Genomic DNA, 71,820 nt, shown 5'->3' with positions numbered 1-71,820 from the left:
CATTTTCAGCTATTGGGGCTGCAGTAGCTAGGCAGGGGCTGCAGGCCCTTATGGCTTTTTAGCCCTCCTGATCACCCACCATTTACACAGTCTTCCTTTCAGACCCTCCCCCCCCCCACCCCGTTCTCGTCCTGCACTTCCTTGAATATTGATTGCCTCTCTGATTTCCCTCACTTTGTCTCTCCTAAAGATTTAGAGCTGTTTTTATGGTCTGCTAATTCTGTGAGAATGAGGTACCTCTTCTGGGAGGCACTGCCAAACTCAATGGCACTGCAAACAGGTTTTTATTGGCTCATCTCCAAGCTCTCCAAGTCATTCTGCCCTCATACTGATTATGAGACACCATCTGTTTATCTTGATTGCGTAATAAATTGAGTACTCATAAATATAGTTGACATCTAAATTAGATCCAAATCACAGTAAGAACAGGATAATGGTCTCCTTTGCCAGAGATGGATGAACAATTACTTTTATAGCTCTGGGAGAAAAATGGGTTATGCAAACAGATACTTCACCCGAATTGGTTTCCTGAGTGACTCTCCATATGTTGATATTTTTGCTCAGGGACAGGAACCTGCCTACCCTGTTTCAGGGAAAACTAGAAAAGAAATGTAATCTGCTTTGGGAGGCTGAGGCGGGTGGATCACGAGGTCAAGAGATTGAGACCATCCTGGCTAACATGGTGAAACCCCGTCTCTACTAAAAATACAAAAAATTAGCCAGGCGTGGTGGTGGGCACTTGTAGTCCCAGCAACTTGGGAGGCCGAGGCAGGAGAATGGCGTGAAACCAGGAGGCGGAGCTTGCAGTGAGCAGAGGTCACGCCACTGCACTCCAACCTGGGTGACAGAGCGAGACTCTGTCTCAAAACAAACAAACAAACAAATATAATCTGCCCAACCCAAGTGAATCAATAGTCAAATGCTAACCACCAATGTCCTTCTGTTACCCTGCTTTCTGAGGGCCAGAAGAGATTTTCAAAGACTAGAAGCACTAAAATAACAGTTAAAAAAAAAAAAAAAAAAAAAAAGCTAGTAACCTTGGCCTGTTGCCTAGTATAATATAGCTGTTCAGAAGGAAATCACAAGGCAGTGGGACTGGGCTTAAAGTGCAGCTTGTGAATTCTCTAGGAATTGGGTGAGTTATTGCTTAAGGACGGTTCATCAATGGTTTTTTTGTTTGTTTGTTTTTTGAGATGGAGTCTCACACTGTCACCTGGGCTGAAGTGCAGCGGTACGACCTCGGCTCACTGCAACATCCGCCTCCCAGGTTCAAGTGATTCTCTTGCCTCAGCCTCCCGAGTAGCTGGGATTACAGTTGCCTGCCACCGTGCCCGGCTAATTTTTTAAATTTTTTAGTAGACATGGGGTTTTGCTGTATTTGTCAGGCTGGTCCTGAATGCCTGACCTCATGATCCACCCGCCTTGGCCCCCGAAAATGCTGGTGCTGGAATTACAGGTGTGAGTCACCACACCTGGCCTCATCAATAGTTTTAAAAGACCTATTACCATTTCTGGCTAATTTGCTTTTACAGTTAATTCGGAATGCTTGTGATCCACGGGCTGTATTTAGTGAGTTGTCCCTGGCATCCCTTTTCCTTATATTCGTGTTCCACTAGAAGCAAGAAGAACCACATACAGCTGCTCAGTCTGCAATACACCACCAGCACACACACACAGGAGTCCTGTTTAGCTCATTTCCATTTCCTACATACACTGCTGCAAACTTGACCTACACACTTGACATACGGAAGTGTCTCTGATCATTTAAACAACTCTACAAGCGTGTATTATTACCCCCATTTTATACAGGAGGAAACTGAGGTTCAGTGTGGTTAGGTAACTTGCTTGGGTTTCCATAGAGGCAGAGGTAGAATTTGAACCCAATACTGTTTAGCTCATGCTCTTTCTGGAACACTCTGTCTTTTCTTTTTGCTGCCTGTGCTCAGATTGTTCTCTCTCTCATATAATATATTTTTCTTTTTCTTTTTGAGACCGAGTCTCTCACTGTCACCCAGGCTGGAGTGTACTGGCACGATCTCAGCTCACTGCAAGCTCCGCCTCCTGGGTTCACGCCATTCTCCTGCCTCAACCTCCCGAGTAGCTGGGACTACAGGTGCCCGCCATCACACCGGGCTAATTTTTTGTATTTTTAGTAGAGATGGGGTTTCACCATGTTGGCCAGGATGGTCTCGATCTCTTGACCTCGTGATCCACCTGCCTTGGCCTCCCAAAGTGCTGGGATTACAGGCATGAGTCACTGCACCTGGCCAGAAAATACTTTTCAATCTTCTGTTTCCCCTGTCAGAATCTTTATCAATCACAACTTTTGTTTTGAAATACATATATGTATATATTTATAAACACATACAACTTAGGTTTATATCTGTATTTATATGCATAGATTTTTAGATATTTATAGATAGAGACAGATATAAATAAATAAATAAATAAGTAAATAAAATGTGGAAAGGTATACTCCCCACATGGTAATGGTGGCTTTATCTGAACAGTAGAATACTTTGTGATTTTCATTTCCATTTAAAAAAATATATGTATGAAACTAAATTTATATTGTTGCTATAATCAGAAAACAATTTTTAAAACCTTTCACATCCTTTCAAATTCACATGTCACTACCTGAATAGAATCTTTTCCTGGTCTCTAAATTAAAGCTGTCTCTCTTTTGAAACACACTGCCTTTTCCTAGTACTTGTATTTTCTTGAGTCACTTCTAGCATTTTGCTTTGTGTTCTGTGTAGCCTCAATTTCCCAGGTCCCACCAACTCAGAGAGGGAAGAATCTAACAGGCACAGTTAAAAATAAAAACAGGCTGGATGCGGTGGCTCACGCCTGTAATCCCAGCACTTTGGGAGGCCAAGGTGGGTGGACTACTTGAGGTCAGGAGTTTGAGACCAGCCTGGCCAACATGGTGAAACCGTGTCTCTACCGAAATGCAAAAATTAGCCAGGCATGGTGGTACATGCCTGTAATCCCAGCCCAGCTACTTGGGAGGTGGAGGCAGGATTGTGCCACTGCACTCCAGCCTGGACGACAGAGCAAGACTCCATCTCAAAACAAAACAAAACAAAAAACGAATAAAAACAGTAGCAGAATAATTGTTATTCCAATCTGCCCCCCTTCCCCAATCATAAAAGCTAGAATCTTTCTGCTGTATCCACCAGATCTCAGGCTTGTGTCTCTTCTCCTCTCTGTAGTCTTGGCTGTGTGTCCACCACAACACTGTTCCTTTGATGTGAGTTAACCATTATGCTCACTCCAGTGTTTGTCTTTGCATGATGCTGTCCCCTTCCTTTCACTTGGTTCTAGGCTAAGCCCCATTATTCCACCAGGCCCCACATGGTCTAGGCTGTGCCTGCTGTCTTCACTTTGCTGAAGTGGCAGGACAGTCTTCTCCTACCCAGATTGCACTTTTAAAAAGTTATCCCTTCCTATTGTTTTCTTCATCTCTGATAAAGCCTAGCATGGAGTGACTTTTGTGTTTGAATTTTTCCTTTTGTTTGTTACAGCATCCCCTCCCCTGCCACCTTGCCTAGGGGAATTTGTACTGAGCTTGGTCAGGAGTCAGAGTAATCTGTCTCAATACCTCCCTCTCCTCAATCAGGGGCTCCCAGACAAAAGGATGCTCAACTGCTTTCTCTCCTGTCTGGGAGATCAGGGTGTGACCTTCATTCTATAACTCATTTAAGTGTCTCTCTCCTGTGTAGCCTGTCAGCCTTCATGTCTCTAGTCATTCTCTTCCTAGACAGACTTGTTTGGGATGCTCAGAACCAGAAGTTTGGTGGCTTGCCCTGACATGTCCAATGCTCAGTAGGCAAGCAGAACTTACCCTCTTTGGGCTGTCTGCACTGTGTGCTCTTCTAAGCCATGCCATCAACTTCTAAGAGCATAAGAGGGGAGCTGAGCACCATTCAGCTTTGTATGCCCTGAGGGAACTAACACGGTTGCATAGGATGGCAAGAAACCTATATATTTTTGAGGAATGAATTAATAAAATTTATTGACTTTTGTGCTCTGCTTTTCTCCCTTAACATTATTGCAGGAAGTAATCGAATAAAGGTAATTAGTCCCAGTTTGTTCTACACTAAGTATATCACACCGTGATTCTGATTCCATAACTTAGATCTGAGTTTTAAAACACTGAAACAATCACAGTCATCCCTTGGTATCCACAGGGGATTGGTTTCACATCTGACCTCATGTGATAGTTTGCAGTCAAAACCCAGTCAAAACTTTGTTTCATGCACAAAATTATTAAAAATAGTGTATGAAGTTAACTTCAGGCTATGTGTATGAGGTGTATATGAAACATAAATAAATGTTGTGTTTAAATTTCAGTCTCATCCCATAGATGTTATTTATATTTTGAAATATTTCAAAATCCAAGGAATTCTGAAATCCAAAACACTTCTGGTGCCAAGCATTGTGAATAAGGGATACTCAACCTATAATATCTAATATAATGTAAATGCTATGTAAATAGTTCTTATATTGTATTTTTAAAAATTTGTATTTTTTTATTGCTATATTGTTATTTTTAAATTGTTTTTCTAAAATATTTTCAGTCCTTTGTTGGTTGAATCCACGGATTTGAAGGGCTGACTATATACATAAAATTAAGCCTCTTAAATTATGCAATTTAATATAACCACAAAGTTGCACAATCATCACATTGTCTAAAATGAGAACATTTTTCATCATGCCAAACACACACATTAGTTGTCACTTCCATCTCCACACCTTCCCCCTGCCCCATGAATCTGTTTTGGGTATTTGCCTATTCTGGACATTTCATATAAAGGGAATTGTACAATATATGGACTTTTGTATCAGATTTCTTTTACATTGCATAATGTTTTCAAGGTTCATCCATGTCATAGCATGTATTGATACTTTATTCCTTTTAAATGGCTGAATAATATTTCACTGCATGGATATACCACATTTTGTTTATCCATTCATCCGTTGGTAGACATTTGAGTTGTTTCCCATTTTGGGCCATCATGAATAATGTTGGGAACATTTGTGTATATGTGTTTTTCTAGGGACATATGATTTAATTTTTCTTGGGCATGTACTGGACCATATGTTTAAGTTCTTAAGGAATTATCAAAATTGTTTTCCAATGTGGCTGTGCCATTTTACATTCACAGCAGCAATGTATGAAGTTCCAGTTTCTCCATGTTTCTCTTTCTGAATTATAGCCATCCCAATGGATGTGAAGTGGAAAATCAATTGACCATGGATACCTGGGTTTATTTACGGACTCTCAGTTCTATTCGATTGATCTATATGACTGTTCTGATATCAGTACTACACAGTCTTGATTACTGTGACTTTGTAGTAAGTTTTGAAATAAGTGTGAGTCCAGCTTTGTTCTTTTTCAAAGTTGTTTTGGCTATTCTGGGTTCCTTGCATTTCCATGCGAATTTTAAAATGTCTGTTTCTGTAAAAAATGCAGTTACAACTTTGATTGGGATTGTGTTGAATCTGTAGATCAATGAAGGGAGTATATCCCTCTTAACCTTTAGTCTTCCAATCCGTGAACATGAAATATATTTCCATTTGCTTAGGTCTTCTTTAATTTCTTTCCATGACATTTTAGTTTTTAGTGTATAGGCCTTGCACATCATTTGTTACATTTATTCCTAGGTATTTTATTTTTTCTGATGTTATCATAGATATCATTGTTTTCTTTTTTTTCTTTTTTCTTTTTTTTGAGACGCAGTCTTGCTTTGTAGCTCAGGCTGGAGTGCAGTGGTGCAATCTCGGCTCACTGCAAGCTCCGCCTCCCAGGTTCACGCCATTCTCCTGCCACAGCCTCCCAAGTAACTGGGACTACAGGTGCCCACCACCTCGCCCGGCTAATATTTTGTATTTTTTTTTTTTTAGTAGAGATGGGGTTCCATCATGTTAGCCAGGTTGGTCTCGATCTCCTGACCTCATGATCCACCTGCCTCGGCCTCCCAGAGTGCTGGGATTACAGGCATGAGCCACCGCACCCAGCCGATATAATTGTTTTCTTAATTTCTTTTTAGTATATAGAGATACAGTTGCTTGATGTATATTGAACTTGTATCCTGAATGTTGCTGAGATAACTTAGCTCTGATTGTGTGTGTGTGTGTGTGTGCATGTGTGTGTGTATTCCTTAGGATTTTCTGTATACAAAATCATGTAATCTGCCAATAGAGAAAATTTCACTGTTTCCTTTCCAGTGCAAATGCTTTTTATTTCTTTTTCTTGCACGACTGCTCTGACTAGAAATGCCAGTACAATGTCAAATGAAAGTGGTGAAAGTGGGCATCTTTGTTTTGTTTGTGATCTGAGGTAGGGAGGGGGAAGCTTTTAGTCTTTTACCATTAAGTGTGATGTTAGCGCTGGTGTTTTTTTTTTTTTTTTAATCAGGAAAGAGTGCTAAAGATTACCAAATGTTCTTTCTGCATCTGTTAGGATGATCATGTGTTTTTTGTCCTTTATTCTTTTCATATAGTGTCTTACATTATTTGAATTTCAGATGTTGAATGGTTTAACCTTACATGCCTGGCAAATAGCTTAACTGTCCATGGTGTATAACCCCTTATATCTGTAGTTGGATTTGGATTGTTAGTATATTGTTTAGGGAGTTGTGTGTGTCTGTGTATCTATATATTGTCCATAAGGGATATTGGTATGTAGTTTTCTTGTGATGTCTTTGTTGGGTTTTTGTATCATAGTAAAACTGGACTCATAGAATGAGTTGGGAAATGTTTCTTCCCCTTCTGTTTTTTGAAAGTTTGAGAGGATTAGTGGTAATTATTTAAGCGTTTGGTAGAATTTACCAGTGAAGTCATCTGGTCCTGGGCTTTTCTTTGTGGGACATTTTTGATTACTAATGAAATTCCTTTCTTTGTTATAGATCTATTCAGATTTTCTTTTTCCTCTTGAGAGAGTTTCGGTAGTTTACGTATTTCTAGAAATTTGTTCATATTAATTATCTAATTTATTGGCATATGGATGTTCATAGTATTTTCTTATAATCTTTTTTATTCTATAGTGATTCTCTTTTATTTCTGATTTTAGCAATTTGAGTCTTCTCCCTTTTTTCTTAGTCAATTAGCTAAAAGTTTGTCAGTTTTGTTGATGTTTTCCAAGAACAACCTTTGGTTTTGTTGATTTTCTCTATTGTATTCATATTCTCTCATTCATTTCTACTCCAATATTTATTTTGTCTTTGTTTTTGCTTGCTTTCAGTTTAGTTTGCCCTTCTTGTTCCAGAGTCATAGGTGAAAAGTTAGTTTACTGAATTGGGGTCTCTTTTTAAATATATCTGTATTCACATTTCTCTCTAAGCATTGCTTTCACTGCGTCCCATAAGTTTGGTACATTTTATTTTTGTTTTCATTCATCTCAAAGTATTTTCTAATCTCCCTTGTGATTTCTTCTTTGACCCACTGGTTATTTAGGAGTGTGTTGTTTAATTTCCACATGGTTTTGAATTCCCCAAATTTTTTCTTCTGTTATTGATTGAATTTAATTCCATTATGGTTGGAGAAGATATTATATATGGTTTCAGTTCTTCTGAATGCATTGAGACTTGTTATACGGCCTAACATATTCTCTCTCCTGGAGAATGCTCCATGTGCACTTGAGAAGAATGTGTATTTTGCAATTGTTGGGTGGAGTGTCTTCCTTATATGAGTTTTAGGTATTCACTTTTCACCTGGTTAAACATTATTCATTCTTTGAGTCATAGGTCCATAGGACTTCTTGTGTCAAATATTTCTTAATCCGTCTCCCTAAGTAAAATGTAGTTTCTTCATTTGAACTTCTGTAATTCTGCCAACACTTATACCTGTATTATAACTTTTATTCCAGTTCAATCTTTCTAAACTCTGATGTTATGGGTTTCTTTGTGCAGAGCCATGTTGTAACTGTATCTCCATATCCCTGAAACCTTACTTCTAGCGGTAACTTTAAAGCATGTCATCGAAAGGCCAAAAGTATCTGCTAGTTATTCAGCACTTCTTCAATCCAGAGCCATAAGCTACCTACAGTGGATTATGGATCAGGAGAAGCAAGGCAGTGCACTCTGCCTCTGGGGAACCTACATTTTAGTTAAGAGATCTACAAGATACCAATGTAGGAAACCTTTAATACAAGATTTGACAAAGTGCCAAGATGAGAGCACTAGGGGATTGGACTTGTTCATTTTGTCTCTCTCCCCATGCATGGGAAAGAGGCTTGTGGAATTGTGAGGCTGGAACAGCCCTCAGGATTTCTGATTTCTAGCCATCATCCAGCCTGCACTTGGACACTCTCACCCACAGGGAGACGCTCCCACACTCCCATTTAGGACTTGATGATGGCTGTTTGCCAACTTTGGGCAGAGCAGGAAAAATGAATTACCCTTTAGCTACTACACACCCTTCAGTCTTCTCCATAAAATAAACCATAAGCCTGCAAAATCATGTGTAAAGTCAACAGAGAAAGGAAAGAGCTGTAGTCATAAACTGTAATCCCAGGGGGATAGGTGAAAGAATGCTTGCATTATATATATCTTTTTTTCTTTTTTCTGCTGTCACCCAGGCTGGAGTGCAGTGGTGCAATCTCTGTTCACTGCAACCTCTGCCTCCAGGATTCAAGCGATTCTTCTGCCTCAGCCTCCCAGGTAGCTGGGATTACGGGTGCCTGCCACCACACCCAGCTGATTTTTGTATTTTTTAGTAGATATGGGGTTTCACCATGTTGGCCAGGCCAGTCTTGAACTCCTGACCTCAGGTGATCCACCTGCTTTGGCCTCCCAAAGTGTTAGGATTACAGGCGTGAGCCACCACGCCTGGCCAGCTTGCATTATATTTTGATTTCAGATAAGCAAAGTCAGATCAAGTGACCATGAGAAGATCACTTCTTTCTTCTCCCTTCCTTCCTTCCACAATGCAACCCCTAAAAGTGGCAACATCTTGTTTTAAGGGGAACCAAAAGGAATGTTTCTGAGACTTATTATTCTCCTAGTGCCTACCTGTCTGTGAATGTTCTGGGAAGGTCTGAGGGTGTGAGATTTGGAGAGGCGAATTCATGTCACATGCCAGTTAGACACTTTATTCTGTCTAATTCAGGACAAAGATTGATGATTTTGGAGGCTAATCAGGGGATTCTTTTCAAGAATACAGTGTGATGAACAAGGTTGTCAAGACAGACTGCAAACTCTTCTCTAGTAACCTCTGAAAATAGACTCATAATGTGAAGTACAATACCTGCAATTATGGTAGCACACATTAAATAAAACAGGAGGATAATACAAGAGCAGGCCCATAGTTGTATATATTAGTGGACTAAATGAGCGATATCTTTATTATGATCATCATGGTCACATTTATTGACAGTCAGTTTCGGGCAAAACACTCCTGGGAGAGAGGAACATCAAGCCATCTGAAATGGGAAGGAATTAAATAATTAGAAAAGAAACAGAGCAGGTGTCCTGGAATACAGTGGACTTGAACAGGGTGGAAGAATGGGCGATCTTTGCATGGAGAGAAGGGGAGAAGAAAATGGGGGTGAGTAAAAGGCCACAGAGGTTGGGATGTGTAAGGCATACATTTTATCAATGCAAAAATACCAGAAGGTGGCAAACCTGGACTTTGGTAGAGGCATGGCACAGGAAAATTGCTGTTCATGGGTCCACACAGGTGTGTCAACTTCCAAACAATATTAGCTCACTAGGTGCAGATAAATTATCCACATTACTCTGTTCCAGGCAATAGCCCCTATTGAGCTGGTGACAAAGGTAAACTATCTCTGACTCATCAGAAATTCTCTTCCCAAAGAGATGAGGGGAGAAAATGGGAGTGGTAGGCCAGGAATAAGGGGCAATTCTGGTTGGCCCAGGGTGAGTCACTTTCCCTAATGTTCCTACCAGGAAATCAGGCCATGAGCTCTTGGCTCTGCTGCTCATTCTTGTCATCTTGCCCCCATATTCTAGCTTCCTCGGGTCACTCATCCTATCACTTTTCTGATAGGGCCATGGAGTTGTACGCTTTCTAATTTTATAGATAGGGACCTTGTGGCCTAGAGGGGATTGGGGCTTGCCCTTCTTCCTGTAGCAAATAGATTTCACAGTTGGGACTAGGAGAGGGACCTCTTGACCATCAAACCCTTACATCTGCACTCTGTCCTCTGCCATGTGACTTAACTCTTAGTCTTCACGCCAGTTGAGAGGCAAATGAGACACAAAACAGGACATGGGAAGACTTGAAGGGGCTGTACCTGGACTGCAAAGGGCACTGGGGTACATGCGTAGAGGCAAGAAGAGTTTAGGGGCAGCAGGTCATCCTCCATGACCCTATTCTCAAAAGAAAATCAGTCCCCATAATCCAGTTTCAAGTCTCATATTCTAAAACGTAAACTCTGAAGTAACAAGCATTGTGATTCTTTCATAGATGTCTAATATTTACTAAACAAATGTTGGGACTTGTTTTCAAATTTTTGTCTTCAATACCCTCTTTCAAATACCCCTTATAACAGTGTTCATAATTTCTCTTCCTGAATGTTATGAGGCTTCATCTTTCCTTCCTAACTGTCCCAAGGCCTCTCTTCCTCTAGTGACCATGTGGCAATCATAGAGGGGGTCTTATATAGTTTTCCTGTATCAAAGGAAGTATGTCTAAGGAATTGGAGGGTGCTAGTCTTTAGCCTTTGATGGATAAGCATTTCTTATTAATTTAATTTAATTTTTTTTTTTAGTGACGGGGGTTTTCACCCTGTTGTTCAGCTTGGCCTTGAACTCCTGGCCTCAAGTGATCTCCCTGCCTCAGCCTCCCAGAGTGCTGGGATTACAGGTATGAGCCACCATGCCCAGCCTTTGATTGATAAACACTTCTTTCCTCTTCCTTCATTCTGCAATGCAACCCCTACAAGTGGCAAAATCTTGTTTTAAAATTTTGTCCATCCCCTCCCCTAGATTTAGCATAGTGAAGATATGGAGCAATAGTGACTCTGAGAGGAGAAGAGGTGTAGTGCAGGACACAAGAAGCTGCCAGCTGCTGAAATCCTGTAATGTCTTTCTTTCAAGTCCCCCTTCCTGCCTTTGTCTCCTGGTGATGCAGTGTAAGTTCTGCCTTTTGTTTGTTTGTTTGTTTTTTCTTTTCAGAAAGGCTTTGTTGCTTCAGGCAAGCATCAAAAACTGAATCTGCTGGGCTTCTGGTTGGACTGTGTGGCCTCTCTTTATCCCTTTCTTCCCGGACCCCTCAAAATCAGGTGCATTCTATATCTCCTTATGCTAGATAGACGTTCTTTGGTTGCTCCTGTCTGCATGAGGAAGGGAACTCCAACCTCCCCCAAGTCAGTTAATTTTAAATATTTTGGTCTTTTCCTGTATAATCTGGGATTGGTGTACCAGAAATGACTCAAACCTGTGGTTTTCTGAGACTGATCCTGGGACTATAATTTCCTGAAATTAAACTCTTAAGGCAAAAAAAAAAAAAAAAAAAAAGAAAGAAAAACATAAACTCTCATCATGGCCAGATGGAGCCAGAGATCTGTGAGAAGACAAGACTTAAAGAATAAAAGGCTATCAGTGTGCGACATGGGTTGAAAAACAAAAAGTAAAAGGCGAGATCCTAGACTGCTACTCTCTCCTAGGAGAAGTTGCAAAACCTCCTTAGTGATGTTGGGAAAATTCTTTTCAGTGAAAAGTCTCCTACGGACCTGTTAAAAATATCCCAAGAGCAAAACAGCAGACCCCCATCTTTAAAGCAGGTGTACCTTTTGTCACTTAATGCCTACCTGTTTCAAATCCAACCTTCATTGCTTTGTGACGTTAAAACATTTCTTCTTTACCAGCTGGCATGATGCTAAACTTTATCAGCAGGGGGCGCTGGAGGGCTAATTTCTTTGGCCAATGGCAGTGGTTTCTTGCCCTCCAGCTTCAGTTGCCCAGGATGCTGCTTGCCAGGAAACCCATAGTTTCCTGCCTGCTAGCCCCAGCTGCTGACTGTGGATGAGCTCCAGCTAGGGCAATCCAGTGAACATCTCTGCCATCCAGTAGCTGCAATCACACCCTCTCAAAGGAGGTCTGCATCCTAGCTTTGGGGCGGGGCTCCCTTCTCTTCCAAATTAGTACTTTTGCGAGTAGTCTCCCTCTGCCTAGGGTGTTCTTTAGAGTTCTGTTCGATTCCCTTGTAGTAGTTACTTCTCTTCAAATAGTCAATACATCTTTATATTAAACTTTCCCTGTTCAAATTACTGTGGTTACTGTCTCTTGACTCTCCTTTCATGGACCACGATGCCAAAAATGCAATTACTAGTAACAAACCCATCCCTATTAGGTGAAAGGTTTGATAGTTTCAAAATCAATTGAGCATAGGGAAATACATGGGTCTTAATGTTACTAGAAATTAAAAGAGGCAGAACCAGTATATTCAGCCAGAAATTATGTCTATGAATTTTGTACTTATAATTGGTATTAAATCATTATATGATTTAATGGTAGTGAAATGAAACATGTACAAAACTTTGGAGACTGAGATTTCTGGAAAGATAGAGATGACCCTCCCCTTTCCTCTACTAGCATCTGCACCAAGAACAGCCTAATACCAGAAAGCCTCCATCTCTTAAGATGTCAGGACCCTTCACTGTTAGAAATTCATTGCCATCAGGCTGGGCGCGGTGGCTCATGTCTGTAATCCCAGCACTTTGGGAGGCTGAGGTGGACAGCTCACTTGAAGCCAGGAGTTTGAGACCAGCCAGGCCAACACAGTGAGGCCCTGTCTCTAATAAAAATACAAAAATTATCTGGGTGTGGTGGTGGGCACCTGTAATCCCAGCTACTCAGGAGGCTGAGGCATAAGAATCGCTTGAACCAGGGAGGCAGAGGTTGCAGTGAGCTGAGATTATGCCATTGCACTCCAGCCTGGGCGACTGGGCGACAGAGCAAGACTCTGTCTCAAAAAAGAAAAAAAAAAAAAGAAAGAAAAAGAAAATGTAGTGCCATCAAATTAAGAAAATGGAAAAAGCTGCACTGGTCCATCTATCAGATTAGAGCACTCCATCACCACATACAGAATGCACAGCTACAAATGACTCTAGACCAGTGCTGTCCAATAAAAACAAGTGAGCTACCATGTGATCTGTACATGTCATTTAATTTTTTTATTTTGAGAGAGTCTCACTGCCGACCGGGCTGGAGTGTAGTGCCATGATCATGGCTCACTGCAGCCTCAACTTCCTAGGCTCAAGCGATTCTTCCACCTTAGCCTCCCAAGTAGCTGGGACTACAGGCGCATGTGACCACGCCTGGCTAATTTTTCTATTTTTATGTTTTTGAGACAGGGTCTGACTCTGTTGCCCATGCTGGAGTACAGTGGCACAATCTCAGCTCACTACAACCTCTGCCTCCTGGGCTTAAGTGATCCTCCCACCTCAGCCTCCCGAGTAGCTGGGACTACAGGCACGTGCCATCATACCCAATTAATTTTCGTGTTTTTTGTAGAGATGAGGTTTCTCCATATTGCCCAGGCTAGTCTTGAACTCCTGGGCTCAAGCGATCTGCCCGCCTTGGCCTCCCAAAATGCTGGGATTACAGGCATGAGCCACTGAGCTTGGCCTAATTTTTAAATTCTTTTGTAGAGACGAGGGCTCACTAAGTTGCCCAGGCTTAAATTTTCTAATAGTCAACGTTAGAGCCCTAAAGAGAAACAAGTGAAATTAATTTTAATCATATGTTTATTTAACCCAAAATATAAAAAATTATCTCAAGATATAATCAACATAACTGAGATATTTTAATTATTTTTTATTTTTATTTTTTAAAGTATTTTTTGTTTCAATAGGTTTTGGGGGAACAGATAGTGTTTGATTACATGCATAAGTTCTTTAGTGGTGATTTCTGAGATTTTGGTGCACCCATCACCTGAGCAGTGTACACTGTACAATTATTAATTATTAATGAGACATTTTACATTCTGTTATTTGTACTGTCTTTGAAATCTGATGTGTGTTTTATGCTTGTACTTCTCAGTTCAGATTAGTCACATTTCAGGTGTTTAATGGCCAAATATGACTAGTGACTACTGTAGTGCCCAGCTCTAGAATAGGATTTGACCATACATACTACTTAATGGGAATGACAATTTGAGAGATCATTTAAAAAAACAAACTGCATTACAAAACCAGACTTCTGTGGCTGTATTGATCATATTAATATTGTATTTTAAAACCATTTTCTTTTATTGGATACAGATAAACATATTAGTGATTATGGGTATTTTTTTAGAAATCCAGATTTTCAACCATGTGTTGAGCAAGTCTTAAGCCATTTTTCCAATAGGATGTGTTCACTTTGTGTCTCTGTGTCACATTTTGGTAATTCTTTCAATATTTCAAACATTTTCATTATTTTTATTTTTATTTTTTTGAGACAGAGTTTTACTCTTGTTGCCCAGGCTGGAGTGCAATGGCGCGATCTCGGCTCACCACAAACTCTGCCTTCCGTGTTCAAGCAATTCTCCTGCTTCAGCCTCCTGAGTAGCTGGAATTACAAGCATGCGCCTCCACACCTGGCTAATTTTGTATTTTTACTAGAGATGGGGCTTTGCCATGTTGGTCAGGCTGGTCTCGAACTCCCAACTTCAGATGATCCACCTGCCTCAGCCTCCCAAAGTGCTGGGATTACAGGTGTGAGCCACTGCGCCCAGCCACATTATCATTATTATACCAGCTATGGTGATCTGTGATCAATGATCTTTGATGTTACTATGCAATTGTTTTGGGTGTCCATATAAGACGAAAACCTAATGGATAAATGTGTGTTTTCTTTTTTTTGGTAGGGAAGACAGGGTCTCACTCTGTTGCTCAGGCTACAGTGCAGTCACACGATCATGCCTTACTGCAGCCTTGACATCCTGGGCTCAAGGGATCCACCCACCTCAGCCCCACAAATATGTAGGACTACAGACTCAAGCCACCATGTCTGGCTCATTTTTTTTAATTTTAATTTTTTAATTAATTTATTTATTTACTTATTTTGAGATGGAGTCTCGCCCTGTCGCCAAGTTGGAGTACAATGGCGTGATCTCAGCTCACTGCAACCTCTGCCTCTCGGGTTCAAGTGATTCTTCTGCCTCCACCTCCCAAGTAGCTGGGACTACAGGTGCGCACCACCGCGCCCAGCTAATTTTTTGTATTTGTAGTAGAGACTGGGTTTCACCATGTTGGCCAGGATGGTCTCGATCTCTTGACCTCGTGATCCGCCTGCCTCGGCCTCCCAAAGTGCTGGGATTACAGGCGTGAGTCACTGCGCCTGGGCAAATTTTTATTTTTATTATTTTTTGAGACAGGGTCTCACGCTGTTACCCAGGCTGGAGTGCCAGTGGCCCAATCTCGGCTCACTGCAGCCTCTGCCTCCTGGGTTGAAGTGATCCTCCCACCACAGCTTCCCGAGTAGCTGAACTGCAGGCACGCACCACCACCCCTGGCTAATTTTTGTACTTTTTCGGTAGAGATGGGGTTTTGCCTTGTTGGTCTTCAACTCCTAGGCTCAAGTGATCCACCCAACTTGGTCTCCCAAAGTGCTGGGATTACAAGCATGAGCCACCATACTTGGCCTGAATTTCTTAATGTTTTCCTTCACTGTTTGGGCGTTTAGGACCTTGTTAAAGAAGCCCTTTCATCTCCAGGGCTCATGAAGATGCTTTCCAATGGCATCTTCTAGGTTTTAAAACACTCAGAGCTTATTTGCTGTGTGGTGTTGGTAAGGTCTCTAATTTTTCTCCCCGCAACCCAGATAACCAGGGTCACCCAGTTAACAGAGCTTAGTCCACGTTGCTTTCCGTTGCTCACACTTTCACTGACTGCTCTGTTCATCTGCCTATCTCAGACTCACACCCTTTCTCCAGGACCACTCTCCTGCTGGAAGTACGTTCTTCAGTGAGTTCCTTGAGTCTCACTCTCCTGAGTTTCCTGTTGTGATAAATTCTGTTTCCCATCTGGAAATGCCTTTACCATGAGCAGATTCTTGGATAACCAGCAATTTCAATGCCTGATTCTAAGCTGACGGTGAAGAGTTCCAAGTCACACTCACTGTATCACATGGCTTCCCACTCCCACTGTGGCCACTACAAAGTCTACTCTCAGTCTCAGCATCTGCTCTCTGTAATCTGTGCTTTTTCCTTGGCTGCATTAAAGATCTTCTCTTTGCCTTTGGTGTCCTGCAATTTCATTATGATATAGATGTGTATTTCTGTGCTTCCTGATTCTGCATATTCAACCTCCACTGAAATAGGTGACTCATGGTTCCCAGGTCCCTCCTTCCTCCCTCTGCCCACCTGAGCTTGGGCATCTTACTGCGGTGCACAGTTGGGTGAAGGAGCATGATAGAAGCACCCTAGAAGAGATGATTGGTGCATTAGAAGCCATCTGCCAGGTCTGAGTTGTGTTATGCTTATTTTCTGGGTAGCCTGAGGCAACCCCCAAGAAAGGCAGGTATTACTACAGTCAGAAGAACTGCTCCAGGAATGCATTCCTCCCCAGAAAAAGTCTCACATCTAAACTGAGACTAATGTTCACGTTTTATGGGGCAATTTTCCAAACATATATATAAATTATAAACCACACCTCTCTACCACCTCCAAAGTTGTGATGAGATAGAAGCAAAACTATAGCACCAGCAAAACTAAATAAAATTTTGTAATAAGGCTTTAAGTGCCCTGAGTCTCTTCCAAGGATCAAGATGAACCCTAGAGCTGCAATTCCACGATCCACCAGATCCTGGGATTCAGGCCATATCAACATGGTTATCTAGCTGGCATTCCAACCTCAAGAGGTTTCTTACTTGTCTGTTGCTTTCTTATTATCAAGTCCTCACTTAGGTTCTGTGTTCCTTTGCAGCCCAGACCACCCTAGACTCCATACAGCACCTCTATTCCAGCGGTATACAGGGCCTATTAAAAGAAATCCAGAGAAACAACCCAGATGGAAAGGGCCCTGTGGCGTTCTGTTGACCATTGTCATGACTCTGTGGGGCTCAAGACCATTTTTGAGGATACAGGGTGACAAGCCAGTCAGAGTCCAAAGTCTTATCTCCCTTGTTCCCTGAACATTGCTGCTATCCTGTTCTTTTTTCAAGATGCCCAGATTTCATATTGTTCAAACACACATGCTCTACAAACAATTTGTGCAGTCAACGCAATCATCACAGGGTCCTGAGGCGACATATATCCTCCTCAGCTTACAAGATGACAGGATTAAGAGATTAAAGTAAAGACAGGCATAGGAAATCACAAGGGTATTGATTGGGGAAGCCATAAGTGTCCATGAAATCTTCACAATTTATGTTCAGAGATTGCTGTAAAGACAGGTGTAAGATATTATAAAAGTATTAATTTGGGGAAGTAATAAATGTCCATGAAATCTTCAAAATTTATGTTCTTCTGCCGCGGCTTCATCTGGTCCCTCCGTTCGGGGTCCCTGACTTCCTGCAACACACGTGCCCCTTCTTTTGCTTGAGTGTGGGTCCTGCTGTCCCCAGAAAGCCTCATTACTTGAGTAGTAAATCTTTTCGAATCCTCCTGATGAGTGTGTGGCATCATCAGTCTGGAGCTCTGAATCAGTCTTGGGTGGTTTGAAGGGCTGATAACTCCCATCAACAGTGCAGCAACAAAGCAAACCCCAAATTGGAAACTACTCAAATGCCAAGGCAATAGATGAGGATACAAATACATTTTTTTGCATATTTGCCCAATGGAATCTTTGAAGCAATGAGAATGAATGAACTACAACTGCATGTCATTTTGCAAACATAATGTTGAACAAAAGAAACCAACACAAAAGAATATATTCTATATGACAGGTTAGCATTTTTAGAAGCTAACTTGCAATATTAGAAGTCAGGAGAGTTACTACTATTCTTAGAGTGGTAGGTTACTGGAAAGGCGCAGAAAGTGAGACTTTTTTGGTATATCAGGCTCTATCTGAAAAGATAAAATTAAATCTGAGTGAGACGGGAGAGGCAGGAGAGGATGATCCCATGCTCCAGCTCTCTGAGTGAAGTTCTGACTCTGCCCTGTTGGGCTGCGGTATTTAGAACGTGAACCAGCCCCACCCAGTGGACAAATGTAGAAGTGCATGTAAAGGCTTAAAATATAATAGCAAGATGACTGGTCTCTCTTAGGAACCACTGATAGTCGCAGCTGATTTTGGGTGTGGGTGCAGATCCTGGGCTCAGAAATGATACAGAGTATCCAAGAAGAGTCTGAGGTCAGCTGTTCTGTCCTGCTACAGAAAGCTGGGTTCAGCCAGGCTGAGGGAGACAAATGACTTCCCTGGTGGGAGGGATAGGAAGCAGAGAGAAAGGTGGACCCTATCCCAGCTGAGGGCTCCACTATCCCCAGGCATTGTTTGCCTCATCAGGAAGTCCAGCTGGGTTAGGAAATCAGCTTTACTCAGGTACTAAATGCTAATCTCATAACGTAGGTAGTAATGCCCATGTTTCAGGTGAGGGAACTGAGGCCTGGGTAACTTGACTTGTAAGTGGCAAAACTAAGGTTTGAATTCCAGTCCGTCTGGGGAGTCTCGCTCTGTCGCCCAGGCTGGAGTGCAATGGCACAATCTTGGCTGACTGCAACCTCCACCTCTCTGGTTCAAGCAATTCCCCTGCCTTAGCCTCCTGAGTAGCTGGGATTACAGGCGCATGCCACCACGTCTGGCTAATTTTTTTGTATTTTTAGTAGAGATGGGATTTCATCATGTTGGCCAGACTGGTCTCGAACTCCTGACCTCAGGAGTTCCCGCCCACCTTGGCCTCCCGAAGTGTTGGGATTACAGGCGTGAGCCAAGGCGGCCGGCCTAGTGTCTTAACCTTTTTTGTGCCATGCCCCACTATCCCCAGCAGTCTGGTGAAGCCTATGGGGCCCCTCTCAGAATCATGTTTTAAAATGCATAAAATAAAACACATCTGATTATCAATTCTACTGAAGTTTCTAAGAATGTCAATCCCATTGAAATAGTTACCAAGTTTTTAAAAAATTGTAGTGTAGTGTGTGCTATTTATGTGTATCTTTATTAATGCCTTAAATACAAGATCTAGCAGTGGGTCTGAATTTCCAGGAAGTAATGAGTATAAATATTTTTAGATGTCTGTTCTGACGGTAATGTGAAATGAAACTATCAGGGATTTTACTGGTGACAAAGTCATGGGTGACATTCCAATGAAAGGAAATACTGAATTTCCATCAGAGGTGAGTGAAAATAAGGATGTAATCTTGTTCTCATGTAAGCTCAGATCTCTTGCATACGAGGTATGGGTCCTTTGGGGATCCATGGACCTCAGATTAAGACTCCTTTAATTGTTGCCTCTGACTCATCTCTCTTTGCCCCTGACTATTCCCAGGGCTTTGCTGGAAACCTGCCTGTGAGCTGACAACTAGCAAAGAGTGCTAAGTGTTTGTTAAACAACAAGGCAAGATCACAGTGTTCAGCAGATACGAAAGGCCTCAGATGGGCTGTTGAACCCAGAAATACACACAGGAATAAGATGCAGCCTTGCCTTCAAGAAGCCCCCAGCCTAGTAGAGGCAATGTCTCTATAGGTTACGATTTACCTCCAGATGAGTTAAACAGGCAAGAAGTGAGTGCTTTGGGAACATACGAAGAGTAATCCTATGGTCTGGGTAGTCTGGGAAGCTGTCCTCTGAGGGGCAATACTAGGGTTGAGACTGGGATGGGCAGCTTTAGAAGGGGCCAGGAACACCTAGTAGTTAGGCACATAGGCTCTCTCATCAGCCTGGATTCAAAACCTGGCTCCATCACTTCCTAGCTTTAGGATTTTGGGTAAGTCTCCCTGACCTCTCTGTGCCTCAGTTCCTCATTTGTAAAATGGAAATGACCCCAACACTTCACAGAGTTGGTGTGAAGATTGGATGAGTTTGGCAGGGCGTGGTGGCTCAAGCCTGTAATCCCAGCACTTTGGGAGGCTGAGACGGGCGGATCACGAGGTCAGGAGATCGAGACCATCCTGGCTAACATGGTGAAACCCCGTCTCTACTAAAAAATACAAAAAAAAAAAAACTAGCCGGGTGAGGTGGCGGGCGCCTGTAGTCCCACCTACTTGGGAGGCTGAGGCAGGAGAATGGCGTAAACTCGGGAGGCGGAACTTGCAGTGAGCTGAGATCCGGCCACTGCACTCCAGCCTGGGCGACAGAGCGAGACTCCGTCTCAAAAAAAAAAAAAAAAAAAAAAGATTGGATGAGTTTAAGTGCTCTCGGCCACAGTGATGGCGCTGATGGTCACTGGAGAGGTAGACAGAGGCTGAGGCCTTTCTAGGCATTAGAAACAGCACAAGCTGAGCAGAGACGGGACGGTTTTCTTGTGAAAGGAACTGGGCAGGGAGAGCCATGGATTTGATGAGTTAAGGTGGAATGGACAAGCATGTTTTACTTTTCTAGTTATGTTTTTATTTTTTTGCCTTTTTTTTTTATTGGGAAATAACATCAAATGTGTGATTTTACTGATAATATTCCATAAAACAGGACTAGAGTGAGTATTTAAGTTTTAAAGAGTGGTGAGTTGATTTAGAGAAGATATATTCATACAATAATACATAGTATAGGTGGTAGAGGGATGTGGCAAAACGTATTAAGGTGGCAGCAGTGCCTCATTTGAATCACTGGATTAGGAGATAGGAACCGTCTTCACCTTATGAATTTTTCGAAGTTCCTCTGGCTCAGTCCAGCAATTCCTGAACCCCTGAATGGGACAGAGGCTGACAGCAAATGCACAGTGTTTGAGAAAAGCCCAGAAATTCCATCCACACCCAAGTCATTTCTGAATACACTCAAGGGCAATATTTGAAATTGAAGGTCGCTACCCAAAAGCAGGTTATGAAATCAGTTAATTACATGGTGTCTCACGCCTGTAATCCCAGCACTTTTGGAGGTCGGGGTGGGTGGATCATTTGAGGTCAGGAGTTCGAAACCAGCTTGGCCAACATGGTGAGACCTCATTTCTACTAAAAATACAAAAATTAGCCAGGCGTGGTGGTGTACACCTGTAATCCCATCTACTTGGGAAGCTAAGGCATGAGAATTGCTCAAACCTGGGAGGTGGAGGTTGCAGTGAGCCGAAACTATACCACTGCCCTCCAGCCTGGGTGACAAGAGTGAGACTCTGTCTCAAAAAAAAAAAAAAAAAAAAAAAAAAAAGTCAGTTAATGAGCCAGGTCCAGCTTTTAAAAATTAATTAATTAATTTATTATTTTTTGAGATGGAGTTTCTCTCTCTCTGTTGCCCAGGCTGGAGTGCAATGGCACAATCACAGCTCACTGCAACCTCTGCCTCCTGGGCTCAAGCGATTCTCCTGCCTCCCAAGTAGCTGGGACTACAGATGCCCACCACCATGACCGGCTAATTTTTGTATTTTTAGTAGAGACGGGATTTCACCATGTTGGCCAAACTGGTCTCGAACTCCTGACCTCAAGTGATCCGCCCCGCTCAGCCTTAACGTGCTGGGATTACAGGCGTGAGCCACCATGCCCGGCCCATGTTCAGCTTTTAAAAACTATGAAACAGAAAGGAATAGAAAATATGAGTGCATTGGTAGTTGGGTAATATTATTTTGTGAAACTTTTTTTTTTCAGGTGTGTGTATGTGTGTGTATGTGTACAATAGACTGCCAGGTAAAATGCATTTCCTATTGTGGGATACAGACAAAAATATCTGCTTAGATGGAAATTCTCCCCCTCCCCTGATGTCTAGCAGGGTGGTCTCCATACTCTGTGAGCCACAGAAACAGGTAAATTTCACTGGGTGACTAACTGAGATAGTAAAGTACTGTGTTTATGCCTGGGATTCTGATTTAGCCAAAATGTTCCTGAGCCGATTTATATGCCCAGATCTCTCCATTTAGAGGGACTTCAGTTCTTTAGGAGAGAGGACTGGGATCAGGCCAAACAGGCCATGAACCCATGTTCCCTTTTCCAGATTCCAAGCCCACACCCAGAGCTTCTGCTTCCAAACATTCCATCACTTTTCCAGTTACAGCATTTCTTTATCTTTCACGACTTCCTCATTTTGTGGCCACACTTCCCACTCTGATACATGACGTGGGTGGGGCACATGCTCATTCCTGGAGCCGCCTCCCTGCTGTCCTACCTCCCTGCTGTCCCACCTCCACCTCTCTGGTAACCCGCTGTGCTGTGGGACAGGAGGAGGCCCAGCGGCCCTCTGTCCATCCCACAGGTTCAGCTCCTGGGATTTTGTTCAGCGGTTTCTTTTCATTGACTCTTTCTAGGGGTGGCTGGGGGGTGACTTGAGGGGACAGCCTTTGGATAAAGCAGGTAGATAAGCATTGGAGGGGAAGTAGCCCTGGAGCGGACTCTGAGACAAATATTTGAATGTAAATTTTAGGTTGAACTATACAAAATTGCCACTTTTATAGGTCAAAAAGCTCAAATATTGGCAATGTCATACGGTCCCACTAATAGTTTATCTGGGAGTTGGAGACATGGACAGGAGAGTGGGGAGATGAGGCAGAGGAAGGAAGGCAGCTAGTGAAGAGTGTGTTAGCAAACCAGCTTCCCCTGTGGGTGGTTGGACTTAATCCCCTGAGAGAAACTTGGGGAGACAGTGTGGTGCACACACTTTGGAGTTATTCCACCCAAGGGCAAGGGAGGCGGGGTATTTAGGAACCAACTGACCTCAGGCATCAACTGAGGGTTCTTGGTGGGGAGCAGGGAACATTATGTCTTGGAATTTCTGGCATGCTGCACTGGTGGGCGGGGGCATGACAGGCTTTGTTAGCCAGAGCAAGGTCACAGACAGAGCAGTGTGGGTACTCACAGCTGGAAGTCAGTCAGCGTGTGCCCAGTAGGTGGAAGCTCTGGTAGATGAGGGCCACCAATGGTGCCAGCTACAGGAGCTCTGCCAGGGGATTCTGAAGGTGACTTCAGTGAGCACCTCTGGCCACAAACTCATGTAGATGAGAAAATATGAACGTATTTTTCTACAGCAGGCTATTTTCTATTTTGAGACCCCCATTCTACAGGATATGGAAACTAAATTGTAGTCACTGTGAGGTTCACCCCTAGCCCAGAATTACATCAGTTCCAGGAAACTGGTTCCTGCCCTGGTGCAGGGGAGCATGGTGCCACCTGGTTCTTGGTGGCACCTGTCCACACGGGCCTCCATTTAAACATCAGCATCCTGCCTCCCTGCTGGACACCAGCCTATATGTCCACACTCAGGGTGGTCCACTAGCACCTTCAGGCCCGGCAGCCCATTGAAGATTTCATTTGGTTGCTTCAGGCTAGGGCATGGGATGGGGCTATCTGTGGCCCTGTTCACCTTGGACTCCCCATATGCCGTGTCCCTGTGCCCCTGGGTCCCACAAACACCAGAACTCTGGCCATAAGGCAGGGTACAGTGTCCCTCTAACGTTTAGACTGGCCTGCTTCCCTCCTGCCTCTTACCTTCTCAGCCTGGGGTATACTTTTTTAGTTTGGTATAGAATAGAAAGAGAACCTTAATTTCCTCAAATTCCTGTACTCAAAAACCAAGAAAAAATTCAAAGACCTTCCCTGAGTCTTGCTGTTTGAGTAGAAGAAAAGTGAATGGTGGGGAAACACCAATTAACACTTCACTGATTGATTGATTGAGATAGAGTCTCATTCTGCCACCTAGGTTGGTGCAGTGGCATGATCTTGGCTCACTGCAACCTCCGCCTCCTGGGCTCAGGCAATTCTTGTGCCTCAGCTGCCCGAACAGCTGGAACTACAGGTGCACGGGACCATCCCTGGCTAATTATTTTGTATTTTTGGTAGAGACGGGGTTTCACCATGTTAGCCAAGCTGGTCTTGAACTCCTGACCTCAGATGATCCACCCACCTCAGCCTCCGACTGACATTTTAAAAAACGTAATTCTGCCTTAACCCCTAGGGAACCCCTGGCCCCACTCTTAACCATAAAAATAAATTGGCCAGGCATGGTGGTGCATGCCTGTCATCCCAGCTACACAGGAGGCTGAGGCATGAGAATCACTTACACCTGGGAGGCGGAGGCTGCAGTGAGCTGAGATAGTGCCACTGCACTCCAGCCTGGGCGACAGAGTGAGACTCCATCTCAAAAAAAAAAAAAAAAAAAAAAGGAAAAAAGAAAAGAGAAAAACAACATTGTAAAACTACGAAATGTATCTGGTGAGAGGGGAAAACATCTGATTCAGAAGGGAAAATCCTGTAAACTAACTGGGTGGAGGCTGAGAGTGGGGGTAGTCTGGTCCAAATCCCAGTGCTGCAATTTGGAAAAGTTACCTAATCTCTCTGTGCCTGATTTCCCTCATTATAACATGGGGTTGGTGGGAGGATTAGACAAATTAATATATGTAATGCACTTGAAATAGTGTCCCGTCCAGCCCAAGTGCCATGTAAGCATCAGCATTATTGTTCTGTCCCTAGTGCCCTGTCTGGAATGAAACCCAGGACAGGCACTCGGGAAGGGCTTCCTGGATGGGTAGATGGGGTGAAAAAGTGAAAGGTGGTCAGGCAAGGTCTCCAGTTCTCAACTGTTGATTAGCTGTCAGCTTTCTCAGTTTCCAGAGAACCTGAAAATATTTAAAAGAAAATAGTCCCCAAGAAATGAAACTGACTCCAGAAAACTGGCAGCTCAGCCTGTCCATGACACTTACCCACTTCCAGGGTCAGCTGCAAACACCAACTTCCAAGCCTTACAGTATGTGATCTTCTTTGCCTAGAACCCGAGGGTGCACCCAGCTGCTGCTATTTTTGTCCCTGACCTTGGGCTGGTTGGGCATCTGAATTTCCAGACATGTGCTTGCAGCCCTCATTGGCGAAGTCCCAGAGGAAACAACAGCATATTACTGCTGATGGGAGCATGGACATCGTTGAGTCTAACCCTCTACACAGTAGTGTCCAATCTTTTGGCTTCCCTGGGCCACATTGGAAGAAGAATTGTCTTGGGTCACACATAAAATACACTAACACTTATGATAGCTGATGAGCTAAAAAAAAAACACACACACACACACACACACCCAAAAAAACCCCAAACTAATAATGTTTTAAGGAAGTTTAAGAATTTGTGTTGGGCTGCATTCAAAGCTGTCCTGGGCTGCATGCGGCCTGTTGGTTGGATAAACTTGCCCTATAGTCACTTTACAGACAGGGAAACTGAGTCCCAGAGAAGCCTCAGGTGGTGGAGTCTTTGTACAAGAAGCATTGAGACCACTGTTAGGTAAGAGCAAGTAGTTCTATGAAGGCTTTCCATATCAAAGCCTGCATTCGCCCAACGAACATTTATTGAGTGTCTACTGTGTGTCAAATGCTAGCTGGGCTGTGCAGTGGGGGATGTTCAGATGAGCAAGAAATAGTTCTCTCCTGGAATCACTAACCAGATCTGAGGTGGAGGGGCTGGGGAGAAAAAAGGAGCAAAGAATTACATAGAATATTCACAAAGACAATGAGCAAAAGAGCACTGGAGTAGGAGTCAGAAAGTCCACGTGGCTACTATCAACTGTGTTTCTGGGCAAGTGACAGGGTTTCTGAGTCTTGACAATCCTGTCTGCAAAATGGATGTGATAACTTGAGCCTGGCCTAACCCACAGAACAGATGTCTGGAGAACCACTCTGTAATTCTAACATGTAATAAATATGTAAGTGAAGATATTTTGATAAATGAATACATATATTGATTTCAAACAAATGCATTTGTACCAAGGCAAGGGACTGGCAATTGGGGAAAGGATTATACATAACCCCTTAGCTGAAGGGTGCCCTGGGCAGATGTACAAAAGAGGAGATAACACAGTCTGAGTGGCCAGAGGGGGCCAGACTGGGGGCAGCACAGAAAGAGGAAGAGGAAGAGGTGAGAGGAGCACCATTTCCTTCCTGTTGTGCCGTCAATGGAGCATGTTAGGAAGATCTGAGTTTCTGGCGTAACAGCGAATCAAAGTGAGTCAATGTGGGCTCTAAACCAGGCTTCTAAATTGGAGGGCAAGTTTGTAGCCTACGAATTCAGAGTTTTAAGGCCCTAGAGAAGGACTGGACTGACTCCCTCATGAGTGAAGCTAGAATGGGGTGAATTTTGCCCAAGGAAGACAGAGAAATAAGAGAGAAAGAAACAGTGAGACAGAGGATGAGGCAGGACCAACCCAGGGCTCTCCCATCAAAAACCAGGCTGTCAAGAGCTGGCAGACTCAAGAAGGAACAATCAGAGCATGAGACTGGTGGTGCTGGAGGGAGGATGCCTGATGGAGAGCGGGGGCGGGGGGCATGGTTCTGGGGCTACCTGGCCAGGCTCAGCCCTTCCTGGAACTCTTTGCCTGTGGAGTCAGGACTGACTCTTCTGACTGCAACCTGCCCATTCCAGGAAAAAGACTGGCCCTTGTTGGGAAGATGCCTCAGTGAGTTTCAGGGAAATGGGAAACCTGGTTGCTCCCACAAAGGCTCAGAGGTCTCCCAACCACCTACCCTGCATACCAGGGAGTGTCTGACGTGCTATGGCTGGGGAGTGACACTGAGGGAGTGACTTAGCCGTGGGTCACATCTCATTAGGAAAAGCAGCTTAACAGGAAACAGATGGGTTGAAATATTTTAAAAGAGGATGAGACAATTTGAACAGCAAGATAAATAATGGGAGTAATAGAATAAAATAAATACTCATGAGTTCATACTAATATAAATACATAAGAAGAAAGTCCAACTCTTTAAAAAAATTTTTTTTTTTGCACTCTGTTGCCCACGCTGGAGTGCATGGCACAATCTTGTCTCACTGCAGCCTCCACCCCCCCAGGCTCAAGCAATCCTCTCAACTCAGCCTCCCAAGTAGCTAAAACTACAGGTGCATGCCACCACACCTGGCTAATTTTTGTAGTTTTTGCAGAGACAAGGTTTCACCATGTTGCCCAGGATAGTCTCGAACTCCGGGGCTCAAGCCATACCTGCCTTGGCCTCCCAAAGTGCTGGGATTACAGGCAAGAGATACTGTGCCAGGACCAGCTCTTTCTTATAATACAATTCTAATTAATACATGTAGAAAGAATGATGGAAATAGAATATCACCATTTGGAAAATACCACAGTAATAATTATTGTTGGCAAGTATAAATGGATGCAAAAATTAGTGGACAAAAGCATGTGAGAAATAGAATATTTGCATAGTCTCAAAGTAGCAAGATATTTATTAATTACAAAAGAGTAAAGAGTAATTTCACAGTGGAAAAACTTGTTAGATACCACGTTTTTCAAGTGATCAAAGTTAACATCACCAGGAAAGAGGCATCTTGAAATTATGTACCTCTGATATGTATACTGAGGACATAAGATCACTTCTGTGGTGTTCCTACCCAAAATACATAACCTCAGTCTAATCCTGAAGAAACACCACACTGAAATTTAGGGACATTCTACAAATGAACTGGCCAGCACTCTTCAAAAATGTCAAGGTCATGAAAGACAAAGCAAGACTGAGGAGCTGCCCCAGAATGAAGAGACAAAGGAGACACAAGAACCAAGTGTATTCTGGCTTAGATCCTGGGCCAGAGAAAGGACATTAGAGGGACAACTGTTGAAATTTGAATAAGGTGTGTAGATTACTCAACAGCATTGTGTCAATGTTAATTTCCTGGTTTAGATTATTATTCAGTACTGTGCTTGTGTAGATATGTTAAAAGTAAAACCTTAGAGGCCGGCCGCTGTGGCTCACGCTTAGAATTCCAGCACCTTGGGAGGCTGAGGCAGGAGGATCACTTGAGCTCTGGAGTGCGAGACCATCTTGGCCAACATGGTGAAACCTTGCTTCTATTAAAAATATGAAGATTAGCTGGGCATGGTGGCAGGCACCTGTAATCCCAGCTACTCAGGAGGCTGAGGTAGCAGAGTCGCTTGAACCTGGGAGGCACAGGTTGCAGTGAGCTGAGGCTGAGCTCACAGCATTGCACTCCAGCCTGGGCAACAGAGTGAGGCCCTGTCTCCAAAAAAAAAAAAAAAAAAAAGTAAAACCTTAGGCAAACTAAACAGAGTTTAATTGAGCAAAGAACAATTTGAGAATCGGGCAGCCTCCCAAACTAGATTAGGTTCGGAGAAACTTGGGTGCTGCTGCATGTGGAAGAAGACTTGTGGACAGAAAAGGAAAGTGATGGACAGAAAATGGAAGTGAGGGACAAACAGCTGGATTGGTTACAGCTTGGCGTTTGCCTTATTTGAACACAGTTTGAATGGTTGGCCACATGTGATGGGCTGAAACTCTGTAATTGGCATAATAATAGGTTATAGCCTGTTTACACATTCAGTTTGGTTACAGTTCATTATGTGTGGAGAAACCTTTAGGCCAAACTTTAAATATGTAAGTTTTAGATATTAAATGTATAAAATACATGTTATATATATTAAAAGTATATAAAAATATATGTTTAGCCTTAGGCTAAACTTAATTTAACTGATGTTAATATTAGGGGAAGCTGACAGACAGGTGTCCAGGAATCTTGTGCTTTATTTTGCAAGTCTAAAAATAATTTTAAAATAAGGATGTACAAAAGAGGGGAGGTGAGGGAGAATAAAGAAGGAGCCCAGGTCCTACAACTTAGCTGCTCTGTGGGAGGGACCCAGGACCCTGTGGCTCTTGTTGGGCAGCACCTTGGGTCTCTCTATTGGACACTAGTGTTTGGCCTAGAGAAACTCAGAGGCCCCACTTGAAAGGTCCCCTGCTTCCCTCTGCCTGAGTAAAAATCCATGACAGTCTTAATGTCCATTCTTGGTAGCCTGTGGACCCCAGAGAAAGGCAAATGTCTAAGTCCATATCCATCTTCTTGGGACATTCCATTCTCTGATGCCTGTCTGAGGGACTATCCCTATCCCCAATAAAGATGCAAAAAACGAGGCCCAGAGAGGTGAAGGCACCATCTCTAGGTCACACAGCCAGTAAGCCAGTAAATGCAGAGCCAGGTCCAAGCCCAGCTGTGTGTGACTCCAATGCCATGCCTTTAACCACCTGACATTACTGCTCTATTATTGCTCAGTTCAGGTGGAGACAACAGGCATTCACCAAGCACTTGCTGTGTGTCAAGGGGGCAGTGGGACTGGAGGTGAGGGCGGCTGAGATACTGATCGTGGACTGCAGGTGCTGCACTGGGAAGGCGAACCCCCATACTGCTAAGCATGTGGCAGGCAATGTATCATATATCCACAGTCATTCATTCACTCACTCATTCAGTCTCTGGCCTATCCCTGGGCTCTGGTTGGTGGGTCTGATATGGTCCTTCCCCTGAGAGCTCCTGACCCAGCAGGGGAACAGACAGTTAAACAGTAGGCTAACCATACAGAGATGCCATGAAGGGGAGTCAGGGAGAAGGGAAGGAAAGAGGGAAGATGATTAGGAAAGTCTGGGAGATGAAACTATTGGTGACACAGTGGGTGTAGCAGACACAGCCCTGCTCAGTGGGAATTATGGCCAGAGAAAGAGATTGGGTGGAGTTTAGAACTGGGGCAGAATGGGAGTGAGATCTTGCTGAGAAGGTATCCAGGATGAAGAAGCTGGAGGCAGGATCTCTGAAGGTGATGTTGGGAAGGCCCTTCACGTAGACACAGGGTAAGCAAAGGCCTGGACATCTGGGATGGGCTGTTAGTGGACTTGACCCAGCTACCAGGGAATCATTCCAGAGAGAGGATACATGCTTTCCAAACACTGTCTTTGGGGGATGCTCTTTTATAGGGTGGGAGGTCATCTGAGCTTGACTCTTATCAATGAGAGAAATAGCTCACGGCTATGCAGCTGAGATGAGGGCTGGGGCAAGGGCAAAGGGATTTTTTTTTTTTTTTTTCCGGTTGAAAGCAGGATATACGCAGGCTGCTGTCCAGAGAGGGGATGAGTACATGGAGAGGAATTACACTCTCTCTGCATTTCCCTGAGGAAGAGGCACCTGGGCACTGCTCTCTCCTTTCAGGCTTGTGGTGGACCTTCCCAAGCAAGTCATTCTGGCTCTGGTAGGTTATAGCCACACTCGGGGTGGGGGGTGGGGGTGGGACAGCCCAGGGGCCACAGGGAGAGACTGAATCCAGTGGCTTGGGGAGTGGGCACAGGTGCTGGGAAGAGGGAGGTGCTAAGTCAGTGCAGAGCTTTCTCTCCAGGGCAGCTGTTAGAGCAATTGCTTCCAGCACCTTGAGCGTGATGGGTCTTCTGACCTCTTTCCCTTCCTTGACTCTGGCTCTGAGAATCTGCTTTGCAGATTCTGAAAACCCCTGAGAGTTGGTTCTCCAACCTGGCTGGGGGAGCTCAGGCATTCCTTTCCATCTCTGGGCCTCAGTGTTAACAGCTGTAAGATAATGGGGCAGATGAGATGGTCTTTTAAGGGCCTCTCTCCCAGGGCCAAAGTTTCACAGCTCTGTGGTCTCTTCTTTTGCACATGTCCACCCTCTCCCTGTCCTCCTCCTTTCCCAAATTCTTAGTCCCTTCCTTCTGCCCAAAACAGTTCCAGATTCAAATAGTCCCTGGATCCCCTCCCACGCATTCCAGCCTGAATCAAGTGTCATTTAATCAGCGAGTTTATTCATTTTAGGGGCTGGAAGAGAACCAATAGCATATGCCAGGCCCTTAGTTTACCATAATAACCCTGCAAGGGAGGCATATTATAGGTGAGAAAGCTAAGGCTCAGAGAGGTTAAATTATGAGCTCAGAGTTGCACAGCCATTAAGAAGTGAGTTAAGCTGTATTCTGTCTGTTCTACCCTGCCTATTCCGTCTATTCTACCATGCTGAGTGTCCTGCCCTTTCTGGGGATGGTGAGGTTTCATTTTCATGCTGAAATACACACGCAAGGAGTTCTCACGGGGACATTTCAGGCAACAAGGAGAGAGGCAAAAAACAAAACATCAAAAAACATTCTGGGAAAGACATGAAAGTCTCACCTTCTGCAGCAGCAGCTCCTTGAAGGGTCAGGCTCTAAAAGTGCTTGCTTTTTGTTAGCTGAAATAAGCTTTGGGAGGAGGGTTACTCCTGTGATTTTATACATGTCACAAACATCTCTATTTCCTGACCAGGCCAGGAAACATTAAGTGATGTGGGGTCCCAGGGAGCGTGGGGAGCAGGCGGGCCTCACATATCTCAGGAGCTATGTCTAGCTGGAGGCTGCAAGGGGACTCCTGCCCTGCTGAGGAATGGATAAGGCCACTCCCTTCCAGCCAGACTTTGTGTAATCTGGTGTACCAGACGTGGCTCTGGCATGAAAGCAAACAGGATACACTAAGATGTTCCTGTGGGTTATTTTTGCAATGGTAGCATCACAGGGGACTTTTGTTTTTGTTTTTTGGCCTCTTTCTTATTTTTCCACTGTATTTCTACATTTTACAATGAATGTATATTATTATGGTAATCAGGAAAAAATAACATGTTAAAAAAGTAAGGAGAGAGAGCATGCAGTGATCTGGAATCAGAGGCCAGCTAATTCCTCTGGCCAGCTATACCTGCCTTGCAGTGTGGCCCTGGAGTTCCTGGGAAACCAGAGAGGCGATACCTGTTCACCCCTTCACGAGGGAGCCAGGAAGACACAGCAATGACTGGGATAAAAAAAAGGGTATCTGGAAACACAAAGCCCTGTGTAAGTGTCAGGACTGGTTTTTATTATCTTCATTGTGTTTTATAAATCACGATCCAAATATGCTTCCCATGCAGACCATCCAGAAGGCAGCTGTTCATCCTGCAAGCCCGAGGAAGGGGCGCACACAGGCTGAACTCCCAGTGTGTGATTTGGGGCTCCAGCTCTGGAGCCAGCTGCAGGAACTTGGTTTCCAGTTCTGCCATATGCTTGCTGTGTGTCCTTGGGCACATTACTCCCCTTCTCTGTGTCTCAGTTCCTCATCTGTAAAATGGGGCCCATTTTATAAGGTTATTGTGAGAAGTCAGTGCATTATTACATATAAAGCCCAGGGGAGGGGATCCACAACCTAGTTGTTATTACTGTTATTTTTTTGAGACAGGGTCTCGCTATGTTGCATATGCTGGTATCAAACTCCTGGGCTCAAGGAATCCACCAATCTCAGCCTCCCAAGTAGCTGGGACTAGAGGTGCACGCCACTGCACCTGGCTGTGCTTACTATTTTCTTTGAGTTGTATTGTAAACTAGCATTTAAGAGCATGGACGCCCGGTTTCAAATCCTGGCTCTACTACTCAGTTGCTCTGTGATCTTGGACCAGTTCTCTAACTTCCCTGTGTGTTAGTATCCTCAGCTCTAAAACAGGGCTAATAATAGTATTTACTTCTATCAGGTAAATGTGAGGATTAAATAAGTTAATACATTTAAAGCCCTTACCCTAGATTGTATTTTAAAGGAGGGTATGATTTCCACATTCAAAGGAAGCCAGCAAAAATATTTTCCACTAGAAGTGATCTCAAATGGTGTCCTTGGTTTCATATTTCAAAGGCTGGTGTGGCCTCTGGAGATCACATTCAATCTTGTTTATTTGATCAGCTTGCATGCCGAATCAGCTGCACTATGAACAGTACACTCAGCATGGGTGTGCTTTCAGCACCTGAGGGACCTACACGTGACCCTGTCCATAGGCTTCTTGGCTGTGGGGAGGGTGGTCGTGAAATTGATGTTTAAGGTGGAAGAGGGGAGATGGTGGGAGACACAAAAGAGGGTTCAGTGAGTCAAGCAGGGTTTGGTCAAGCTGTGTGGGGCCTGATCAGGGGAGTGCTGGTGAAGGTTTGATAACCAGCTCTGGGCTGGGGGCACAGGGGAGGTAGGATGGCAGAGGAGAGGAAAGCCTTGATTTATAGCTTTTGTCATGGTGTAAATATTCCCAGTTTCAAGTTACCAACTTAACATCACTGAACGCAGAGTTGGTTAATTCCATGATCATTTGTTTAATGCCTCCCAGATGCCATGACTGGCTCTCAGCACACCACTGGCTTTGAACCTTCCTCCCACTAGTTGCTGAGGCCAGAAGTCCCACTGTCGGAACCTCAACCTTCGAATTTAAGTTTGATCCATTTTGAAAGGGAGTGTGGGGAGGACGGGGTCATCACTTCCACCTCACATTGTGAGGGCCATCCAATCCCCAGCCCCCAATTTGCTAATCTGAGGCTGTGGACAATTGGGCTTCACCTGTCCACACCTGTTTCTTTATCTGGAAAGTGGGGATTATACTCACTTTGCTTCCCAGGACGATGGCGAAGATAAGGTGAGAAAATTACATGTGAGTGTTCAACTCATAGAAGGAGCCCAACTAACATGGCTGCATCCTCGTCCCAATATCCTTCCTCTTGTTGCCTCAACTGCGACTTTCCTGAGAGACCTAAGGGAGGGGAGCCCTGGATATCTCCCAGTGAGGGTAAGATCCTGGACAAGCAGCAAAGACTCAATCACACCTTTCTCTTTTTTTCTTTTTTTTTTCTTTGAGACGGAGTTTCACTCTTGTTGCCCAGGCTGGAGTGCAGTGGTGTGATCTCAGCTCACTGCAACCTCTGCCTCCCGGGTTCAAGTGATTCTCCTGCCTCAGCCTCCCAAGTAGCTGGGATTACAGGCACCTGCCACCACGCCGGGCTAATTTTGTATTTTTAGTAGAGACGGGGTTTCGCTGGTCTCAAACTCCTGACCTCAGGTGATCCACCCACCTCGGCCTCCCAAAGTGCTGGAATTACAAGCATGAGCCACTGTGCCTGGCCTTCAAGGATGAGGTGGGACCAGGGACAAGGCACCATGTGCCTGGAGTCTGAAGACCTGGATTTCAGATGCAGCTTGGCTAGTGACTTCCTGTGTGACCCTGGTAAAGTTGCTTTGCTCCTGGATTAAATGGGGCTGATGGTTCCTTCCCTATTTGCCTTACAAGGCTACGGCAGTGCATATGAAGGTGCCTGGCCAGCTGTAACATGCGTATGGGAGTGCTGACTGCTGCTGTCATTGTTGGCATTATTGATGAAAGTGATAGGAGGGGATGGTTGCTCCAGAGGTGAGGGAGACCTGGAAAGATTCCCAGAGTCAAAGATCAGGGTAAAGGCCTGATTGCTGTTACCACTGTTGTTGGCATTATTGATGAAAGTGATAGGAGGATGGTTGCTCCAGAGGGGAGGATGACCTGGAAAGATTCCCAGAGTGAGAGATCAGGAGGGTAAAGGCCTGATTGCTGTTGTCATTGTTGTTGGCTTTACTGATGAAAGTGATAGGAGGATGGTTGCTCCAGAAGTGAGGATGACCTGGAAAGATTCCCAGAGTGAGAGATCAGGAGGCTAAAGACCTTGAGTGGGAAGGGGATAGAGTGTTCCATGTAGAGGGAGAACAAAGGTGGCCTGGACTAGCAGGGTCCGCTGACTCTGACCTCTGGCTTTGATTGAAACATTCATCAGACTTGGTTGTTTGCTAAAACAAAAGTCAGGGGGCTTTGAGAAATCAAGTCAAGATCAAGGTCCATGTCAGCAGCTCAGAAAAGCTGGTGTTTAATCAATGTCACCTCCTGAGTAATAAGCCCTGATAAGGCCCGAGTACACTCCTCACATCCTCCTTCTGCAGCAGCTCACAGGCTCCCAGCTCCAGCCATATGCTAGGAGTGTCCTTACTGCTGCCCAGAAAAGGGAGGAGTTGAAGGCCAGGAGGCCCCTGGTGCAGAGGAGAGGACAGGAAGAACAGCAAAAAACAAAACAAAACAAAACAAAACAAAAGGCACTGGGTAAAGTGCCTGAGGTTGATCAGGAACAGAGCTGGGCCTTAGATAAAGCCACTCAGGCTGAGCTCCTGGGGTGGGGACAGGTCATGTGTGGTTTCCACAGCATCTGGTCCAGATGCCATTGGATAGGAGCCCAAGGGTGGGGCAGAGGCTCACAGAGTGGGAGGACTCCAGGACTCCCTCAGAAGAGGTTCTGCTTCAGTAGCACTGAAATGTTCCACCAGCCATGAGATCATGGTATCACAGATACTTTGGGCCAACTGAGGACCCAAGTCAACATTTATTCCGAAGTCTGCCTGAAAAAAGGGGATAAAACTTTTATCAGAAAGGGCTAAGGAAAATGTTTGCAATATATATGAAAAAAGCTAACATCCTCACTATTATAAGACCTCATAAAATGAGCATCCCACCCATTAAAAGAATAAATAATTTACAGAATAAATACTAAGGGGTATTGAACATATTAAAAAGTTCAAACTCATGCAAGTAAAATATTTAAAAATAAAATCCAGAAGTGTGGGGTAGAGCTGATTTGCATTTCTCAGTTTGTGGCCCGTGACCCTGAGTAGTCTACAGGCCCCTCTTTAGTGGCTCTTCACGATTGCCTGCTTGGGCCACAAATTTCTTTTTATCTCCTTCCTCTCTCCTCCTCAAGTCCCCTTCCCCATTGGTGAATGCTCTTTGTTCAACGTGAAGTCTGTCTTCCCCTCTCTTTCTCCTGGAATGCACTACAGGTTTGAGCCTAATTCTTAGTTCATGACATACTTGTATCACTGGTTTATGTGAAGCTCTCATCAAAAAATTATTTTAAACAAAGCAATAAAATTCTGGGATGTCACTGCCTTAGATGACACTTGACCGTGGACAGTGACTCATCCCATCTCCATGGTCCACCCCAATCCCATACTGCTGGCTTCTGCCCAGGCACCTGCCATCTTGAAGGTGCCTCTCATTCCTATGCCTTCCTGTTATCTATTTGTACTCCTTCAAAAGTATATATGTTTTGTTTCATTTGTCTTAATTTCATTAAAAGAGTGTCATGTACATATTTTTATGGGACTTAGAGACAAGTGGGCTGATTCAAGAGGAGAGACTCACAGGGTGGTTGTGAGGGTGAGGAGGAAAGAATCTGCAAGATATTCCATGTTTCAGTCTTAGGTGACTGAGTAGTTGGTGGAGTCATTCAGTTAGATAGGCCTAGGAAAGAAGAAAGGGGCTGGTGGGGAGATGATGAACTCAGTTCTGGGCAAAGCAATAATTTAAGCTCGCATTTATTGAATGCTTGCTATGTTCCAGTCAGTTTTGTAGAACTTAAAGTGCTCTGCATGTATTATCACATTTAAGCATAACAAGAACATTGCCAGATAGGCACAGTTATTATTTTCATTTTAAAGATGAGGAAACTGAGAGGTAGAAAGTTTAGTAGGTTCTGAGCCCATCAACATGATGGATCACACCTTTCTGCTGCAAACAGAAATACTGGATAAAATATTTAAAATATTAAATATTTGTCATTGAAAATATTGATATGAGGCCAGGCGCGGTGGCTCACGCCTGTAATCCCAGCACTTTGGGAGGCCAAGGCGGGCGGATCATGAGGTCAGGAGATCGAGACCATCCTGGCTAACATGGTGAAACCCCCTCTCTACTAAAAATACAAAAAATTAGCTGGGCATAGTGGTGGGTGCCTGTAGTTCCAGCTACTCGGGTGGCTGAGGCAGGTGAATGGCCTGAACCCAGGAGGTGGAGCTTGCAATGAGCCGAAGTTGCACCACTGCACTCCAGCCTGGGTGACAGAGCGAGACTCCATCTCAAAAAAAAAAAAAAGAAAGAAAAGAAAATATTGATATGAAACTATTTACAAATAAAATATTTTAAAACTCTCAAAAAGCAAGGGAAATCCTCAGGTGACAGGAGTAAAGAAAACCCAAAGCCAGGGTGGATGCGTTGGACATTTATGGTTAAAACAAGCCCCATGGGCGTCTGCCATTACTGAGGCTTAAGTAGGCAGTTTTCCCCTCACAGTGTAAACAAAGCCACTGGGAAGTTCGAACTGGGCAGAGGCCACTGCAGCTTGGCAAAGCCACTGTAGCCAGGCTCCCTCTCTAGATTCCTCCTCTCTGGGCAGGGCATCTCTGAAAGAAAGGCAGCAGCCCCAGTCAGGGGCTTATAGCTAAAACTCCCATTTCCCTGGGACAGAGCACCTGGGGGGAGGGGTGGCTATGGGCGCAGCTTCAGCAGACTTAAATGTTCCTGCCTGCTGGCTCTGAAGAGAGCAGTGGATCTCCCAGCACAGCACTTGAGCTCTGCTAAGGGACAGACTGCCTCCTCAAGTGGGTCCCTGACCCCTGTGCCTCCTCACTGGGAGACACCTCCCAGCAGGGGTTGACAGATACCTCACACAGGAGAGCTCTGGCTGGCATCTGGTGGGTGCCCCTCTGGGATGAAGCTTCCAGAGGAAGAAACAGGCAGCAATATTTGCCATTCTGCAGCCTCTGCTAGTGATACCCAGGCAAACAGGGTCTGGAGTGGACCTCCAGCAAACTCCAGCGGACCTGCAGCAAAGGGACCTGACTGTTAGAAGGAAAACTAACAAACAGACAGGAATAGCATCAACAAAAATACATCCACACAGAAACCCCATCCGAAGGCCACCAACATCAAAGACCAAAGGTAGATAAATCCACGAAGATGAGGAAAAACTAGTGCAAAAAGTCTAAAAATTCACAAAACCAGAATGCCTCTTCTCCTCCAAATGATCACAACTCCTCACTAGCAAGGGAACAAAACTGGATGGAGAATGAGTTTGACGAATTGACAGAAGTAGGCTTCAGAAGGTGTGTAATAACAAACTCCTCTGAGCTAAAGGAGCATGTTCTAACCCAATGCAAGGAAGCTAAGAACCTTGAAAAACAGTTAGAGGAATTGCTAACTAGAATGACCAGTTTAGAGAAGAATATAAATGACCTGATGGAGCTGAAAAACACAGCACAAGAACTTCGTGAAGCATACACAAGGATCAATAGCTGAATCAATCAAGCAGAAGAAAGGATATCAGAGATTGAAGATCAACTTAATGAAATAAAGGGTGAAAACAATATTAGAGAAAAAAGAATATAAAGGAATGAACAAAGCCTCCAAGAAATATGGAGACTATGTGAAAAGACCAAATCTACATTTGATTGGTGTACCTGAAAGTGATGGAGAGAATGGAACCAAGTTGGAAAACATTCTTCAGGATATTATCCAGAAGAACTTCTCCAACCTAGCAAGACAGGCCAACATTCAAATTCAGGAAATACAGAGAACACCGCAAAGGTACTCCTCGAGAAGAGCAACCCCAAGACACATAATTTTCAGATTCACCAAGGTTGAAATGAAGGAAAAAATGTTAAGGGCAGCCAGAGAGAAAGGTTGGTTACCCACAAAGGGAAGCCCATCAGAGTAACAGCGGATCTCTCTGCAGAAACCCTACAGGCCAGAAGAGAGTGGGAGTCCAATATTTAACATTCTTAAAGAGAAGAATTTTCCATCCAGAATTTCATATCCAGCCAAACTAAGCTTCATGAGTGAAGGAGCAATAAAATCCTTTACAGACAAGCAAATGCTGAGAGATTTTGTCACAAACAGGCCTGCCTTACAAGAGCTCCTGAAGGAAGCACTAAACATAGAAAGGACAAACTGGTACCAGCCACTGCAAAAACATACCAAATTGTAAAGACCATCGACACCTATGAAGAAACTGCATCAACTAAAGGGCAAAATAACCAGCTAGCATCATAATGACAGGATCAAATTCACACATATTAACCTTAAATGTAAACAGGCTAAATGCCCCAATTAAAAGACACAGACTGGCAAATTTGATAAAGAGTCAAGACCCGGCCGGGCACAGTGGCTCAAGCATGTAATCCCAGCACTTTGGGAGGCCGAGACAGGTGGATCACAAGGTCAGGAGATCGAGACCATCCTGGCTAACACGGTGAAACCCCTTCTCTACTAAAAAATACAAAATACTAGCCGGGCGAGGTGGCGGGCACCTGTAGTCCCAGATACTTGGGAGGCTGAGGCAGGAGAATGGCAGTAAACCCGGGAGGCGGAGCTTGCAGTGAGCCGAGATCTGGCCACTGCACTCCAGCCTGGGCAACAGAGCGAGACTCCATCTCAAAAAAGAGAGAAAACAACAAAAAAAAGAGTCAAGACCCATCGGTATGCTGTATTCAGGAGACCCATCTCACATCCAAAGACACACATAGGCTCAAAATAAAGGGATGGAGGAATATTTACCAAGCAAATGGAGAGCAAAAAAAAAAAAGCAGGGGTTGCAATCCTAGTCTCTGAAAAAACAGACTTTAAACTAACAAAGATCAAAAAGACAAAGAAGGGCATTACAAAATGGTAAAGGGATCAATGCAACAAGAAGAGCTAACTATCCTAAATATATATGCACCCAATACAGGAGCACCCAGATTCATAAAACAAGTTCTCAGAGACTACAAAGAGACTTAGACTCCCACACAATAATAATGGGAGACTTTAACACCTCACTGTCAATAGTAGACAGACTAATGAGACAGAAAATTAGCAAGGATATTCAGGACTTGAACTCACCTCTGGACCAAGTGGACCTAATAGACATCTACAGAGCTCTCCACCCCAAATCCATAGAATATACATTCTTCTCAGCATCCTGATACCAAAACATCACACTTATTCTAAAGTTGACCACATAATTGGAAGTAAAACACTCCTCAGCAAATGCAAAAGAATGGAAATCATAACAAACAGTCTCTCAGACCACAGTGCAATCAAGTTAGAGTTCAGGATTAAGAAACTCACTCAAAACTACACAGCTACATGGAAACTAAAGAACCTGCTTCTGAACGACTACTGGGTAAATAACGAAATGAAGGCAGAAATAAATAAGTTCTTTGAAACCAATGAGAGCAAAGACACAACGTATTAAAATCTCTGGGACACAGCTAAAGCAGTGTTTAGAGGAAAATTTATAGCACTAAATGCCCACAGGAGAAAGCAGGAAAGATCTAAAATCGACAGCCTAACATCACAATTAAAAGAACTAGAGAAGCAAGAGCAAACAAATTCAAAAGCTAGCAGAAGACAAGAAATAACTAAGATCAGAGTAGAACTGAAGGAGAGAGAGAGATGAAAAACCCTTCAAAAAATCAATGAATCCAGGAGCTGGTTTTTTGAAAAGATCAATAAAATAGATAGACCACTAGCCAGACTGATAAAGAAGAAAAGAGACAAGAATCAAGTAGACACATTCAGAGAATACTATAGACGCATCAGAGAATACTATAAACACCTCTACACAAATAAACTAGAAAATCTAGAAGAAATGGATAAATTCCTGGACACATACACCCTCTTAAGACTAAACCAGGAAGAAGTGGAATCCCTGAAGAGAGCAATAACAAGTTCTGAAATTGAGGCAGTAATTAATAGCCTCCCAACCAAAAAAAGCCCAGGACCAGACAGATTCACAGCTGAATTCTATCAGAGGTACAAACAGGAGCTGGTACCATTCCTTCCAAAACTATTCTAAACAATAGAAAAAAAGAGGGAATCCTCCCTAACTCATTTTATTAGGCCAGCATCATCCTGATACCAAAACCTGGCAAAGACACAACAAAAAAAGAAAATTTCAGGCCAATATCCCTGATGAACATTGATGCTAAAATTCTCAATAAAATACTCAATAAAAAAACCAAATCCAGCAGCACATCAAAAAGCTTATCTACCACCATCAAGTCAGCTTCATCCGTGGGATGCAAGGTTAGTTCAACATATGCAAATCAATAAATGTAATCCATCACATAAACAGAACCAATGACAAAACCACATTATTATCTCAATAGATGCAGAAAAGGCCTTCAATAAAATTCAACACCCCTTCATGCTGAAAACTCTCCATAAACTAGGTACTGATGGAACATATCTCAAAATAGTAAGAGCTATTGATGAGAAACCCACAGCCAATATCATACTGAATGGGCAAAATCTGGAAGCATTCCCTTTGAAAACCAGCACAAGACAAGGATGCCCTCTCTCACCACTCCTGTTCAACATAGTATTGGAAGTTCTGGCCAGGGCAGTCAGGCAATAGAAAGAAATAAAGCGTATTCAGATAGGAAGAGAGGAAGTCAAATTGTCTATGTTTGCAGATGACATGATTGTATATTTAGAAAACCCCATCGTCTCTGCCCAAAATCTCCTTAAGCTGATAAGCAACTTCTGCAAAGTCAGAAAACAAAATCAGTGTGCAAAAATCAAAAGCATTCCTATACACCAATAACAGACAAACAGAGAGCCACATCATGAGTGAACTCCCATTCACAAATGCTACAAGGAGAATAAAATACCTAAGAATACAACTTACAAGGGATGTGAAGAACCTGTTCAAGGAGAACTACAAGGAAATAAGAGAGGACACAAACAAATGGAAAAACATTCCATGCTCATGGATAGGAAGAATGAATATCGTGAAAATGGCCATACTGCCCAAAATAATTTATAGATTCAATGCTATCCCCATCAAGCTACCATTGACTTTATTCACTGAATTAGAAAAAAACTACTTTAAATTTCATATGGAACCAAAAAAAGAGCCCATGTAACCAAGACAATCCTAAGCAAAAAGAAAAAAGCTGGAGGCATCACACTACCTGACTTCAAACTATACTACAAGGATACAGTAACCAAAACAGCATAGTACTGGTACCAAAACAGATATATAGACAAATGGAACAGAACACAGGCCTCAGAAATAACATCACAGGTCTACAACCATCTGATCTTTGACAAACGTGACAAAAACAAGCAATGGGGAAAGGATTCCCTATTTAATAAATGGTGTTGGGAAAACTGGCTAGCCATATGCAGAGAACTGAAACTGGACCCATTCCTTACACCTTATACAAAAGTAAACTCAAGATGAATGAAAGACCTAAATGTAAGACCTAAAACCGTAAAAACGCTAGAAGAAAACCTAGGCAATACCATTCAGGACATAGGCATAGGCATAGGCAAAGACTTCATGACTAAAACACCAAAAGCAATGGCAACAAAAGCCAAAATTGACAAATGGGATCTAATTAAACTAAAGAGCTTCTGCACAGCAAAATAAACTATCATCAGAGTGAACCGGCAACCTACAGAACAGGAGAAAATGTTTGCAATCTATCCATCTGACAAAGGGTTAATATCCAGAATCTACAAATAACTTAAACAAATTTACAAGAAGAAAACAACCCCATCAAAAAGTGGGTGAAGGATATGAACAGATACTTCTCAAAAGAAGACATTTATGCGGCCAACAGACATGAAAAAAAAAGCTCATCATTACTGGTCATTAGAGAAATGCAAATAAAAACCACAATGAGATGAGATACCATCTAATCCCAGTCAGAATGGTGATCATTAAAAAGTCAGGAAACAACAGATGGCTTGAGAGGATGTGGAGAAATAGGAATGTTTTTACACTGTTGGTGGGAGTGTAAATTAGTTCAACCGTTGTGGAAGACAGTGTGGCAATTCCTCAAGGATCTAGAACCAGAAATACCATTTGACCCAGAAATCCCCTTACTGGGTATATACCTAAAGGATTATTAATCATTCTACTATAAAGACACACGTGCATACATATGTTTATTGCAGCACTGTTGACAATAGTAAAGACTTGGAACAAACCCAAATGTCCATCAGTGATAGACTGGATAAAGAAAATGTGGCACATACACAGGATGGAATACTATGCAGCCATAAAAAGGATGAGTTCATGTCCTTTGCAGGGACGTGGATGAAGCTGGAAGCCATCATTCTCAGCAAACTAACACAAGAACAGAAAACCAAACACTGCATGTTCTCACTCATAAGTGGGAGCTGAACAATGAGAACACATGGACACAGGGAGGGGAACATCACACACCCTGGCCTGTTGGGGGCTTGGGGGCTAGGGGAGGGATAACATTAGAAGAAATATCTCACTGTGCACATGTACCCTAGAACTTAAAGTATAATAAAAAAAAAAAAGAAGAAGAAATACCTAATGTAAATGACAGGTTGATGGGTGTAGCAAACCACCATGGCATGTGTATAACTATGTAACAAACCTGCACGTTTTGCACATGTATCCCAGAACTTAAAGTTTAATAAACAAAATTTTTAAAAAAAAGCTCCACTGAAGCTAAGCTGCCATTAAAAAAAATTATAAGCCATACATGAGGAAGGGTCAGGAGACATATTAAATAGATGAATTGATATCCCTAAAGAATAAAGAAGAATTTGAAAAACACTATAGGTATTTTTAAATAATGAAGGAGAAAAATAAAGAAACAAAACCATAATGAAAGAATTACATACTCTGAGAACACCTAAAGCTTAGTCGCTTATCCAAGAGTAAGTGTCCCAGAGTAAGTGGGATTCAGTTATAAGACAAAGGTGAGGGGGATATCTTGGTGACATAACCATTAAGTGGTGCAGATGGCTCCCTAAGCTTGTGCTCTTACTTGCTGGACTGTAGGTGCTGATGTAGATTTGAAGAGTCTATTGGACATTCCAGTGCAGCAGCAAAAGTGGGTTTAGAGAAATATAGAGAATGCTAGGTCTCACCATATTTTTCCCCCACGCCTCTACAGGACATCGGGACTGGGCACTTCCTTCCAACATGGCCGCCACTGCCTCTCCACAGCCACTCACCACTGAGGATGCCGGTCCTGAGAATAGCAGCTTCTATTACTATGACTACCTGGATGAGGTGACCTTCATGCTCTGCAGGAAGGATGCAGTGGTGTCCTTTGGCAAAATCTTCCTGCCAGTCTTCTATAGCCTGATTTTTGTGTTGGGCCTGAGCGGGAACCTCCTTCTTCTCATGGTCTTGCTCCGGTACGTGCCTCGCAGGCAGATGACTGAGGTCTATCTGCTGAATCTGGCCATCTCCAACCTTCTGTTTCTGGTGACACTGCCCTTCTGGGGCATCTCCGTGGCCTGGCATTGGGTCTTTGGGAGTTTCTTGTGCAAGATGGTGAGCACTCTTTATACTACTAACTTTTACAGTGGCATCTTTTTCATTAGCTGCATGAGCCTGGACAAGTACCTGGAGATTGTTCATGCTCAGCCCTACCACAGGCTGAGAACCCGGGCCAAGAGCCTGCTCCTTGCTACCATAGTATGGGCTGTGTCCCTGGCCGTCTCCATCCCTGATATGGTCTTTGTACAGACACATGAAAATCCCAAGGGTGTGTGGAACTGCCACGCAGATTTCGGCGGGCATGGGACCATTTGGAAGCTCTTCCTCCGCTTCCAGCAGAACCTCCTAGGGTTTCTCCTTCCACTCCTTGTCATGATCTTCTTCTATGCCCGTATTGGTTGTGTCTTGGTGAGGCTGAGGCCCCCAGGCCAGGGCCGGGCTCTAAAAATAGCTGCAGCCTTGGTGGTGGCCTTCTTCGTGCTATGGTTCCCATACAATCTCACCTTGTTTCTGCATACACTGTTGGACCTGCAAGTATTCGGGAACTGTAAGGTCAGCCAGCATCTAGACTACGCACTCCAGGTGACAGAGAGCATCGCCTTCCTTCACTGCTGCTTTTCACCCATCCTGTATGCCTTCTCCAGTCGCCGCTTCCGCCAGTACCTGAAGGCTTTCCTGGCCGCTGTGCTTGGATGGCACCTGGCACCTGGCACTGCCCAGGTCCCATTATCCAACTGTTCTGAGAGCAGCATACTTACTGCCCAAGAAGAAATGACTGGCATGAATGACCTTGGGGAGAGGCAGTCTGAGAACTCCCCTAACAAGGAGGATGTGGGGAATAAATCAGCCTGAGTGACCAAACCTCAGTCTGATGGGAATAGATGGGAACCAGCTCAATTGGGCATCCACTCAAAGTGCTGTCTCCAGGGGCCTCAGTTACCGTGTTGCTAAAGCCAGTGGTCAGTTCTCAGTTCTCAACCATCAGCAGCATTTGCTCGCCCCTGCCTTCTTCCTCCACTTTCTTCACTTGCTTCCAGGACACCACGCTTTCTTCTCTGAATTCCTACAATGATCCTTCCTTCCTTCCTTCCTTCCTTCCTTCCTTCCTTCCTTCCTTCCTTCCTTCCTTCCTTCCTTCCTTGTTTCCTTCCTTCCTTCCTTCCTTTCCTTCCTTCCTTCTGACAGTGTCTTGCTCTATTGCTGTGTTGCCCAGGCTGGAGTGCAGTGACTGCAGCCTCCTCCTCCCGGGTTGAAGCGATTCTCCTGCCTCAGCCTCCCAAGTAGCTGGGACTATAGGCGCCTGCCACCACGCCCAGCTAATTTTTGTATTTCTTTTTCTTTTTCTTTTTCTTTTTTTTTTTGAGATGGAGTCTCACTCTTGTTGCCCAGGTTGGAGAGCAATGGCGCAATCTCAGCTTACTGCAACCTCCACCTCCTGGGTTCAAGCGATTCTCTTGCCTCAGCCTCCTGAGTAGCTGGAACTACAGGTGCCTGCCACCATGCCCAGCTAATTTTTGTATTTTTAGTAGAGACAAGGTTTCACCATGTTGGCCAGGATGGTCTTGATCTCTTGACCTCGGGATCCACCCACCTTGGCCTCCCAAAGTGCTGGGATGACAGGTGTGAGCCACCATGCCTGGCCCTAATTTTTGTATTTTTATTTGAAATGGAGTTTCACCATGTTGGCCAGGCTGGAGAATTGCTGCAATAGTTTTTCAACTGGCCCCTGTGCTTCCTCTCTCTTGCTCTCCTCCCTTCTCATCTGCACCTAGCAGCCAGAGTGATCCTGACACTCTCAGTCTTTACTCCCTCCTTCCTCAGAGCATCAGCCTGTCAAAACACCAGATTATAACAAATTTAGTTTCAAGGTCTCAGCGTTATTGGCAACTCTAGAATCAGGCGATACACTCATTGAATCAGGAACAGATTCACTACATAAAATAGAAAGAGTATTCCAATGAGCTGGGTATAGACAGGAAAGGGCTGTCGAAAGCAGGAAGAAATGAAGAAAAAAAAGAAGATTGGTTTTTTGTTTTTTTTTTTTGACACAGGGTCTCACTCTGTCACCCAGGCTGAAGTCCACTCCCACAATCATGGCTCACTGCAGCCACCACCTCCTGAGCTCAAGTGATCCTCCCATCTCAGCCCCTCAAGTAGCTAGGACTGCAGGAGCACACCACCACACCTGGCTAATTTTTATATTTTTTTGTAGAGACAGGGTCTCACTATGTTACCCAGGTTGGACTGGAACCCCTTGGCTCAAGCAATCTGCCTGCCTCAGCCTCCCAAAGTGCTGGGATTACAGGTGTGAGCCACTGCACAGGGCCAGACTGGTCATTTCAAAGTTACTTTCTATATACGGCTGGAACAGGGTGTTTGACATCAGGTTACTTTTTAATGATGATTAAAACAGGGGAAACTTCATTATCATGAGCTTGGTTACTGTCTGCATTATCACGTCAACTGAAACTGTCATGTTTGGGAATTTGGCTGTTAACTCTGTCTCCAGGAGTCTCAAAGGTCAGATAACAACTTAGTTTCGGTTTGAGGAAATGGAACTTTCATACAACAGATTCCATTTTGGTTTGGTCTGGTCAGCTGGGACCTAGTGCAGGAGCTTAGTCCAAACAATGGCCTCCCATAGTTTTTATTTAACAAGCCCAACTCCTTTCGGTAATCCTTTAAGGCCTATGTGATCTGTGATCTGCACCCGCCCTGGCTACTCTTTGCCCTTATGTCCACCAGCCTCCAGTGCTCCAGACACAACTGATCTCAAACACGCCTGACACATCCCCCTGGGGATTCCTCTTCCTGGACTGCTCTCCTCTCAGCTGTCTGCTTGGCTCACTCTCTCACCTCCTGAGGTCTTAGCTCAGATCTCACCTTTCACTCACCTGTCCAACCTATTTAACACAAACTCGCCCATCTCTGATGCTCCTGATCTTCCTGATGCTCTATGTTTTAATTTTTTCAATAGCACTTATTTCTTTCAGACGTTGTATATGTTTTTCCTATTTGTGAGGTTCAGTGCTACTGTCCCCACCCACACTGTCCCAGGTGAATTCCACAAGGTGGGGATCTTGGTTAGGCTCACTGCTGTACCCAACCCCCTAACACAGGGCCTAGTGTGTAGGTTTTCAGAAAGTGTCTGTTAAATGCACGGGTGGAGGAGGAAGCATTTTCCTTCTGGCATTGCTGGGGAAAAAGAGCCTAAGGTCCTCCACTCACCAGGGTTCCACATTCTCTGTAGTCCAGCTGGGAAATACTATTAAAAGGACCATTCTTGTAGCCTTGATGGTGTCCCCAGCATCTGGCAATCAGGGGGGCCTGGAAGTGCTCTGCCCAGGGAATGTCCCAGGACCATGTGCAGTCTGCAGAAGGAGGCAGTGAACACGCTTGGCCTGGGCCCCATCTCAGGAGCCTTCAGATCTCCCTGGGACCTGCACAATCAAGTCCAAAATCTTTGTCTGATGTCAAGGCTAGCGCTTTTGCAAATAGGACCCCATACATCTTCCAGCCCTCATACTCCTCCATTCCCTTTTCATTTCCAGAACATTTCAACTTCTATGCCTTTGCTCTTGTGGGCACCCTCATGTAATTAGGATAATTTCCAGCCAGGTATTCCCTTCCCTTGTTTTATAACTGAATCCCACTTTCTCTGGGACACCACTGCTCGGTCACTCTGCCTTGTGTTTTGAGAGGAGGTTGGGTGGAGCATGGGACATGGGTCAGTTACTGCCTTCACATTTCCCTGGTCATGGTGATTTTTTTAGGGGTGGGCACATGACCCAGGCAGAGCCAATGAAGTGCGATGTCACTAGAACATGCGAGAAGAGAGGCATGAAACTGAAGCTGAGAGGGTTTGAGATCTGGAGCTACTCCTTCCTCCACCCAAACTTCAGAAGGTGAAGGAGATAGCGCATGTGAGTGAGCAGATCCTGAGGGCACTGTTTGAGCCTCAGAAACAAAGCACCTCTGAAGCTCGTCCCAATCTTGGATTCGACAGTTACAAGAACCAATAAATTCCTTTCCGTGTGGAGTCATGTTGTTTTGTTACTTGCAACCTAAAGATTCCTGACTGATATACTGTGCCCAGTGCTTTTCTCTTCATATCTCTGATGTTTGGCATTCTCCCTGCCCCCCGACACATCCACTGAGAAGCCTTTCCCCAGGGAACTACCTGCCCACATGGCATCTCTCTTTCTCGAGCTTCTAAAGCACTCAACTGCTCTTTCCACCTCATGGAACTACCTGGTGCAACCTGCACACGTCCCACCATGTCTGCCCTGCACAATTGAACGTGGAACGTGGCACACAGGAAAGGAAACTTTTTGGTGGATGGAATGGAGGGTAGGAGAACAGACGGCTGGGTGAACATAAGCTCCATGAGAGCAGGGACTTTGCCATGTGTAAACTCTGCATCCTCTGTGCTTCAATACATGCTCAGAGTATAGTAGATTCTTTTTGGAATGAATGGATAAGTTTTTTTTTTTTTTTTTTTTTTTTTTTGAGTCAATGGCTGATAGAGGATTGAACAGGCAAGCAGTATTCTGCCCGCTGTTTCTTCTCCCGCTGTTTCTTCTCTTCCCCTGAGCTTTTGATGGCGTAGTCATAGCACATGTGTCATGTGCCATCTGGCGGTCTCTTGATGTAGCACAAGTTGCCCTGTGCCTTCCCCACATCCAGTCTCTCTCAGCTCTGCCTTTAGTTCTTTCTCCTCAAGGCCCCCAATTCCCCACCATCAGGAAGGACTCTGAGCTTCCTAGTTCCCTGGGAAATGAAGCTCTAGATCTGAAGGTGGATATTTGTTTGAGGATGTGGAGGATGGAATTCTACTTCAGAGCTCTGGAAATCTTGTCCTACAAGGAACTTCTGTTTGTTTGCCAGCCTGGCTGGTGAGATATAGCCTGAGCTGTACCAACAGGGTCTAGGTGCTTGGAGGCCCTGACTTTGTGCCCATGATGCACAGAGAGGATGTCAGGCAAGGGACACCCAGCAGGGCTTGTCACACCAGCCTTGGTGGATTTGTGTGTGTCTGTGTGTCTATGTGTCTGGGAAGTATGTGTGCATGTGTCTGTGTTGCTGTGTGGGCTGTGCATAGTGTATATGGTTGTGTATGTGGTTATGATGCAGCTGTGTCACTGTGTCCAAGTGGGTCTGGTTATGTGCCTGCAAGTTTCCTATTCTTTCTTTTTTTGAGACAGAGTCTTGCTGGAGTGCAGTGACATGATCCCAGCTCACTGCAACCTCTGCCTCCCAGGTTCAAGCAATTCCTGTGCCTCAGTCTTCTGAGTAGATGGGATTACAGGCATGAGCTAATTTTTGTATTTTTAGAGACAGGGTTTCACCATGTTGGCCAGGTTGGTCTCAAATTTCTGAGCTCAAGTGATGTGCCCACCTCGGCCTCCCAAAGTGCTGGGATTGCAGGCGTGAGCCACTTCACCCAGTCCTATTTGTTCTTTCATGCCTTTCTCTATGTATGTGTGAGTGTGTACTTGCTGCAAAAGGCAAGAATATAACAAGTAGTGCCCTGAAGCCTATGTCCAAAGGAGAGGGCAAGGGCTAGCTGCAGGTACCTCATTCTCTGTCACTGTCTTAGGTGCTATATAGTTTGAGAGCAGCTCGGCAGCTCTCACAGCCCAGGCCAGGATAAAGCCCTCTCCATTCCAGCCTTACTTTCTGGTCTGGGCCTTGGTTCCTCCTGTTGCTGTCTGTCTCCCCAAAGGCCTGACAAGGTCTGGCTCCCTGACTGCACTGCTCAAACCTTTCCCAGGGGTCTCAGGAAAGCAATCAGAATTCCTCTGACCCTCAGGCTCTGAGGCAAGGTGGATTCTTTCCATGGGCTGACCTAGGGAGAAGCGTAGAAGTTGCTTTGCCCATGGGCAGGGCTGCTGCCCATGTTCAACGCCATGAAATGTGATGTTTTGACTCCAGTCATTCTCTATGAGAAAAGCATCTCTTTTCTTTCCCAGGTGCCTGAAATTCCACCATTGGAAAGCCACCCCTGATCTTGCTTTATTATAAACCATCTTCAGAGAGAACACATTTAGTGGACTTTCCTCTGAGGTCCTGATGAGGAAAGGGATGAGAGGAAGAAAACATTTGGCATAGAAATGAGGAATTGGGGGCAGAATGACTGGGTTGGGCGGGTGGTGACTAGAGGCATCCTTGGTGATCGCAGTCTTCCTCCTGCCTCAAGGCCTCTGCCAGGGTTGGCTGCAGCAGTCCTCATGCAGGGGGCAGAGAGCTACATGTGCCACGGGCCCCTCCCATGCCAGCAGGTGGGCATGGGGCATTGGGCTCCCTGCCCACACTCCAATCCTTGGGGGCTCTTGCTTCCTGGAGGGCCTGTAGTTATGCTGGATATCGCTGACTGCAGGATGGTACACTTGCGTTCACCTCACACCTCACCCGCTGAGGCTTCCCTTGGTCCCAAGCATCTCCTCTGGGGCTCTCAGAAAGGCCACAGGGTCCATTAAGTTCCTATCTGCACATGGTCACTCCCAGTTGAGACCTTCTGGTCCTGACTCAGGGAACTCAGGCCCTCAGCCCCACCCCAGCCAATCCACAGGCCAATCCTGGTCCATATTCCCTTGGGTGTGAGGCATAAAAGGAGACATAGCACCAAGGTCTAGGGAGGGCCAAGGAGGTATGTGAAGGCTCTGTTCCTGCTTCCCCATAACCCCAGCCCCATTGTACTGGGCACAGGGCCTGGCTGGGCAGAGGCGTCATTGGTACGTTTCCCATGGACAGTCTTCCACCTTCCAGCCCCTTTCTCCTCCTTCCATGCCCCCTACTCAACTCTTCTCCTTGTGCTCCTGGTCCTTGTGGAATAGGCTGGGATATCTCAGCTTCTCCTAACCAGGCAGAGCTTTATCAAGCCCCAGGCAGACATCAGCATTTATGGGCAGCTGACCTCAGAGAAAGGCAAGCCCTGGCCCAGGGTTGGGGACAGACTCTCATCCCAGCTCAGACCCCTGCCTACGCTCTTGGCAGAGAAGAACAGGCAGCCTCAGGAGAAATGTGAGGCTGCCAGAGATGTAAGATAGAAGTAGCAGAGAGAAGCTCCACTGGCTCATCACTGGGTCAGGGGGTCCATGCAGCCTGGGCCGACCTCCTCCAAGACCCTCTATCCAGTTCCCACAATCGTTCTTTCTCCTGTCCCAGCTCCAGCTGGGGCCCTGCCATCAGCCAGCTGCAGCTATGGCAGCCACCCCCTCACCCTCTTGCAGCACTGGTAAGCACGCTGGGAAGGGGCGTTGTCTTCATTTCATAGATTGGAGGGCTAAGGCCAGGAAATGATTTGAGGACAGAAAGCAAATTAGCTGAGACTGGAAGTCAGATTTCTAACATTTAATCTTCACTTAGGGAATTGGAGGTCAGAAATGAATAAAATACCATGCTCCAGTAGGCTTCAGTCTGGGGAAGTGGGCAGCAGGCAGAAACCAAGATACAGAAAGCAACGACACGTAACAGATATGCTATGGTACAAATGGTGCTGCAGGAGCTTCACAGTTTGGAGGCCATTTCTGGCCAGAGGATGGGATGAGTGAAATCCAGGAAGGCTTCCAGGAAGGAGTAGCTGGCACTGGGATGGGCGGGAAAAGCAATACCTCTACTTTAGGGATGGTTTCATCGGAGAAAGTTTGCAAAGTCGGGGAGTTTGGAGACCAACCGTGACAAAGTTTAAACATCAGGTATGTGAAGGCAAGGGGGACCATCTGTGACAAAATTTAAATATCAAGTGTGTGAAGTCGAAGGGGAACCAGGAAAGTAAAAGAGTAACAATCAGAAGTGCTTTTGGCAAAAAAGCCTCTGGCAGCAGCGTAGAAGAGAAATGCAGAGGTCACAGGTATAAGAATGACAGTAGGAGAAGGGAAGAGGGTACACATTTCAGAGGCATCACAGGGGGTGTACTGACGGGACGGGGGCCTGCTTGTATGAAGGTGAAAGAGGAGGAGGGAGAGTGTCTCTGGGAGATGGGGTGATTGGTAGTGTTCTGAGCAGAGAGAGCAGGGAAATCAGGAGAACAAGTGGTTCAGGGAAGAGGCAGGGGCTCAGATGCCAAGTTCTGCATTGGCCAAGCTGAGTCAGAGGTGCTGGGAGACTCCCATGGGGGTCTGGGGATAGGAGAAAGCTCTGAGTTCAGCAATGATCATGGAAACCAAGGGAGGGTTGACAGTACCCTGAGGTGGGGGAGACATGGGCACTGAGGAGGGATCTTGAATAATTCCGACATTAAAGGCATCCTGGCTGGGTGCAGTGGCTCGTGCCTATAATCCCAGAACTTTGGGAGGCTGAAGCAGGCGGATCACCTGAGGTCAGGAGGTCGAGACCAGCCTGGCCAACATGGTGAAATGCTGTCTCTACTAAAAATACAGAAACTAGCTGAGTGTGGTGGGGTGAGCCTGTAATCCCAGCTACTCAGAAGACTGAGGCAGGAGAATTACTTGAATCCTGGAGGCAGAGGTTGTAGTGAGCCAAGATCACACCGCTGCACTGCAGCCTGGGCAACAGAGCGAGACTGTCTCAAAAAAAAAAAAAAAAAAAAAGGTAGCGTTTCTCTAGACCTGTGCCATCCAATAGGGCAGCCACCTGAACTGGGAAGAGCTGCAAAAATACAGTACATACCAGACTTTGAAGACAGGATGAAAAAGGGAAGGTAGAAACTATTTCGTTAAAATTTTTAACAGTGATCACGTTGAAATGTTAATATTTTGGATATATTGGATAAGTAAAGTATATTATAAAAATGAATTCTGTTTCATTTTACTTTTTAAAAATGTGTTTACCAGGAAACTAAATTAGCTGGGCAAGGCGGCACGTACCTGTAATCCCAGCTACTTAGGAGGCTGAGGCAGGAGAATTGCTTGAACCCAGGAGGCAGAGGTTGCAGTGAACAGAGATCGCATCACTGCACTCCATCCTGGGCAACAGACCAAGACTCTGTCTCAAAACAAACAAACAAATAAACAAACAAACAAAACCAAAAAACCCCACTACTCATGTAGCTTGCTTCATATTTATATTGGATGACACTGTTCTAGAGCCTGAATTCCATAGGATATGCGATAAGTGTTGCTGAAAAAACTAAAGCGAGGTAGGAGGATGGAGGCTGATGTTTGCAAGATGCCATGTTACTCATGTCTGGGGGGAACCAGTTTCTGTACTCAGGACTTCTCCAGGCAGGCATCATCTCCCAAACCAAGTTGCCCACAGATACTCCCCCTTCCCCTGGACTTCCTGTGAGAGGAGGGTTCAGCAGAACCCACTCTGAGAGATGGTATTTTAAAGAGAATGATGACTAGGCAGGGAGAGAGCAAGGACAGGCAGAACAGAGGTAGGGGGTGCCACAGGACCAGAAGGAAGGGTGGCCAATGGGGGCTTGGGCTGCAGAGGGGTGAGAACAGGTGAGAGACCCAATAGAATCCCTCTGGCCAGGTTTGCAGCTGGCTTGGCCGAGCTCACACTATAGGACGCAGGCGGTAGCGGAAGCGCACATCATGGCTGGGCTGCATGGTGCCAAAACCCCAGCGCTGCGGGTCAACATGGGGTAGTGGTGTGTCAGGGTCCACCAACTCTAAGTCAAAGTGTGTGACCATAAGCAGGATAAAGAGCTTCACCTCACTGAGTGCAAAGAACCTCCCAGGGCAGATGGAAACGCCTGAACCCCAGGGCATGGTGTAGTGGTGGATCTTCTTGCCTGCCTTGAAGAAGTCCACTTTCCGGCTGCCATTAGGGTTGAGGAAGCGATCGTACTTGAAGATAGTGGGCTCCGGGTGGATGTCAGGGTCCACGTGCACTGAGAGGTAGGGAAAGAGGGCCAGGATGTCTCCACGGCGGAATAGATACTCCTGCCCACTGGCCATCTTCAGGGTATAGTCTTCATGAACCAACCTGAGGAGGGTGGGTGCAGCCCTCAGCCTCAGTGTCTCCTCTACCACACTGTCCAGAACTGGGGTGTGTTGCAGGACACTGAGTTTGAAGGCAAAGGACTGCTTGGTCTCCAGTCTGGCCTCACCCAGGACCTGGGTAGCTTCCTCCCTCACAGCCCGAATAGCTTCTGGGTGCTTCAGGAGGAACAAGAGGGCCCAGAAAGAGGTGGGCCCCGTGTTCCCCTGGGAGGCCCACAGCATCATGAAGTTGAACTTGTCCTGCATAGCTGAGGGTACCCCCTGCTCCCTCAGAAACTGAAGCATGTTGCACAGCCAGTTGCTGATGCCCTCCTTCTCCTGGCTGTGGCTCACGGAGAGCATCTTGTGAAAGAGACGCTGGAGTCGGCCCACTTCTAGCCACTCTTGGGGCCACAGCAGGGAGTAGACAAACCTGGGGAAAAGAAGGTCAAACTTGCGGAACTCCACGAATAACTCTCCTGCCTGTAGCAGGTCCTGCTCCTTGTCCTTCGTGTAGCCGAACAAGCTCAGGTAGCCAGCTGTGAACAAGACATAATAGCAGAAGTGAAAGAGGCTGTCCTCGTGCCAGCAACTGGCATCCAGACTCCAGCCTTTCGACTTCAGCATTACAAAGGACAGGCTGTCCAGCATGGTCTCATTAAGATCCTTCAAGCCATCTCCCCTCAGATGCTTGGTGCTGGCTGAGTGTATCATCTCATGGTCCCCTTGCACTGAACGGTATCCAAATACCTTCAGCACCAGTTTTTTTGCATATTGCCCAAAGTCTAGTTTTCTCTGTGTGTCCTTGAGGATGGGGCCAAAGGAGAGGGGGTCCATGACAAAGGTGAAGTACTGGCCCCCTAGCTGCACTGTGAACACATCCCCATGCTTGCTCCTCATGCGCTTCAGAAATTCAAACATATTCTTCCGGAAAGCCATGGCATAGCCAAGCCAGGGCACAGTACCCTTGTCCAGAGGGGGCTCCCGTGGCCTACGTTGTCGGAGCATCCCTGGCAGGCACAGGTATCCAGCAATGACCACCAGCAGAGCTCCCAGCACTGGACCCCAGAGCACCATGGCTATGCTCCCGCGGATTAAGCTCTCGACACACACACCGTTCCCTGGGTGCCAGAGAGCTTTGGGAGGCCTTGGAAAGTCCAGGAGGTAAAGGTCTGAACACCTGGACCTTGCCCTGTGGCCACAAGTTATGGCAAATAACACTAGCGAGACAGTACTTGGAAGCAGCAAAATGTTCCCCTGGACTTAACACTTGGCTGACTGGTCATGTAGGGGAGGAGGAGGTAACCAGGAGAAAGCTCAGAGAAGCCTCCAGCTATGGTCACAGCTGCTCACCAGCTTCATACTTTGCTCTGGCCTTTTCAGACTCAGCTCTTGCACCTTCTCTCTAAGCCTGCCTTGATCCCACTCCCACCCCCGTGGCTGACTGACTATTTACGCCCCCATTTACATATGCATTTATTTATTTGCCAGTTCATTCGGTAGAAATGAATCAAGCACTTACAAAATCTCACATGTACTCTTTCATCATCTTTAGAAGATGCAACAAATGCCTCCATTACTAGTTGGCCCCCTTGGTCAAGTGACTTAACCTCACTGTGCCTCCATTCCTTCATCTGTGAAGTAGGGATAATTATAGTGCCTCATAGGTGCTGTTGTGAGGCAAAAAGAGATAAAGCCTGCAAAGCACTTAGAATAGTGCCTGGCTCATGCTAGTGCTCCATATATGTTAGTTAGTATCCTAAAGCCTTTTCTCTTACCTCTGCCCGCTCCCCTGGACCTCACGGCAGCCCTGTGCTTATCTCCTCATCCTTTCCCTAGTCTATCTTCCTCTCTGGTCTCAAAGATGTTTGCCAAGGGGGCATGGCCTTGTTGAAGTCATGTCTGCTCCTACCTCCATGTGCACACAGTACACAGTCAAAGGCAAGTGAAGAATTACTGTATGCCCTTCCACAAGAGCTCTGACCTCAACCCAAAGAAAAGAGGCATCGATGCTGGGGCTTTAGATACTGAGAAGGCTGAGCTTCTGGAGGGGGTGTTGACTCCATCTTGGGGTATTAGTGTGAATGAATTCATCTGAGGAGGCCACAGAGCCTCCTAGATGACGACTCTTCAAGCACAGGCTGGGCCTCTCACCTGCAGCCCTCTCACCTGCCCGACTGCTTGCCTGTACACTTCTCTGACAAGAAGGCAGAATCCTGGAATTGTAAAATGTCAGAGACGATAGGGATCTTACTCAGTCGCTTCATACTTCATTTCACAATGAGGATCTAGGTGCAGAATGCAGTGGGGACCCTCTTTGACAGCTGCCCTGGCTCGAGGCCTTGAGATAAGCTAATCATTGACTAAGGGCCTTCTGAGACATGTCAGGCCAGGTCCCTGCCAGCAGCTCAAGAAGGAGAAAGCTGTACGATTGACACCAAGGCATTAGTCAAGCAGTCTGGCCCACTGTTGCAATAGGTGAGGTTCAAACTCAATTCAATCAGTTCTGATAACCTCCAAATTACTTTTTAACTTCCTAACCACCTGAAACAGGGACTTCAGCTCTTCAGACAAAAGAGGGTATGGAACTTCCATATCCCCTCTGGAGTGAGCTTCCTCTGCCCATGAGCTTCCCCTTGGCAGGGAGTTGGAACTGTCCACACTCCACACTCTGCTTCCCAGAATCCCTCTTTAATTGCTCAGGACCACCACAGTACTTGGCATCATCAACTCTCCTTAACCTTAGAATTCTGTCAGAAACTGGGCCAAATCCAATGAACTGAACCGTGTCCCCTATTTCTTAGCGGATGAACCATTATTTCACATTCATTCTTACCTCATTCATTAACCCACACTCATCCATTCATTCTCTCCTTCCTTGGAGAAGCCCCATCTATCCATTCACTAGATATTTATTGGGCACTTACTGGCAGAAATGTTGCTAAGATCTGGGATTATAATCGTGAATGAGATAGACACAATCCCTGCCCTCTTGCAGTTTATGGTCTAATGGAGGGAGAAAGATATTAAATCACTGCCAAAAGTAATTATACATGTATTTCTCATTTATTGTGCTTTGCTTTATTGCACTTCACAGATACTGTGTGTTTTACAAATTGAAGTTTTGTGGCAACCCTGTGTTGAGCAAGTCTATTGGCACTATTTTTCCAACAGTTTATGCTAACTTTGTGTCTCTGTGTCACATTTTGTAATTCTCACAATATTTCATTTTTTTTCATTATTATCATTACAGCTGTTATGGTGATCTGTGATATGCTAGTATTGTAATTGTTTTGAGGCACCATGAACTGGGCCCATGTATGATGCAAACTTAATTGGTAAATGTTGTGTATATTCTGACCATTCCACTGACCAGCTGTTCTCCCCTCTCTCTATCTCTCCTTGGGCTTTCCTATTTCCCAAGACACAGCAATGCTGAAATTAGGCCAACTAATAACCTTACAATGGCATCTAAGTGTTCAAGTGAAAGGCAGAGCTGCACTTTAAATCGCTTTAAATTTCACTTTAAATCACAAGCCAGAAATGATTAAGCTTAGTGAGGAAGGCCAAGATAGGCTGAAATCTAGGTTTGTTGCACTGCACAGTTATTTAAGTTGTAAATGCAAAAGAAAAGTTCTTGAAGGAAATTAGAAGTGCTACTCCAGTGAATACATGAACAATAAGAAAAACAGCTTTATTGCTGATATGAAGAAAGTTTTAGTGGCCTGCATAGATCAAACCAGCTACAACATTCCCTTAGCCAAAGCCTAATCCAGAGCAAGGTCTTAACTCTCTTCAATTCTATGAAGGCTGAAAGTGATGAAGCAGTTGGAGAAAAGTTTGAAGCTAGCAGAGGCTGGTTCATTAGGTTTAAGGAAAGAAGCCATCTCTACAACATAGAAGTGCAATGTGAAGCAGCAAGTGTTGATGAGGAAGCTGCAGCAAGTTAGCCAAAAGATGTAGCTAAGATAATTGATGAATACGGCTACACTAAACAACAGATTTTTAATGTAGATGAAACGACCTTATATTGGAAGAAGAGACCATCTAAGGACTTTCCTAGAGCAAAGTCAATGCCCTGCTTCAAAGCTTCTAAGGGTAGGATGACTCTCTTTTTAGGGGCTAACGTAGCTGGTGACTTTCAGCTGAAGCCAATGCTCATGACCGTTCTGAAAATCCTAGGGCCCTTGGGAATTATGCTAAATCTACTCTGCCTGTACTCTATAAGTAACAAGGCCAGGTGTGGTGGCTCGCGCCTGTAATCCCAGCAATTTGGAAGGCTAAGGCAAGTGGATTGCTTGGAGACCAGCCTGGGTAACGTGGCGAAACCCTGTCTCTACAAAAATTACAAAATTTAGCCAGGTATGGTGGTGCATGCCTGTGGTCCCAGCTACTTGGGAGGTTGAGGTGGGAGGATCACCTGAGCCTGGGAGGATGAAGCTGCAGTGAGCCAAGATCATGTCACTGCACTTCAGCCTGGGTGACAGAGTGAGACCTTGTCTCAAAACAAACAAACAAACAAAACAAAGCCCGGATGGCAGCACCTCTGTTTGCAGCGTGGTTTACTTAGGCCCACTGCTGAGACCTACTGCTCAGAAAAAAAGATTCTTTTCAATGTATTACTAGTCATTAACAATGCACCTGGTCACCCAAGATTTCTGATGAAGATGTTCAAAGAGATGAATGTTGTTTTTCATGCCTGCTTACACAACATCCATTCTGCAACCCATGGATCAAGGAGTAATGTCGACTTTTCAGTCTTAGTAGTTCAGAAATACGTTTCATAAGGCTATAGCTGCTGTAGACAGTGATTCCTCTAATGGATCTGGGCAAAGTAAATTGAAAACCTTGTGGAAAGGATTCACCATTTTAGCGCCGCTAAGAACATTTGTGATTCATGGGAGGAGGCTAACATATCAACATGAACAAGAGTTTGAAAGAAGTTGATTCCAACCCTCATGAATGACTTTGAGGGGTTCAAGGCTTCAGTGGAGGAAGTCACTGCAGATGGGTGGAAATAGAGAATTAGAATTAGAAGTGGAGCCAGAAGATGTGACTGAATTGCCGCAATCTCCTGATTGAACTTGAATGGATGAGGAGTAACTTCTTATGGATGAGCTAAGAAAGTGGTTTTTTGAGATGGAAACTATTGGTGAAGATGCTGGGAATACTGTTGAAACGACAACAAAGAATTTAGAATATTACATAAAGTTAGTTAATAAAGCAGCAGTAGAGTTTGAGAGGATTGACTCCAATTTTGAAAAAAAGTTCTACTGTGGGTAAAATGCTATCAAACAGCATTGCATGCTACAGAGAAATCTTTCCTAAAAGGAAGAGTCAACTGGTGCGGCAACCTCGATTGTTGCCTTGTTTTAAGAAATTGTCACAGCCCCCCCAGCCCTCAGCAACCACCACCCTGATCAGTCCAGGGTGAAGATAGGAATCACTGAAGGCTCAGATGATCATTAGCATTTTTTAGCAATAAAGTTTTTTTTTTTAATTAAGGGATTATATATATATATGTGTGTGTGTGTGTCTGTTAGATATACTGCTTTTGCACACTTAATGGTGTACAGTCTAAACATAATTTTTATATTCCCTGGGAAACAAAATTCGTGCGACTCATTTTACTATGGAGGTTTGAAACTCAACCCGCAATATCTTCGCGGTATGGCTGTTAATTGTGACGAATGCTGCAAAGAAGAGCAGAGCATGAAGGGAGGTGGCAGTCAGGAAGGCCTCACTGATTGGGCCACACTGATTCAGCGGAGGCCTGGAGGACCACAAGACCCAGTCAATGTGTATTGTGCGTGGTGGAGGTGCTAGCGGCGGAAGAGGGGGTGCTGGTCAGGGGATGCAGCAGGGTGGCCCCAAGGTACCGACAGCATATCCACCCTGGGGCCAATGAGCCCAGGGCGCTCGGAGAAGGGGAAAGAATCTCCACAGGGTGCAGAGCCGGCAGGTTCTGTGCGGGGTTGGACTTTGACACATCGGTGGCACTGAACCCCTCTCACGCCAGCCTGCACAGCCGCGCTTGCGTCCGGGGTCAGCCCAGGGGGGCCACGCAGGGCTGCCGGGTGGACAGGCCAAGGAATACGAGCTCTTCCTCAGGCGGAGATTGGCTTGCCCCTGGGAAGCCAGCCCACGGGACTGCCCTCCTCTCCCTCCCCAGGGGCTAGGGACCAGCAACCCACGCCAACACCGGGAGCGGGCGGCACGTCCCCTCCTCGCCCCTTGGGTCTGGGATCTGTCAGGGGCCGGGGCGGGGCAACAATCGAGGTTGCCGCACCAGTTGACTCTTCCTTTTAGGAAAGATTTCTCTGTAGCATGCAATGCTGTTTGATAGCGTTTTACCCACAGCAGAACTTTTTTTCAAAATTGGAGTCAATCCTCTCAAACTCTACTGGGGCTACGGGGCCAGGTAGGCCTAAAGACACACGGAGGCGGCCTCCGGGCAGGCCAGAGGGGCCTGGGGCCCTCGGGAAAGGGGCGGGTGCACTTCCGGCCCCCGCGGCCGCCGCGAGGGCATCTCCGGGAGGCGCGGCGGGGAGTAGGCAGTGTGTTGCTGACCTCTGGCGGTCGCTCTGCGTGACTTTGCACCTTCTTTGTGCTCAGGAGCTGTGCGTGTCAGTTCGGCGGCCGTGCTCTCAGTAAGGGCGTGGTCCCGGGCCGACGGGAGGACGTGCTGAAGGCGCTGCTTTCTTCCTACCTCACCGCAGCTGTTTCCCACTCGCGCGCTGAGCCCACTACTACCCCTCGGCCCACGCCCCTGGTAGTTGTCACGGCATAAGCCCGGCAAGAGCATCATTTTGGTTGTCCTGGGACGTTTTGGGGGGTTAGATCCTTTATTGCTAACCTCATTCGCACATTCCATGGTGGGTAGGACAGTGGATTGAGTTTTTTACACTGGGCCCTAGTAGTTCCATGTTCCTGTCCGATGTCATGACTTCTCATTCTATATATGGCCCAGCATTTTGAGCAACTGGGCACTGACCTGAGGTTTCTGTTTATCTGCTGTGGTTCCTTTACTGGGGTTCTCCGCTGTGGATTCTCTAGTCCGGATGCACCAGCTCTTCCCTGCGTCTTGTTTGCCCCTTTTTTAACTCTGGATGATACTGATTGCTCCCCCAGTATGTGCCACCTCTTGCTTACTGCCTCGCCCCCAGCAGTAAGCAGTACCATTGAAATGGAAATACAGGGGAGAAACTATTTCACCCGGCTTTTAGAGCAGGTAATAATCGTTTCACTTAGGGCTTGTTTATGGCTCCTTTTTCGTTCTAGCTTTCCAGGTTCCTTCTGTTTTCCCGGAGGGGAAGGAACCACCTCCATGGCAGCCTGGGTTCTCGACAGCCTGGCTCAAGGGTCACTGTGCTTACTGCTAGCCTGCATCACTTATACCAGGTTGCCGTAGAGCCAGTGTAGGACATAAAAGGCAAACCTGGGTTCTTGTCCCAACTCTTCTACCAATTCATGGCCTGACCCGGAACATTTTGTTTCACATTTCTGGGCCTTTATTCTGATGTGTCAAAACAAGAGGTACTGAATTTGAGGTACTCGCCAGCAGTGAGATGCTATTATAAAGGTATTGGGTTGTGCATTCACTAATTTGCCAAGAGATATGAGGGCATATAGTGTGAGAGGGTGGAGAGATAGGGTGGGAATTGGTATGATTGGCGTTGAGCTTCTAGCCAGTGGATGGCTTTATGCTGATCATTCCCATCGCCACCAACACCATCACCATTCTTATTTTGAGAACTTACCTTGAGCTAAGTATTACACTAAATTCACGTATTTTGCCGTTTAGTCCTTATATCAACCCGATTCAGAGATACCGTAGAACTCATGGGACTCAGAATACATTTGTAATCATGACTAAGACTGATTACAGCTAGATTGCTGGTCCCCAGCCCCTTGAGATGGTGGGGAGGGCAGCCACATGGGCTTAATTCCCAGGGGCAAGCCAGCCTCTGCCTGAGGAAGAGCAAGTATTCTCTGCCTGTCCATCTGGTGGGATACATAACCAGATCATAAGGGAAAAAGACATAGGTGGAGTCTGGAGGAATCTATGTGCAGGATTCCGAGTTCTTTCTCCCTGCCAAGAGAGATTACACAAAGCTTACTCCTCCTAGCAGTGGAAACGCAGCAACATATGTGCCATGTTTCTACCTAGGGAAGCACAAAAGTTAGTCAGTGCCCAAGGTTTTTATTGGGGGACTGGTCGTGTAGGCACCTTCTGCTGAGCATATACTAAAATTCCAGACTCCTGGAAGGAAAGCAGATGTTCATTATAAATCATGTTTGTATAAATAGTCAAGTTATAACGAACTACTCTTATTGGTTAAGTGTTGACTGGACGCACTTTGAAAGTGAAGTTCCCAGACACTAGCTAGGGGCCTACCTTGCAAGCAGGGCTTTTTTTTTTGGTCTGTGACTTGCTATGTCAGTGATTTTATGCACCCAACCATATGAAGCAATAATGACCTCCTTTTACAGAGGAGAAAATTGAGATTTCAAGGGCCAGTAACTTGTCTAGAGTTGCACCACTAGCAAGTGGTACAGCCAAGAGTCTAATCAGTCTGACTTCAGAACTTGAGTTCATCCACTGCCATACTGCCAGTCCCAGGGCCTTCCTCAAGTCCTTTGTCCTTGTTCTTTCTGCCTGAAATGTCCTTTCCTTAGCTATTTGCATGACTGGTGATATGGCTTGGCTGTGTCCCCACCCAAATCTCATCTTAATTGTAGCTCCCATAATTCCCACCTGGTGTAGGAGGGACCCAGTGGGAGATAATTGAATCATGGGGGTGGTTTCCCACATACTATTCTCGTGGTAGTAATTCTCATGAGATCTGATGATTTTGTAAGGGGAAAGCCCTTTTTCTTGGTTCTCATTCTCTCATCTGCCACCATGTAAGTCATGCCTTTCGCCTGCTGTCATGATTGTGACGCCTCCCCAGCCACATGGAACTGTGAGTCCATTAAACCTCCTTTTCTTTATAAATTACCCAGTCTTGGGTATGTCTTTATCAGCACTGTGAAAATGGACTAATACAACTTATTTTATTTATTCATTTTTTAAGATATAAGATCTCAATATGTTGTCCAGGCTGGCCTCCAACTCTTGGCCTCAGGCAATCTGCCTGCCTCAGCCTCCCAAGTAGGTGGAACTACAGGCATGTGCCATATGCCTCGCTTGGTTTCTTTTAATTATTCAGGCCTCAACTCAGATTTCACCTTATAGAAAGGCCCTCCCTGACTACTCTATGTAAAGTAGTCTCTTTTTAAAGTTACTTTGTATCATTAACCTATTTTAGTTTCATCAAAACACTTATCATTATCTGAAATGATCTGGTGTCTTTGTTTATTCTCTATAAAGTCAGTTTTCGTCTGGGCGCAGTGGCTTACACCTGAAATCTCAGCACTTTGGGAGGCTGAGGCGGGCAGATCATCTGCAGCAGCAGCTATGGCAGTGGGAAAAGATTTTAATTAGGAAACAAAGCTTAGCAAGAGAGGGGAGCCAGAGAAGTGATGGAAGCTGCAGGTTACCACAGATTTGTGAACTCAGCCAAGCACAGTGGTGGCAGGGCCTAACTGCTACAAAGAAGACATGTTTTAGACAAATATTCATATGGGCAAAAAACTCGAGGACTGTATTTGTGACTGACTGTATTTGTGACTAACTCTATAACTGTGGAAAGTGTAAAGCATTCCAACGAAGGGTTTTAATGTAGTTTTTTTTTTTTTTTTTTTTTTTTTTTTTGCACCCATGCTATTGATTGCTAAATGTAATAGCCTGATTGTGATGCTGAATAAATGTCTTAAATTAAAAAAAAAAAAGAAAAGTGAACAGAGCCTAAGGGACCCAGGATATACCATCAAGCAGACCAACATATGCATAATGTGAATACCAGAAGGAAAGAGAGAAAGAAAGAGGCAGAAAGACTAGTTGAAGAAATGTTCCCAGACCAAACTGAGGGTCGGGCTGCCATTTCTTGCTGCCCAATAACAAGATGCAGATGAACTGGGGAGAAAGAGAGTTTTTTATTTCTGTAACCGGTTACAGGGAGAAGGCCTGGAAATTATTGCCAGACCAACTCAAAATTACAAAGTTTTCCAGAGCTTAGGTACCTTCTAAGCTATATGTCTATGTGGAAGTGTGCATTCATCTAAAGACATAAGTGATGCCACTTATAATCTATAACTAAGGTCTGAGTCCTGAAGACCTTCCTCGGGAGCCTCAGTAAATTTACTTAATCTTAATGGGTCCAGGTGCCGGTGGGTGATTACCCTTATCTTGTCTCCTGCTAAATCACAGAGGTTTGGGGAGTTCCTTCAGATCCCCAGTAAAACTTGTTTAATCCTAAATGGGTCCTATTAAGAATTCCTTTGTTATTTTGTAATGCTTCAAGGCCCAGGAAAGGCCTAGGCAAAACTCTTGGTGGGCATTTCTTACATTCCAGTCTTTGTATAAAGGGCATTGGCTCTTTCAGCTTTGAATATTTAACTTAACCACTTAGTACTGAAACTTAGTACTGAAACTAAGTACTGTTGTTTTGGAGGCCTGCGTTAGTGAGACCTGGCCTGCCACAGAAATAATGTCTGAAAACTTCCTAAACTCAATGAAAATACAAATCTACAAATTCAAGATGCTCAACAAACTCCAAGTAAGATAAACTCTGAAAAACTATTATTTTTTTAAAAGACCAAAAGAAAATAACAAGTGATAGGATGTGGAGAAATTGCAACCCTTGCATATTGCTGGTGGGAATGTAAAATGCAGCCTCTGGAAAATGGTATGATTCCTCAAAAAATTAAACATAGAATTACCACGTGATCTGCTTCTGGGTATATATCCAAAAGAAATGATGGCAGGAACTCAAGATATTTGCACACTCATGTTCATAGTGGCATTATTCACAAAAGCCAAAAGGTGAGAGCAACAAAGTAACCAGTGACAGATGAATGAATAAAATGTGGTATATACACGCATCAGTGGAATATTTACTTGGTCTTAAAAATGAAGGAAATTTTGACCCTTCCTACAACACAGATGAAACTTAAAGATATTATGCGACATGATATAAGCCAGTCACAAAAAAGATAAACATAGTATGATTCCTCTTAAATGAGTTTCCTAGAGTGCTTAAATTTATAGTGACAGAAAGCATGGTGGTTGCCAGAAGCCGAAGGGTGGGGGAAATGGGGATTAGTATTTAATGGGTATAGTTTCATTATACAACAAACAGGTTGTTGTATAATAACAAAGAGACAAAGAAGTACATTATATTATAAGTGCCCAATGGGTTCACCCTCCCCACTGCCTAGACAGAGCTGATTTATCAAAAGAGGATTGCAAAAGAGAAAGAGTAATTCATGCAAAGCCAGATATGCAGGAGACCAGAGTTTTGTTATTACTCAAATAAGTCTCCCTGAGCATTCAGGGATCAGAGTTTTTAAGGACAATTTGGTGGGTAGGGGGAAGCCAGTGAGCTGGGACTGCTGATTGGTCAGAGATGAAATCACAGGGAGTTGAAACTGTCTTCTTGTGCTGAGTCAGTTCCTGGGTGGGGGCTACAACACCAGCTTAGCCAGTTTATTGATCTGGGTGGTGCCAGCTGATTCATCAAGTGCAGGGTATGCAAAATATCTGAAGCACTGGTCTTAGGTTTTGCAATAATGATTTTATCCCCAGGAGTAATTTTGGGAGTGTCAGAATCTTGTAGTCTCCAGCTACAAGACTCCTAAACCATAATTTCTTTTTTCAGACTCTTGCCGCCCAGGCTAGAAGGCAGTGGTGCAATCTTGGCTCACTGCAACCTCCGCCTCCTGGGTTCAAGCAATTCTCCTACCTCAGCTTCCCAAGAGATTACAGGCACCTGCCACCACGTCCAGCTAGTTTTTGTATTTTTAATAGAGACGGGGTTTCACCATGTTGGCCAGGCTGGTCTCGAACTCCTGATCTCAAGTGATCTGCCCGACTTGGCCTCCAAAGTGCTGGGATTACAGGTGTGAGCCACTGCGTCTGGCCTTAAATATTAAATATTAATTTCTAATATTGTGGCTAATTTGATAGTCCTATGAAGGCAGTCTAGTCCCCAGGCAAGAAGGAGGTTTGTTTTGGGAAAGGGCTGTATCGTCTTTGTTTTAAGCTATAAACTAAGTTTCTTCCAAAGTTAGTTCAGTCTATGCCTATGAACAAACAAAACAGCTTGGAGGTAAGAAGCAAGATGGAGTTGGTTAGGTCAGATCTCTTTCACAGTATCAGTTATAACTTTGCCATGGCAGTTTCAATATATTAATAAAATGTTCCATACAGCAGGCAAGTTAAACAACTATAAACATTACACACCTAATAATAGACCCTCAAAATACATAAAGCAAAAATTGACAGAATTGAGGCGATAAATACATTTTTATAGTAATAGTTGGAGACTTATTTACCCCATTTCCAATAATGGATAGATCATTCAGACAGAGGATAAGAAAACAGAGAATTTGAACAACGCAATAAGCCAACTAGACTTAACAGGTAAATATGAAACACTCCACCCCAAAACAGCAGAATACACATTCTTCTCAAATGCATATGGAACATTCTCCCAGACAGAACAAATGTTAGGCCACAAAACAAGTCTTAATAGATTTATAAAGATAGATATTATACATATCTTCTCCATCCCAAACAGGATAAAGTTAGAGCTCAATAGTAGAAGAAAAAAAATAAAAGTCATCCAAATTTGAATGGAAGAGGGAAAATTATATTTGCAGATAACATGATCCTATATACAGAAAATCTGAGTCCAAAAGATAACTAGTAGAGCTAATAAGCTAATTTAGCAAAGTTGCAGCATATAAGATCAAAACAAAAATCAGTGTGTTTCTATATAGCAGGTATGAACAATCCAAAAAGGAAATTAAGAAAGCAATGTTATTTCCAATAGCATCTAAAAGAATTAAACACTTAGGAATCTAACCAAGTTGGTGAAAGGCTTGTATCCTGAAACTACAAACTATTACTGAAAGAAATTAAAGACTTAAATAAATGAAAAAATATCCTATGTTCATGAATAGGAAGGAAGACTTAACATTGTTAAGATATTAATACAATCCAAAGTGATCTACAGATTCAGTGCAGTCCCAATCAAAATTCTAATAGACTTTTTCACAGACATAGAAAAGCTGATTCTCAAATTCATATTTAATTGCAGGGGGCTCCTTTGTCTTAGTCTTTTCCTGCTGCTATAACAAAATACCTTAGACTGGGTAATTTATAAACAACAGAAATCAATTGCTTATAGTTCTGGAAGTACAAGATCAAAGCACCAGCAGATTTGGTATCTGGTGAGGGCCCATCCTTCACAGATGGTGGCTTGTTGCTGTGTCCTCATATGGCAGAAGGGGTTGGAGAGCTCACTTCAACCTCTTTTATAAGGGCACTAGTGTCATGCATGAAGCTCTTATGACTTAATCACTTCCCAAAAGGTCCTGCCTCTTAATACCATAACAATAAATATTTAGTTTCATGGCTGGGCATGTGGCTCACGCCTGTAATCCCAGCACTTTGGGAGGCTGAGGCAGGCGAATCACTTGAGGCCAGGAGTTTAAGACCAGTCTGGCCAACATGGTAAAATCCCGTCTCTACTAAAAATACCAAATATAGCCGGGCCTGGTGGTGCGTGCCTATAATCTCAGCTACTGGGGAGACTGAGGCAGGAGAATTGCTTGAGCCCGGGAGGTGGAGATTGCAGTGAGCCAAGATCACACCACTACACTCCAGCCTGGGCAACAGAATGAGACTTCATCTCAAAAAAAAAAAGATTAAGTTTCAACATTGGAAGGACACAGCATTCTGCCCCTGGCCCTAAACATTCACATCCATCTCACAGGCAAAATACATTCATTCCATTCCAATAGCTCCATATGTCTTTTTTTTTTCTTTTCATTAAAAAAATTTTTTTTTTAGAGATAGGGTCCCACTATGTTGCCCAGGCTGGTCTTGAACTCCTGGCCTCAAGTGATCTTCCTGCCTTGGCTTCCTAAAGTGCTGGGATTACAGGAATGAGCCATTATGCCCAGTCACTCCCATAAGTCTTAACATGTCCCAGTATCAACTTAAAAGTCTACCAAGTCCAGACTCTGATCTAAATCAGATATGAGTGAGACTCAAAGGAGCGATTCATCCTGAGGCAAAGTCTCCTCCAGCTGTAAGCCTGTGAAATTAAACAAGTTATGTGCTTCTAAAATACGGTCAACCGAAGAATGACGAAGTTCATACATTTGGTAAGGAGATCTTTATTTCTCATAAAGGATTGCAGCTTGCAGCGTGGCCATTCTGACAGGCTGGGAGGCATAGCCTCCAGCCAGAAGCCAGAAACAGACACTTTGAGGGAGGTGAAAAGGGAATAGGAATTTATGCTGAGCAAGACAGCCAAATATACATATTCAATACTCTATAGGAAGAGTCATGAGTAGTTTTGAGGAGACACGTGCACATGCACAGTTGAGCTTTGTGCTTCTCCATGGGACCCATATTCAAAAAATGGCAGCATTAGCATGAGCTGAAGATGAAGTTTTTGGCCCTCTGATGTCAAAAGGTGAAGCAGAGGATGTGCTTCACCCTCACTGTGCATTCTCTGTACCAGAACCACTCAGTGGTTGGTGGTTTTTTTATCAGTCAAAAAGGAGTGATAGCATCAGGCAGTTTGTTGATATCAGAGGTGCAGTATTTTGAAAGGTCTGGTTTCTGTTTACTTTTAGGGAAGAAAGCCTCATTGTGATTAGCAAGGGAGTGGGTGTAATGAGGTGAGTCTAATCATGGCCAAGAACTCAGTTTTCAAGGTTACTCTCTGGTTCCCTTGGCCAAGAGATGGTCCATTCAGTCACTTGTGGGATGTAGAATTTTATTTTTAGTTTACAATATAATGGTGGGACAAGCATAGGATAAATACTTCCATTCTGAAAGGGAGAAGTAGGAAAGAAGGAAAGGATAACAGGTACCAAGTAAGTCCAAAACCCAACAAGGAAAACAACATTAAATCTTAAGGCTGCAGAATAATCTTCTTTGACTCCATGTTGCCACTTCTGGACACACTGGGGTGGGGACTGGGTCCCCAAGGCTCCAGGCAGCCTTGCCCCACAGCTTTGCTGAATGCAGCTCACAAAGCAGCTCTCATAAGTGAGAGTCTTCTGCCTGTGATGCTTCTAGATAGAGTTGCATGCTGGGGCTCTACCAGTCTAGAATCTTGGGGGCAGCCCTGCTCCCATGTTCACTGGGCACTGCCTTAGTGGGGGCCCTCTGTGGTGGCCCTGCCCCTGTGGCACTCCTCTGCCTGGGCCCTGAGGCTCTCTGGGGCATCATTTGAAATTTAATCATCTAGTTATGCCCCCACAGCTCTTGCATTCTGTGCATTTGGAGAGTTAGCTCCATGATGGTGCCGTGGTTTTTCTTCTATGACTTCTGGAGGGATAGCACAAGCAGTACCTGGGCCTTGCTTGTGCCACAGCTGGGGCAGCCAAATGGGAATGTCAGGAACAAAGCCTTGAAACTGTTCTGTTCTTGTGGCTCTGGTATTTTGGGTTTATGATGGGTGGGGACTGAACTGCCAGCCACACAAGTGAATAGTAAAGCGAACTCTGGAGCAACAGTTAGAGATCTTGGACCCACATAGGAGTCAATAGGCTATATAGGTACCCTACCTTCCTTTTGAGGGTACTACTTATAGGCATTGTCCTTTTTTGTTGGCAAGTATAACATAGAGGTTACAATCATTGGCTACATATGACAATACACAGGCTAAAATGTTTTATGTGCAAGGCAATCAGTAAAACTTTATGCTTTAGAAACAAATCAGCAAAACTTCGTGATTCAAAAACAAATCATTGGCTGGGCATGGTTGCTCACACCTGTAATCCCAGCACTTTGGGAGGCCGAGGCAGGTGGATCATGAGGTCAGGAGTTTGAGACCAGCCTGGCCAACATGGTGAAACTCCATCTCTACTAAAAAATACAAAAATTAGCTGGGTGTGGTGGTGTGTGCCTGCTACTCAGGAGGCTGAGGCAGGAGAATCACTTGAACCCGGGAGGTGCAGGTTGCAGCGAGCCAAGATTGTACCACTGCATTCCAGCCTGGATGACAGAGGAAGACTCTGTCTCAGAAAAAAAAAAGAAAAAATTCATTGTCCTTTTCAACATCAGCAGGTTACATATTAATTAGTACATCAACAGTTTGAGGAACTAATAATAAGATTTGGGAATTCACCACAAGATTGTTTACTCTGAAACAGGATGTAAGCTGTGAATCACAAGATCCTTCCCAGGTGATTAATGTGGAAGCCTGGCAAATGTGATCTGTAGGTTATCACCTTAACCTGAGAATATCTTGATTTCATCTTTGTTCCTGAAGGATATTTTGACTGGGCATAGAATTCTGGGTTGACAGTTCTTTTCTTTCACCATTTAGAAGACTCTGTGCCACTTCCATATAAGCATGTTTAGGTACACCCTCAACATTCAGCGGGGTGTTTGACAACTCTGCCTTAGCTTTCACTTCCTGCTTGCACAGACCCTCAGAGTCAGCCAGAGGTGAGATCTTAGAGCTTCCTCATATCTTTCCTGGACATATGCACAGCTCAATGCATGTATGGGGACATCTATATTCCTAGGAATATGTCAGAGCTATTCAAAGCCTCTATGGACATCTCATTCTCCAGGTTTTCCTTTTAAGTTCTTTCATTAGTCTATGATTTGCTCCAATTGTTATCCATCACCTTAGGCAGCTGCAAAGTTGAACAATTAACTCTAAATGTTTTTGACTGACTCATTCATGAAAAAGCCTTTTGCACTGAGTGAACTCCAAGTTGGGTCAAATAAAGATAGCCTTGCAAGTGGAGTTTCCCAGGGAACCACTAGACAGGTCAAATAATGACAATTCTCCAGGAATGAGGTTTGAAGGAACTCTAACCCCATCTTCCCCCTCTGGTGGCTGCCAGGCTGCTGATTTTCACTATGATTGTGGGCTGCTGGTATTCAAGGATATTGCAAAACTGGAGAGGAGGGATGGGAATAGGGCAAGTTAAAACACCACAAAGCTTGTTGCTTCTACCAAGATTCAGCTGTTTTCTTGAATAAATGATCTCTAAGTTGCTACAAGCCTTAGGTTAGCTTCCAGAATCCTGAAAAAGTTGATTCTGACAATTCTTTCTTGCTAGTTTTCTAATCACCTTTTTAAAGAAGAGACAATTTTTAGAGGTCCCTATTCTGCCATTTTCACCATTATGGTGACCATAATGTCACCATAAGAACCCTTGTTCAAAATTCCCTGGTTCTCTGGAGGTTTCTCCGTTATATCAAGAAGGTAGACAAGTACTGTCCCCTAGGGACTGGGTGTTGTTGTTTCTGTGAAAGAAAGGTTTTCCACAAGTAGCCCCAGTGCTTCCTCCCTTCCTACCTGTTGCAGAAGAATTGCCCTGCTTGTTTAAACATTACTTTTGCATGCTGCCTACAGAGGATGAAATATTCCTACCTTTCTCTACCTCCCTTCATGCCATCCTCAACATTCACTTAGATCTCAAAGCCTGTATACAGGGAAAAAGGAGCCCAGTCTCTTTAAGGCTATTGGCTGGGAACAGGGTCCTCATTTACCTAAAACGACATGGGGAATGGGAACTTGAGAGGATAGGAAACCATTTCATTGCAAGAATGCTTCAGACAAAGGTCACTGCAAAGTCTTGTAGACAGAGATACAGGCCAGCCCAAGGCCACAGGTTCAGGAGACAAAATTACTCACAGAACAGAGATTAAGGCTGATCCCCAAAATGGGATGGGATCAGGGTTAGGAGTACCCAGTAAGTACCAGTTCATGCCAGAATCCCAAGGATAAATGGGACAGGGGGTACTCTGTTCATTCTGGTTTGCCATAGTGCAGGATTAAGGGAATGAGGGGGTATGTCTTCTTGTTCCTTTCTCTCCTCTGTTCTCTCTTCACAGTTGGGTAATCATGCCTCCATAAAACAAGATGGGACCAAAGTTAGGGGTACCTGGTAAGCACTGGTTCATTCCGGAATATGTAGGTTGAATGGGGGAATGCCCTGTTTACTCTGGTCTGCCATAAGTGCAGGAACCCCAAGGATGAATGGGGATATTCTATTCACTCTGGTCTGCCATAAGTGAAGGAACCCCTAGAATGAATGGAGGATGGCCTCTTCACTCTGATGCCAGGCAAAAGATAGTAGGGAAACAAGGGGGTATCTTTTTTCCCTTCTCTCCTCTGTTCTTTCTTCACAGATGGGCAA

The 71,820-nt window shown here is 44.7% G+C and overlaps 2 protein-coding genes across 3 annotated transcripts; one reads left to right on the top strand and one right to left on the bottom strand.

The window, feature by feature from the left end:
• Positions 1–34,066: 34,066 nt before the first annotated feature.
• On the bottom strand, positions 34,067–54,951 carry LOC112618174 (7-alpha-hydroxycholest-4-en-3-one 12-alpha-hydroxylase). Of its 2 annotated transcripts, XM_025374883.1 has the most exons (2): positions 53,263–54,951; positions 34,067–34,943 (listed from the first exon to the last, which is right to left on the bottom strand). In XM_025374883.1, the coding sequence occupies exons 1-2, from the start codon at positions 54,607–54,609 to the stop codon at positions 34,800–34,802; spliced, it is 1,491 nt and encodes a 496-aa protein (XP_025230668.1). In that variant the 5' UTR covers positions 54,610–54,951; the 3' UTR covers positions 34,067–34,799. The 2 variants fall into 2 exon arrangements, with proteins under 2 accessions (XP_025230668.1, XP_025230667.1); XM_025374882.1 differs by lacking the exon at positions 34,067–34,943 and having other exon boundaries at positions 53,084–54,951.
• Positions 43,072–58,039, top strand: ACKR2 (atypical chemokine receptor 2). The gene is made up of 3 exons (XM_025374888.1): positions 43,072–44,825; positions 45,854–45,858; positions 58,026–58,039. Exon 1 carries the CDS (start codon positions 43,268–43,270, stop codon positions 44,489–44,491), a length of 1,224 nt encoding a protein of 407 aa, XP_025230673.1. The 5' UTR covers positions 43,072–43,267; the 3' UTR covers positions 44,492–44,825; positions 45,854–45,858; positions 58,026–58,039.
• Positions 58,040–71,820: the final 13,781 nt, after the last annotated feature.

The sequence above is a fragment of the Theropithecus gelada genome, chromosome 2, assembly GCF_003255815.1.
Source record: "Theropithecus gelada isolate Dixy chromosome 2, Tgel_1.0, whole genome shotgun sequence".
Lineage (NCBI taxonomy): Eukaryota > Metazoa > Chordata > Mammalia > Primates > Cercopithecidae > Theropithecus > Theropithecus gelada.
The sequence above is the reverse complement of the archived record's forward strand: the minus strand, read 5'-3'. Positions and strand labels throughout refer to the sequence as shown.

Coding starts and splice junctions, on each gene's coding strand:
- ACKR2 (XM_025374888.1), top strand. CDS start 43,268: ATGCTAGGTCTCACCATATTTTTCCCCCACGCCTCTACAGGACATCGG.
- LOC112618174 (XM_025374882.1), bottom strand. CDS start 54,609: ATGGTGCTCTGGGGTCCAGTGCTGGGAGCTCTGCTGGTGGTCATTGCT.